The sequence below is a fragment of the Atractosteus spatula genome (genome assembly GCF_055471065.1).
Source record: "Atractosteus spatula isolate fAtrSpa1 chromosome 10 unlocalized genomic scaffold, fAtrSpa1.hap1 SUPER_10_unloc_3, whole genome shotgun sequence".
NCBI classification, from domain to species: domain Eukaryota; kingdom Metazoa; phylum Chordata; class Actinopteri; order Semionotiformes; family Lepisosteidae; genus Atractosteus; species Atractosteus spatula.
This window is the reverse complement of record NW_028296623.1, coordinates 1838737-1899684: the sequence shown is the minus strand read 5'-3', so window position 1 is coordinate 1899684 and position 60948 is coordinate 1838737. Positions and strand designations below refer to the sequence as shown.

The 60948-nt window shown below is 42.8% G+C and overlaps 2 protein-coding genes and 2 non-coding genes across 4 annotated transcripts; 1 reads left to right on the top strand and 3 right to left on the bottom strand.

The window, feature by feature from the left end:
- Positions 1-12609: 12609 nt before the first annotated feature.
- Positions 12610-26926, bottom strand: LOC148812476 (uncharacterized). The gene is made up of 2 exons (XM_088908629.1): positions 26331-26926; positions 12610-17773 (listed from the first exon to the last, which is right to left on the bottom strand). The coding sequence occupies exons 1-2, from the start codon at positions 26623-26625 to the stop codon at positions 15663-15665; spliced, it is 2406 nt and encodes an 801-aa protein (XP_088764755.1). The 5' UTR covers positions 26626-26926; the 3' UTR covers positions 12610-15662.
- Positions 26927-40870: 13944 nt separating this feature from the next.
- Positions 40871-40964, bottom strand: trnai-uau (transfer RNA isoleucine (anticodon UAU)). Its single transcript has 2 exons — positions 40927-40964; positions 40871-40906 (listed from the first exon to the last, which is right to left on the bottom strand). It is a non-coding gene; the product is annotated as a tRNA-Ile (tRNA).
- Positions 40965-48625: 7661 nt separating this feature from the next.
- On the bottom strand, positions 48626-48683 carry LOC148812474 (U7 small nuclear RNA). The gene has a single exon (XR_016086350.1). It is a non-coding gene; the product is annotated as a U7 small nuclear RNA (small nuclear RNA).
- Positions 48684-57840: 9157 nt separating this feature from the next.
- LOC148812473 (uncharacterized) lies at positions 57841-58518 on the top strand. The gene has a single exon (XM_088908624.1). It carries the CDS (start codon positions 57841-57843, stop codon positions 58516-58518), a length of 678 nt encoding a protein of 225 aa, XP_088764750.1.
- The last annotated feature ends 2430 nt before the right edge of the window (positions 58519-60948 follow it).

The window sequence follows — 60948 nt, the reverse complement described above, 5'->3', positions numbered from 1 at the left end:
GAACATTGAGATGTTTTGGTAATGAGGAAGGAGGGACATGCCAGGTTCACAGGGTCATATTTAAAAAAATAGCACAGTAAAATTTCCTAAAGTTCAGGATTTTGATAGTCTGTTCCATTGTCTCTCACACCTCAGTGTCAGAATTTTTAGATGTTTTTATAACCAGGGGGTAGGTTTATAGCAAGAAGCAGAAAGTGCCATCACCCGTTGCTCATCCTCGGTTAACCATATATTCTCATATGCCATGTTCTAGACGTCCCATTTATATTAAAAAGTTCTTGTAAAATGCAAGATTTTAAGACTTTTTATGGTCAGAAGGCAAGGTCGTGGTAAATATGCAGAAAGTGCCTGTGAACTTCTGTTTTGTCTTATTTACTTATTGTGTTTGTGTTACTGTGAGTTTTGAAAATTGGTTTACAATTTTCTGAAATGTGTTTCACACAAAAATGTTATTTGGATAGTCACTACTTACATATTCCCATTTACTGAGGATAAATACAGTAATCCATCCCGATTAGTACTTTTAAAAATTACTGTAAAGAGCCATCTACAGGCGAAAGGCGGCATAACATCACAGCAGCAGCATTTAAGGCAGAAGAAGAAGCTGGCGAATAAGAAGCCAGCTTCAGCCTCGTTAATGCAATACCATTGGGTGAAGTGGAAAAATATTTCTTGCTCTGAATCCTAACATTTTTATAGGAGGTGTTCTAGTACTTCTTGCCTCAGATAAAATTGCCAATACACTTATTTCTACTCCATCAATAGTAGCAGCGTTATCGGTACTGAGTCCTAAATGTACGTCCTGTCATCATATAAAATGTCAAAAGTTTCAACTGCATTCAACTGATCAAAGTTCTCTTCGATGACAGTTATAATTTTATCCAAAATACATCCGAAACAAATTCGCACTGTTTTTTTTTATCCAGAAGAGCATCATCATGAGACTCAAAACATACCTGTTTTTTCTTCTTTCCAGGAGGAAGGATTGTTCAGATGCAAACACTGGTCCAAAATCAATGTACTCTCCTATCGCTGTTGCTTCTTTAAATCCTTCATTTGAACGTCGATATTGAGGGATGATATCGTACAAATTGTGGTTTTCTTTTAAAGCAAATTATATTAAAGTATGAGCCTCTGTTATACTGTAGTTGTCTTGGAAGTTTCGAAAGGTATAATATACCCCCTTGTGCCCTCAGCTAAAATATGATAAAATACAACAAAATTTATTTACATAGAACAGCACTTATGGTTACATGTATATTAAAATTAAGATAAATATACAAAAGTATTGAAATACAAATGTACAGTCCTAACATAATCATGCTGTCCAACTATCTTTTTTGCTTGTCAAGTTCTCCAACAAATCTGTGTTGTAATTTAATTTTAAATATTCTAACTAAGGATGCATCAAGAGCATAAATGAATTCTTCTGCCAGCCGTTCAGTCCTTGGCTGAATATGATGTCCTTGAATGTTGGTCATTATTGGCCATTCCCAGTGATATTGACTTACGTACTTAATTGTTTAACAAAAACATTCACATGTCTTGCAAATATCAAGTGGGTTAAGGTTTTGCTAAGAAATCCGAATAAGTAGAGATGAGGTTTACATTGCAATAATGAGAAGTGCATTTCTGGGTGGGCTCAAACCACTAACCTTTCAATTAACAGAGACTCACATGTGTCCCTTTTCTCCATTTGCAAGCTTAAAAAAAGAAAATAATGCTTTTTTCTTACCAGCCTGCGATATACAAGGCAAGATTTGTATTTCATCTTTCACAAGCTGTATGAATTTCATGAAAAGCAAGTTGTTCCAGAAAGAAAATGAAAACTTGCGTTAAACAAAATCAAGCTGTACGTAATCATCCATAGTGATTCATTTTGTAAGACAAGCACTGCTGGGATTTGAACTCAGCATCTCCTGTTTTAAGAGGAAAGCATGTTAACCAAATCAGCCAAAGTGCCATCAATGGATCAACACCATGTCTGAGTCAGTGATTGCAGCTGACAGTCACTGGAGGACAGTTCATCGTTCAACAAGTCAGCCTGCATAATGAGGGGGAAGAGACTGACTTCTGTGATGCAGTATCGACAAATACTAACCTTCTGTCCAACTGTTCTCTGCTGCATTCTGGATTAGCAGGTAAATATTGGTTTCCATGAATGTGTAGGGGTTTTGTGTATTTACTGGGACAATTATTAATTGTAGCAGTAAGTCACAAAATGATTCTTTGATGGCTATTAGAAAACCGACCTTGTGAGTTAACTCATTAACGCACACACACAGATACTAATACACTTATTAATACATAAAATGTGCATATAAACATAACAGATCTTAAGAGTGTGGGTTAGCAGAATACAAAAGGTATATATTAAATCATGAAGAGTTCCAAACCAAGAGGGACATACATTCCGTATACCATTCATTTAGACTGTTTCGTAAATGAACTGGGATTACAACTTCTACACTAGATACTCAAAAGCAAGTACATCACTCATAGGTATTAGATTGATATCAATTGTGGTTGAGGTAACAATTGAATTCTCGAGCTGTAATGCAGAATGTTGAATACTCATCCGATCTGTGTGGATTCAGATCTCCCGCGGACAAAAGAAGTAGTGGCAGGCTGTTGCTGTGTGCAATCGGCACTCTCTGGCTCGGTGCCAGGCAGTGGCCGGTGCGGCTGGCGAGAAGGAGAGGAGGGAGAGATTCCTGTTGCGATGCGCTGCTGATGCTCTTTGAAGACCGGCTAGTTAGTGTTGGCTGAAACTAGCAGAGCTTGTGCACATGGAAAGTGACTGCGGGTCCAAGCCAGTCACACTCTTTAGATGGGAAGAAGACCAGTTCGTTCCCGATGTAGCGCTAGCCCTGAATCCTGAGATTCAGCTGTCGACAGTTCCGACCGTAGTTCACTCGTTGATCAGGCAAGCTTTGGCGGTGGAGTACCGGTGGTTCACGAGGCTGTCAGCTGGGCTAACCTACGGTAGTTCAGTGGCTAAAAGTTCCGCGGGCATTCGAGACCCATGTGGGGTTACCCTGCCCTACCAGTTCCTGATTGGCTGATTGAGGTGGAGGATGAGTAACAATGACCTCTGTCCTTAGGGTTGTAAACCTTGGGATGAGACTCTCCCATGGAATCTCCCAGACAGTAAGGTGCCAGAGATGACCATTTATTAGGGTGGCTGGTGAATCTCAGCCCTGGGAGCTGTTCCTTATCAGGAAACTCTATCAGCTAGAAAAACACCTTAAATGTGAACCAGATGGAATGGCCTCTCTGTATCCAGCTGCACTGAGATGAGGGAGAGAGGGACTGGCAAGGGAGCAGCAAACTTAATTCCTGTATTTTAAATACGCCTTGCTGCTACAGAAGTGTCCATAGACAGAGAGATCGCTGAACCTCACTGTTCTGGCATGTCCGTTAGCCTCCATCCTGCTTCAGCAATGAATGCAGCGGGGCACATTCTGAGAGAGATGCGGTCAATCAGGTTGCAGGAAAACCACGCTATGCTTTTTTTTGAGATCCTGAAAAGGCCAGAGAGGCCATGTATATGTGTGCAGCTGGATGTGTATTTGCAGGTGGCGTAGCAAATTCTGCTGAAGCCCCACTGCCTGGTGTGGACGGTAGCTGTGCATGTTGCAGCAGAATTGTGCATGTGAGATCAAGGGGGCATGTCATGTGTTTCAGCACTTCACTCCCTTCAGTAGCACGTGATTCCCTGAGTCCAAAACAATTGTGAGTTCTTTAGATGACCTGTGGACCAATCTTTCACGATGAAGAATTCCTTAAGAAGAATAGATCTCGGCCCACCATCCCAATGCCCCCGTCTCAAAACAGCAACCTCCCACTGCCCTTAGTCTGCAAGGCAGTCCTTTCAAGTGCGATGACAACGCCGGGACCTTCATTGCCTATTGTACAAGCTGAACTTTTGTGCTCATCAATACAATGCTCTTTCCATCAACTCATCTTGTCTTTTGACGCTTCGTGTTTTGCGCTCCTTTGACCATCGGCATATCGGGTGACTGCAAACACTGAAGTTCTTGCTTACGGAGTGTGGAACATTGTTTTGAAAGGATCGCTGTTCTGTCATGTTGACGCCGAGTGAATCTTTCTTTGGGCAACATGGGCAGCCTGACAGCAGCGCGAAAGAAAGTAATGGCAAATTTCTTGACTTATTTCTGAATGTGAATGTTCTTCAGGAAAGGGATGCGGCGTTGCTTCTCCCCCATGTAAAGGTCACACGTTCCAGACGTGGTTATGAGAGAACAGTTGCCGCAAGTGTCTGAAAAGAGCAAGAGAGGAAGTGGCCCTGCCCCGAAACTCACAACTTTCTGATGATGAGGTTATGAGGATGCGAGAGGTCCCTCATTTGTAAGGAATCCACTGTAACAGCTGCTGCCCTGTAGTCGTTGGTGCAGTAGGTGACTAAGCAGAACACCAGATGATATTAGAACGTTCCTGAATATAGTGGAAATAATATCCTCAGTCAGAAATGAACTTGCATCAGTCGCTTGAATTTTATTGTAATATTTCCCTAAAATTGCTATAAAGACACACCAGAAATATACACAGTGAAGTTTAATTAATTCTTGTTTATTAATCAGTGCAATTTAACAATGTATTTTAATGTCTATAAGATTCGATATTTCAGCTAATAGATGTAGAGCCTTAATATGCAATAGTGAATTTTCAGAATTCCTGGGGAGCAACAAGAACAAAAATTAAATACATATTTAAATTCAGTGTATGTCTTAAATGCGATCTGGCCCCTCTGGCTGTTAATTTAATAGATTTGTTGAAATTTTCATTAGGATGGTACTCTACACTTTTGAGAGTGAAAAGGGATAGGATTTGGGGATTCCGAGTATAACGTTTGTAGGCCAGTGTAAGGACATGTCCTCTTTTTAAAAGTCATTATTTAAGACAGTTCTGAACACTCTCACTTCTCTCACTCACTCACAAAGTCAGAGGAGCAGATTGTTTCAGGTCATTTTAGTTCACTGTAGTTACAGAGGTCTCTCCTCTGTAGCATTTTTGACTTATAAGTAAAACAGAAATTATATTTGCAAATTAATTGTATTTGCAGCTCTAAAAAGATAAACTTCAGAGACTTCTGTAACAGATCTTTTCAGGTCATTTCAGCTCAGTGCTGCTCCTCTGACCTTGGGAATGAGTCTTAGGAAATTCAGAACAGCGTGTTGCTCGCCTCTGACTTGCTCTGCGGACCAGTCCAGTAGGAGCTGCACAGTCACTATGACGTGTGCAGTCCTACACCGCCTTGATATCAACAGGATGAACCTCCTCTTCCATCTGCAAGACTATCAGCACTCTGGCTGTATATTACTGGACCACAGCCACAGGACAGAGAAGGGGCAGTGTTCCTACGAACTATCATGAATAATCACTTTTAAAAAGACGTAGAAGGTTCTTTCCTTGAACGTACCCTTACATTTGCCACCACAACTTAATTCTCTGTACCCCCAAATCCCCAATATCCCTGCTTTCCCCAGAGAGTCCTGGGACCCTCTCAAACTGCTAGGCGGTGCGGTCAGTTACAAAATAAAAGAAATTCCTTTATTTAGGCATCGTCATTCCCCGACATTTCCTTGGCCCAGTGTACAACATTGGACACACACCTTCGGAAATGTCTAAGAGGACACATTTTGTGGATATCAGAGATGAACCGCTGTTAATAAAGACCCTGCCCTTCACAAGCACTTGAATATTCATTCAACCTCTGGGTGAAGCCATTTCCAATTGGGGCTCCTTCTCACCAGTTACTTCCCACAAGTAACTCCAGTCGTTGGGATGTTGGAATGACAGATGACCCAACTGGTGATGTGCTTGTGTGAGCCTCAGTTAACTGGTGTCATGGGATACCAGATTACAGCGAACAACAGTCCCTCGGTAACAACAACATAGTGAGAGCTATTACAGCAATCTACAGCTAGTCCATATTAGGAGAGCAGGACGAATGACCGGAGACAGTTCATCACATCCTTTTACAGAATACATTTGGTTACAAAACAGATCATGACCCTTTTGCCCTTTCTATTTCCACATAAGATACAAGAACAGTGTTAGATTGCAAGGCTTAAGGAGTTGTTTCAGACCTTGCACAGGGAAATGTAAATATAATTAATATGAATATATTTAGAGGTCTCAGGTTTTGCAGTCTTATTTTCCAATAATAGAAAAACACAGTGACAGCAGTTAATTAGTACAAGTACACATCTCATTTCATTTCAAGTACACCTGTACTTCACCGGGTGCCAACAGCGTCCGAAAGCGATGGTCGAACGGGGATTGATTTCTGTTGTTTAAGTTGTGGTACGTGTTGCCAACTAAAGTTCAAACGCTTTCTACAATCTTTGGCTGAACGTGGATCTTGTAGGTCAAACAAATGTGTCGTGACTGAGGATGCCTCTTCTTCGTGTCTTCGAACAGCTTCCAGTCCATTTCGTCCAGCAATTTCCCTCACGGGATCAATAAAGTATCTATCTATCTAGCCAGCCCGGCAGAAGAACATGCTGGATTCTAGGGAGATGCGCGATGGCCCTTACACAGGCGACGACCAGGCAGGAAGAAGGTTTCAGCAGATGAGACACGGGTCTGGAGATGTCCACCTTCACCAGGTTACTCAGGCGCCCCAGACAGTGGAATAATTCCTGCCAACCTCTTTCTGTGGTGTTGATGCTGTGATCTATAATGAGTTTATGAAGTCCAAGGAAATGGCCATTTTGAGTTGCCTTTGCTAAAAAAAATATTTATATTTATTTATTACATGGAATAAGATAACATAAGATCACTTTATTAGCCATATACAATTTCTTGCATTAGGAATTTGTCTTTTCGCATACCACAGCTTGCCTTCCATGAGACAGACAGACAGAGAGAATCTTGGGGTCAGAGCCCAGGGTCAGCCATTGTACAGCGCCTCTGGAGCAGTTGGGGTCAAGGGCCTTGCTCAGGGCCCCAACAGAGTAGGATTCCTCTGCCGGCCGCGGGATTTGGACCAGCAACCTTCCAGCCAGAGGCAAAGTCCCTTAGCCACAGAGCCACCGCTCCTCCCATAGGCTGAATACAGTTGTGGTATCACAGCTGTAGGTAAGGACAGCTAATCAAGCATTTTAATTCATTTGGATGTCATTTCCAGGAACGTTTCAAAACAGTAGTATCAACCAAGATAATGTTTTCCTGATAGATAGGTTTAAACAATATTATTTTTTGAGAATACTAATGCTACTAAGTTTATATATATATCTAATAAAAAAAACTTCAATTGCATTGAAAAATGAAATGCACTATTGTTAGAAATAGAACTACTGTTTTCTTACAACACAGTCCTAACTTAATAGGATAACAATTCTGGCATGCAGCTTATCAAAAATTAGAAAAAGCTCTATTTTATTTTAACCAGGATATCCCACACGGGGTCGGAGGGGAGCTGGAGCCTATCCCAGCAAGTAACAGGCATAGGGCAGGATACACCCTGGATGGCACACCAGTCCATTACAGGGCAGACGAACACACACTCACAAACAGCAGGGTTAATTAACCTACCAGCATGTGGGTGGAAGCCCACATCAACACAGAGAGAACATACAAACGCCACACAGATAGCATCTTAGGAACTGAACCCAGGGCCCCAGCACTGACAGGTTTGATTTAGTTCTTATTTTTACACCATTTGAAAATCATACAGTAGACTTGTCATAACAAGCACTTATTCTGTTCTAGATCTATTCTAAACATAAAGGATCTCTGTACAACTTACCAAATGTGACAAGACTGTCATCTTTCAAACAGGAGTGCATTCGAAGGGACCTCAAGCACGGCAGTTTGACAAACTTTAATAATCATCTCAGCTGCCTTTTTAATGCCTTTTCCAAACGGCAGATGCAAGACTTCAAGGTTTTTAAGTTTCTGCAGTGCACAAGGTGAGAACACAGATAATTAGCAGCACTTATTTACTCAGCTCTATCCTATCCTCCTCAGCCTATCCCTTCAGGACATTCAGTCTCTTTACTATACATACTGTACAAATATGTGCAAGAGGGGAGTGAGTCAAGACAAACTTGAGGTTCTTGTCTGGACCGCATTTCCCAGAATGCTGTGGGGTGTGAGCTGCTGCCCGCTGTCACAAGACCTGCTGGTGGAAGATTATTGGTCAGGTGTCAGATCACAAAGAAGGAAGCTCAAGCTACCAAAAGTCACATGTTTTTTGTGAAGAGTCACAGAGAGAGAGAGACTGGAGTTAAGAGTTGTTCAGTTAAGGCTGGCAATTAGCTTAGCTGCCCACTCCTGATAGTGAGAGACTGAAAAGGAGCTAGATTATTCCTTTGGAGTTTGTTTTTTATTTCCCTGCACTATAAATAAACAGTCCTGTTTCTGAGCCTTATGCCTGTATTTGTGCATGTCTGTTTCTCTGCATTAGCCTGTGTTTAAAGACTGTTACAGCAAGTCCAATGGACAGTCAAATGTTTTCATCATTTGGTTTTCCATCACAGGGCACATATAGATGCCAGCTGTAGATATTTTAATGTTTTATAGACACACATACAATACAATATCTATGCAATGTATTTGAAAAAACTGATAATTCTGTCAACCAAATTCATCCATCCATTTTCTAGCCATGTTATCCAGTACAGAGCTGCATGGCAGCTGGCGTCTATCCCAGCAAGAAACACGTGCCTGGCAGATACATCCTGGATGTATCTAGATGTGCACATACCTATATAACCTACCACTGTGGGAGGACTGTGGGAGGAGACCAGAGCATCTGAAAGAAACCCACACTAAATCGGAGAGAACATGCAAACTCCCCACAGACAGAACCCAGGACCGGAATTAAACCCAGGGCTCCAGAACTGCTAATGCAATGACAGGCAATGCCAATGTCCCAGCAATACACCCCAGGGAGCCACCGTGCCACCCATGGACAGAGCAAGCTAATTGGTTTTAGGTCAACACAATCATGCCCAACATCCCAAAGAAATTGGAGCTGAATTGCAGAGCAAACAATCATTTCGCCTATATTAAAAAACTCAAAGAACTTTTGATCAAATCATAAATATGTTACAGTCACATTGTCAATAAGACGAGTCGTTCACATGAAAGCTTCAATAACTCAGTGAGAAGTGCCTGGCTTTTTAGAAGTTAGTTTCCACCTACCGAAAGCTGGCGTTACTTCCACAGTTTCAAACACTTCATTACACAGCTTCAGCACTTTCAGATTTGTGAATCTTCCAAGCTGTGCAACTGAGAAAAAAAACAAAACATTACAATTAGCAGAGATCACAACTACAACTGTTAGAGTGATTGTTTACTTGATAAAAGACCTCTTACATTTTCTCTTCTATTATGTCCAGAAATAGAATACCTTCTGTACAGTTTGATCTGTGAAAAGGTTGTGCAAGGGAAATAAACCTAGAATCACAATTTATTTTACTTTTATTCACACACTGTAAAATACGTCCTCCAAGTGAAAAACAAATGGTCAGACACTCTAAACAGTAATTTCAAATGAAAATGAGATAGAAACACTGGCTGGACATCTTCAGAATGAACAGTGAAATGTGAACCAAAGAGGACAGAAGGAAACTATGAGAGTGCAGAACAAGATACCCAGGCATGTTGTTGAGGGTAATGCCCTGGATTCAAGTGTTTCATAGCAAAAGCAGTGAACTACTCATGCAAGTTACATTCTGTCTTAGATTTCTAATTGATTTGGGATGAGCTGTAGACTTTTGTTATTTTGACATTATTTTGTCAGTAATATGTGAAAAAGTCTAGGCCAGGGTTACTAGTTTTGATAAACTCTTTAAAACCTGTTGGTGTGGATAAGAACTGCTAGAACAACAATCTGGAATATGATCCATCAGAACATGGCACAGACTCATTGGCAGAAGGAAACGGCTCACCAAAAGAGCTCAGCTGAGAACCGGTGAACGCTATGCAGCCCAGTCTGAGCTCCTGCAGGCTAGCGCAAGGCAGGGGGCTGATGATGCCTTCCAATGCAGGACAGGAGTCACTTTCCAATACAAAGCTGGACAAGAGTGGGAAATGTGTGAAAAGCCACGCTGAAACAGAAACAAAAAAACAAAAACCACCCATCAGCAGCTTCATACTGTTACTGGTGCAGACGATGACTGGTCACTCCTCCTGAAAACCACAGCCTCTGGTTCTTTCACCAAGAAGGGCAGTGCAATCACATTGCAATAATACAGTAGGAGTTTTCCCAATAATAATTACTGTATATTGATTTGACCTCAGCATTGTCCTTACCTTGATTCATTTTGGTATTGGTATTCTTAATTTATCTGCTTGTGCCTTTTCAAACAATGCTGTGACAACTCCCAAAGTGCGCTCTATTCCTTCGTCCTTTAACTTTCCATCAGTACTTTTGTAAGACTTACATTTTGGTTATTTGTAAGCATTAATGTAGCTTCTACTTGTCACACACTATCGCATTTATAAAGGGAAATTTGTAGTTGATTACATAAATAAGTTTGGAAATTTAAGATGGAATGCAGTTAAGGCAGATATTTAGATTCATGCAGCAATATTTTTTGCATTCGTATTGCTCCAAGGAACACATCTGTTCGGTCATGTTAAGTGTTTTTAAAGATAAAATGGTTTGATGTTTTAGAAGAAAATGCAGTCCAAACACCCATATTTGTTTGCTCTGGCACAATATTTCTGGAATCATGTTTTGATCACCTAAAAACTGCTTCCCAGTCTTGGTCAGGAGTAGCCATTCATTCCAATAGATCTTTGTTAGTCTGACTCATCCATCCACCCTTTTTCTAACCACTTATTCCAGTTCAGGGTTAGGGTTAGCCTTGTAGCGCAGTGGCCCTGGGTTCAATTTCAGTGCTGTCTGCATGGAGTTTGCATGTTTTCCCTGTGCTCATGTGGGTTTCCTCCCACATTCCACTGGCAGTGCTGGTAGGTGAACAGACCCTGATCTGAGTGTGCATGTATGTTTGTATCTGTCTGCTCTGCAGTGGGCTGGCATCCCATCCAGGGTGTATCCTGACTTACCCCTGTTACTTGCTAGATAGGCTCTGGCTTCCTCATGACCCTGTACTGTATAAAGCACTTTAGAAAATGGATGGATGGATTAATCTGATATTACCTAATATAGCGTCTTCCTCTTGTATGGTAATATTCAAGTACAGTTTCCTTAGAGTAACCACCTTACTGAATCCAACTGGTAGGGCACACACAATTCCTGGAGATGGACCCAGTACTAATTTCAGTTCCTGGCAGAAAATTAAAATTCAGAAAATTAGAAAAGGCGGTTTATTCATTAAACTCTAAGCTACTAACAGCCAACTTTCTGTAGTAAAACCGTGTTCAATATTCATGATTTCGCTTCTTTGCACAAAAGTGTTATAAGGTTTTACAATGTTATAAGGCACAACTGCATTAACATGACTTAACATGATTCTGGAGCAGTGCATCCTGGGTAATGCTTCAGTTGTTCAGTTTCCTTCAGGAAAGCGTAAGAAGTGGCTTGTATGTGGACCTGTTACCAGAGCAGTGCCTGTGCGCGACTCAGTGTTGTGTTGCCAGATAAAAGAAATATTATTAAAACAAATATCTTCCATGAATCCCTAAACTATCAATTTCAATTTACTTTCCTGTCAGTTATTCCTGTGAGGTAATAAACGTCATTACAAGACGATAGTGCTGCATTTTTTAACAATAATAAAAATAAGATCTAAAAGGAAAGAAAATGCACACAACAATGAAAAGAAAAACTTAGTCCAGTACATGGTAATCTGTTATATAGCAGTGATCTTATTAGTTTGCACATACAATAATTAGAATTATAGGGAGGACGGAATGCTTTTCTGAAGTTTTCAGTACTAATTTTCTTTAAAAATACTAATAACTAATATCACTTATTTCTGATATAGTTATAACAAAAATAATTATGGTTTTGTGAACTGTGGAACCACACATATTTTCCCGCAAGGCATTAAGTTCCATGTTTGAAAATTCACCATCTGAGGAGACCTCAAGGCACCTAACCCTCATAAATACCAAAGTGTTACTGTACACTGTACTAGTACACTAGAGGGCACAAGTGAATTTCAAATTGGCTTCTTTACGAAAGCAGCTGTAGGTGTGTGGAACATGCTGCCCAGTGATAGTGTTGAAGCCGATACCCTGACTTCATTCAAGACAGCTAGATGAGGTCCTCCAGTCAGGAAGGGAGGCACTCCTTTACACAAAGGGATGTGGGAGCATGGAACAAGCTAAATATCCAAGTTGTTTCACAAATGGAAACCACAGGGAAGTACATTTAAAAATGAGCATGGGAGACAGTAGCTCACACAAAGGGTGGTGGGATAGTTTTCTTTCAGGAAACAAATGGATGACATCCTGGGATCAATTCAGTACTAGCTACCAAATAAAAAAAAGGTCAGAATGCTGTTGTAGTGTGCTCTCATGAGGCACCAGTTCTGTAGGGGTTTGGGCATTTACTGGGACAATAATTAATTGTGGCAGTAAATCGCAAAATGATTCTTTTAATGGCCTTAGAATCCAACCATGCGGTATAACTCAAACAACGCACACACACAGGTACTAATACACTAAAATACATTTATTAATACATAGAAGGTGCATGTAAATCTAACAGATCTTATCGTGAGGGTAAGCAGAAAACAAAAGGTATATATTCATTCAGTTACAAAGAGTTACACATATCAAGAGGACATACATTCAGTATATCATTCATTTAGACCGTTTCTTGAATGAACTTGGTTACAACTTCTACATTAGATACTCAAAACAAGTACATAACTCTTAGGAATTAAATTGATATCAACTGGTTGGGATAACAATTGAATTCTCGAGCAGTAATGCAGTGAAGTTGAATACTCATCCAATCTCTGGGGATTCAGATCTCCCCCGGACAAAGAAACAGTTGCAGGCTTGTTGCTGTCCAATCCGTGCTCTCTGGCTAGGTGCCAAGCGGTGCTCGGTGCGGCTGGAGAGATTCCTGCTGCGCTGCTCTCTGAAGACCGGCTAGTTAGTGTTGGCTTTAACTAGCAAAGTTTGTGCACAGGAGAAAACTGACTGTGGGTCCCAGCTGGTCAGGAAGAAGAACGGTTCGTTCCTGATGAAACGCTAGTTCTGAATACTGATTCAGCTGTCCACAGTTCCGACCTGTTCACGAGGCCTGCTGCTGGTGCTAACCTCGGGTGGATCCTCTGGTTACGCGCTGGCAACCTCCGCTCTAGACTCTTAGAACAAGGAAAGTTCTGGCACTCGGACACACTGGCCGTTACATGGTGGTCCTGGCTGAGTCTCAGGATGGTCAGGAGGCGTGCTGCGAGAATGTCCTGCACTTCCCAACTGTTCTGGCCTGCGGGCCGTCCTGTCCTGGAATCATTCACACCCCTGGAATTGTTCTTTTTGGAATTCTTCTTCAGGCCCTCTGTGTTGCCTGTTTTTACCTGGAGGAACTTCAGGTCGTTCATTGGCTGAAAGTTTAATGGGCATCAGAGACCCACGTGGGTTACTCGGCCCTACCAGTTCCTGATTGGTTGATCAAGGTGAGATGTGAGTAACTCACCCCTGACACTTAGGAATGCAGTCCAGATGTCCATCTGGCACTCCCTAGACAGATAGGCGCCAATGGATGACCATTGATCATGATAGCCAGGCTTAGCTAAGTGCATCCCCATTTGGGAGCTGTCCCTTATCAAAGAAACCTTAAATCAGCCTGCATGAATAGCTTATCTGTGGCTGCACCACAGAGATGAAGAGAGAGATGGGGCCTCACTGGCAAGAGAGCGCAAAACTTAATTCCTGTATTTTAATAAGCCTTGCCGCTACAGGTGTAACAGTAATAGTATCATGAAATCTTTATTCCTCCCTGCAGTCTCACTCTCTAACAATGTAAAATAAATGCATTATGACATTATCCATAAACAAATATTTCTGGTAGTAGCTGATACATTAATGCTGCACACTGGTATCTTTCCGGGAGTGAATAGGATGTGCATATAAACTGTGCATCATGTGATACCTGTCAGTTACACCTTCAACAGGCTGACAGGGTTAGCTTGAGAATACCAGCAGAGTTAGAAGATGAGTGTTAGTTGTTGTGAAGCAGGGTTATGGAGTGGTGTAGCTTCTTCTACACTCTGTTGTGTTAAATCCTGCTTGACCTTAAAATGCCTTTTGTCTTGTGTTTTTGTGTGTGTGAATTACCTGAGTCAGGGTAGTGTCAGCAGGGTCTTGTCACAGTAGATGAGTGTATATACAGTGCCTTCAGAAAGTATTCACCCAGTGGAATTTTGTTGCATTTTGTTCCCATTACACCTCCACATTTTAACATTTTTTCCTCGTTTTAAGAACACTAAATTCAACACATTTATGAATCAAAAATATTTTTTATTCAAGAACATTTGTTTTTCAAAATGAAAGATTTACATTTCTCATTTACAAAAGTATTGTATTACAAGAGATTGTTTGTGTCTGCAGTTTCTCCCATTTCAGCCAAAAAGCTCTGCAACTCTGTCAGTGTTGGAGCTGGCCACTTTTGGTCACTTTTCTGACAATCACCATTCTTGTCCGGTTGCTCAATTTGGTAGGAGGGCCTGATCTTAGTAGTGTCTGGGTTTTGCCATGTTTTTTCTATTTAGTTACAATGGGATTTAACGGTGCTCCTAGGAAGGTTCAAAACTTTGCCAATCTTTTTATAACCTTCTCCAGTTTTTTTTCCTCCTAACAACTTCATCTCAAAGTTCCAAAGGTAGCTCCTTGGTCTTCATGACAGCAGGACTGATCTGATCTGCTGTTTCAGTGAGACCTCACAGTCAGTGATATCTATTGTGCAATCAAGCAATTGAACACCGGTGAATTTGAAATGAACACAGGTGTACCTTGTTAATGTATTTAGTGTGATCTCTCAAGATAATTGACCCAAATTAGGTTGTTGAAACAAAGGGAGTGAATACTTATCAATTAAGTAATTTTCCATTTTTATTTTTAATAGATGTCTTCAGAATTATAAATACTTAATTTCATTTGAACATTATAAAGAATTGCTTCTACAGGAGTGGAGAAAAACATTTAAATATGATTTAATTTGACTTTGCAACACAGCAGAATGAGAAATAAACAATGGGGTGTGAGTACTTTCTGAAGGCACTGTATATATAGCTTGTCCTGTCTGCAGTTGCATTGAAAAAAAAATTGAAGTATTACTAACGGTGCCAAAATAGATTTTCTTATTAAAAGAGATTCATACAGTATCTTATTCTTTATTATTTACCCTTTATTGCATAAATATTTCTTGTATTTGATATATATGCTCTCTTATCCACATAAATTAAACTCTGTGACAAGAACTATTTCTGTTTTAGTCAACTGTAAATAAGAGTATAGTCAAAATTTAACTGACCAGACGAACTCAAAATTGGGTGACTACAAAGTGACTATGACTAATAGACATTTTGGGAACAAGTAAAGGTTTGTTCCATGCTGAAAAGAGAAGAAAATAAATGTCTCGGCTGTGGAGCCTTCTTCGGATGTCACATGCTGACGCACCTACCCACTTGAACTAAAGACATTTTAGTTGACTTGACTTAGACTATGATTAAATAAAAAACCTGGTGACTAAATTGGTTTTTTTAAGTCACCTGACTGGAACTCTTCCCACACTGACTGTAGCTGAATGGTCTGTCTCCTGTGTGAATGCGCTGGTGCTTTTTTAAGTCATGCGATTGAATAAAACTCTTCCCACACTGACTGCAGATAAACGGTCTCTCTCCTGTGTGAATGCGCTGGTGGGCTTTTAAGCTACGTGACTGACTAAAACTCTTCCCACACTGACTGCAGCTGAATGGTCTCTCTCCTGTGTGAATGCGCTGGTGCTTTTTTAAGTCATGCGATTGAATAAAACTCTTCCCACACTGACTGCAGCTGAACAGTCTCTCTTCTGTGTGAATGCGCTGGTGGGCTATTAAGCTACTTGACTGACTAAAACTCTTCCCACACTGACCACAGCTGAATGGTCTCTCTCCTGTGTGAATGCGCTGGTGGGTTATTAAGCTACTTGACCGACTAAAACTCTTTCCACACTGACTGCAGCTGAACGGTCTCTCTCCTGTGTGAATGCGCTGGTGTGATTGTAAGTGGCTTTTCTGACTAAAACTCTTCCCACACTGACTGCAACTGAATGCTCTCTCTCCTGTGTGAATGCGCCGGTGGGCTATTAAGCTACTTGACTGACTAAAACTCTTCCCACACTGACTGCAGCTGAATGGTCTCTCTCCTGTGTGAATGCGCTGGTGGGTTATTAAATTACTTGACTGACTAAAAGTCTTCCCACACTGACTACAGGTGAACAGTCTCTCTCCTGTGTGAATGCGCTGGTGGGTTATTAAGTTACATGACCAACTAAAACTCTTCCCACACTGACTGCAGCAGAATGGTCTCTCTCCTGTGTGAATGTGCTGGTGGGATTTTAAGGCATGTGACTGACTAAAACTCTTCCCACACTGACTGCAGCTGAATGGTGCCTCTCCTGTGTGAATGCGCTGGTGGGTTATTAAATTACTTGACTGTCTAAAAGTCTTCCCACACTGACTGCAGCTGAACGGTCTCTCTCCTGTGTGAATGTGCTGATGTTGTTTTAAGAGCTGCAAGTGACTAAAACTCTTCCCACAATGACTACATCTGAAAGGTCTCTCTCCCGTGTGAATACGCTGGTGTCTTTTAAAGTCACTTGACTGAATAAAACTCTTCCCACACTGACTGCAGCTGAATGGTCTCTCTCCCGTTTGAAGGTGCTGGTCGGGTTTTGATTTGCTAGACTGACAGAAACGCTGCTCCTCTCTGTGCCATAATGGCAGTTTGTCCACTCCATCTGAGCAAGGCCTTGAGTGATTCTTCCTCATTCTCTGATTGTACTGGGGTCTCTTATTCTGCCAATGCTCCATGGAATGGTCTTGCTCCGTGTGCTGAGATTTGTTTTCTCCACCATGTCCTTCAGTGTGCTGCTCAGCAGTGTGAATCATCCGGGGCTCCTTCTCCAGCTCTCTGAGACTAAAACTGTCTAGTTCATTCAGTTGTTCTCCTCTTTGCCCAAGAACAGACCTACTCTCCAGTTCATTAAAACTTTTAACAATTTTCTCAGTAACCAGATTAGTAAACCTGTGTGTAAAGCCATCAGATACTAAGGGATCATATGATTGTTTGAGTCTCTGCAATGACAGTCTCTCCACTTGAACAGAACAAGGCCTAATTATCAAGCCCTGTAGGAGCTGCTGTTGCTCCTCCCTGTACTGACTCCTCTCTGTGTGCTGTGACTCAGTACTGTTCTCTTCACCAGGTACATCAGTCTGCTGCTCTGCAGCGTCAATCAACTTGGACTTCATGTCCTGTTCTGTAAGATTTAAAACATCCAGTTCTTCACTGTGCTCTCGTACAGAGACACAGCCCAGTTCATTACAACCTTGTGTAATATTGTTCGAGTCCAGATTATTAATCTTATCTATAAAATCATCACATACTAAGAGCCCAGGTGTCTCACTCTCAGGCTCTGTCTTCATCATGGTCACAGAGTCCAGATCCTCGACACTCTGTCTGCTCTCTGTGTGCTGCTCACTGAGTGTCTCTTTCCCTTCTGCGACAGTGAGCTCTCTCTCCTGCACCAAACTGGAGCCCCACTCCTCCTCACTGTGCTGCTGTTCAAGAGGAGCCATGTCCCCAGCATCAGAGAGAGCACTGGTCTCTGTGCCTGTAAATACAGGAAAAGAAAACAATAACTTTATAATAATAATAAACTTTATTTTATATAGCACCTTTAAAGGTGGCTTCTCAAAGCACTTTACAGAAGGCCAACAACAAAAAAGACACAATATAAGCATGATGAGAATATAGTTAGACGAGTCAGTAGATGGTGGTACTAAGTCCAGTAGGAGCAGAGGGGTAAAGAACAGATAAATAAAGGCTCTTCTGAAGAAGAAGGTTTTGAGTCTGGATTTGAAGAAGCTTAGAGAAAGTGACTCTGATATCCTTGGGGAGAAAGTTCTAGAGCTTGGGGCAAAACAGGAGAAGGCCATGTCACCCATAGAGTGTAGAAGGACTGGGGGACAAATAGTTGAACACAATTAGAAGAGTGAAGGTTGTGAGGTGGGGAGTAGGGCGATAACTCAGACAGGTACTGAGGTGCCAAGCCATAGAGAGCCTTATAGGTAAGCAGGAGGATTGTTAAGCATCACAAAACTTGACAGGAAGCCAGTGCAAGGACTCCAGGATAGGAGTAATGTGAATACTTGCACTAGACAAACTGGAAATTACAGCATATTAACACTGCACTGACAGAGATGGGTAAATACAGACACACTGACTGGACACTGCAGCATATTAGCACTGCACTGAAAGGGGTTAATATAGACATGCTGACTGGACACTACAGTACATTAACACTGCACTAAGAGAGGGGTTCATACAGACACACTGACTGGACACTACAGTACTTTAACACTGCACTGAGACGGAGGCATTTATACAGCCATGGACTGCTCAGAGAAGGGGGGTAAATACAGACAGACTGACAGACAGGACACTACAGTACATTAGCACTGCACTGAGAGAGAGCGGTTAATACAGACACACTGACTGGACACTACAGAACATTAACACTGCACTGAGTGACAGGTTAATACAGACATGCTGACTGGACACTACAGTACATTAACACTGCATTGAGAAAGAGAGGGATTAATACAGACACACTGACTGCATATTATAGTACTTTAAAACTGCACGGAGAGAGGTAGGTTAATACATAGACACTGACTGGACACTACAGTACATTAACACTACACTGAGACAGAGAGGGGTTAATACAAACACACTGACTGGACACTCCAGTATATTAACACTGCACTGAGAGAGAGAGGGGTTGATTCACACACACTGACTGCACACTACAATATATTAACACTGCACTGAGAGAGAGGGGTTAATACAGACACACTGACTGGACACTACAGTACATTAACACTGCACTGAGAGAGAGGGGTTAATACAGACACACTGACTGGACACTACAGTACATTAACACTGCACTGAGAGAGAGGGGGGTTAATACATACATACTGACTGGACACTACAGCACATTAACACTACACTGAGAGACAGTGTTCAATCAATCTTTATTGACAGAAAAAATAAAGAAAGTATGAATCTTGATTCTTAGGACCCCACCTTAAAAATTATTAAAATAAAATCATAATTGGAATATTAATTTTTTATTCACAATCCTGCACGTTTCCAAAACACCAATGCTTTTCAAATGTTCCACAGTCATTATGAGATAATATAAAACATATATTTTAACGACATCCTGCTCTTCACCAACCCTTCAAACATCCTCACCAAGTCTACAGACCCGGAACCAGAGATCTTATTTTTCAGAGTCTTGTAGATGGTGAGTTTGGCCTGGCCCAGTAGAAAGTTGGCGAGGAGGGTCTGAGTTTTTTGTTTTTTCGTATGACCCACCCCGAACATGAAAATAATGTAATTGAAGGCCAGGCCAAGGTTGATGAAGAGCCAAATCAACACGGCAAACATGGGCGACAGGTGGGGGCAGGCACTGTAGTAGTGGAACACCGTCTCCCTCTGAGCGCAGAAGGGACAGGCCCCTTTTGTTGAGGGGAAATCTGTAGAGGCTACCCCAGGCAGGCCGGACACCATCTGGCACCCCCAGACGAGCCCTCCAGGGAGTGTCAGGGAGTGCAGACAGCTGGGCTTGGTGTCTAGATGTTACAACTAGTCTATATAGACACTTCCCCCCAACACCAGCCAGAGACCTCTCCTCTGAAGCAAGGGACTCAAGGAGAGATCCTGTCGGCCCGGGACTGAGTGCAGGAGACACTAGCAGACCAGGGAAAGGAGGCTGTGTGGTTGGAAGGTGGCGTTCCTCAAACAGATCCTGGACTAGCAGCATCTCCTCAAGAGGCAGAGCAGAGCAGAGCAAAGCTGAGTAAGAAACCCGTCCACACACCGCCGCGAGTGTAGTCCCAGAGCGTCACATGCCCACTCCATGCTGCGCCAGCAGTCCTGATCCACGTCAAGCAGGTGGTGGAGTTGTGTGACATTGGCGCGGACCAGTCTGCTGGTAAAGTCCAAGGAGCGGCCCAGTTCTGTGTCCATTCACGGATTGTGTACTAGTGGCTCTCAGAGTGTCCAGTATAGACTGGGCCGCTCCTCCTCTCTCCGCACGTGCAGATGCCGCCAGGCTTTCAGGAGACTACGCTGGAAAGGCTGCAGTGGAGACAGGTCAACCCTGCTGGTGTCCATCAGGAAGAGAACAGAGTCGATCCCGAAGTGTCCTGCTAGACGCAACAGGGTGAAGGTCAGCTCCTTCCAGGACAGCGAGGCCGGGCCATACAGCAGCTTCTGTACTGCCTGCATACGAAAGGCGTCCACCCGGCTCCGGATGTCAACGAGTCCTTGTCCTCCGTCCTCTCTGGGCAAATAGAGGACACCCCTCCACAGCCAGTGCAGTCCATCCCAGAAGAAGTCGAGAAGCGTGGCCTGCAGCTCCTCGATCAGTCCAGCTGCTGGCTCCAGGCACAGCAGGCAATGCCACAACATTGAAGCCACCAGGGTGTTGACAATCAGAACCCGGCCTTTGTAGGAGATCTGGGAGAGCAGCCAGCGCCAGCGGTCCAGCCGACCTTTCACTTTTTCGAGGAGCCCCTCCCAGTTCTTCCTCACACTGGCCTTGTCCCCCAGGTACAACCCCAGGTATTTGAGTCCTCCTCTGGTCCAGCTGAACCTCTCTGGCAAGACTGGGGGACCCGTCTCGCTCCACTCTCCCAGGAGTAGGGCGCTACTCTTGGCCCAGTTTACTTTGGCTGATGATAGCCACTGGAAATCATTCAAAGTTGTCTGTAGCGCCCTGACATCCTGTTCTCCTCCGACCACGACCATGATGTCATCAGCGTATGCCAACATCTTGACAGTAGAATTGGGGCAGCCCGGGATGGACAGCCCCTTGATGACCCGGCGCAGCTGATGTAGCAGAGGTTCAATGGCAAGGGAGTAGAGCATTCCTGAGAGTGCACAGCCCTGCCTGACTCCCCTCTGCACTGGAAACGGAGCACTCAGCCCTCTGTTGACCTTTAGCACACTGAAGATGTCACTGTACAGCACCTGAATCATGGCAACAAAGACAGAGCTGAATCCGAAAAACCTCATGGTTCTCCACAAATACTGATGTTCAACCCTATCAAAGGCCTTTTCCTGGTCTAACGAAATGAGACCAGTATCTAAACCCAATAGTCTGGAGGTGGCCACAACATCTCAAATCAGAAATATATTATCAAAGATTGTCCTTCTGGGTACACAGTACGATTGTTCGGACTGCACCACTGATCCCAGCACCACCCTCAGCCTGTTGGCCAGAGCTTTGGACAGGATTTTATAATCCACACACAGCAGGGCAACAGGTCTCCAGTTCTTAATGTCACACAGGTCCCCTTTCTTAGGCAGCAGGGTGACAACAGCTCTCCTGCAGCTCAGTGGCAGGTCCCCGTGCTCCAGACTTTCCGAGAACACATCCAGCAGGTCAGGTCCCAGCACGGCCCAGAAGGCACAGTAGAATTTGGCCGGCAAGCCATCAAGGCCAGGGGTCATACCATTACTCAAGACACTGAGTGCAGTGGAGAGCTCCTCCAGGGATAGAGGCCTCTCCGGCCATGCCCCCTCCTCTTCGGGGACCTGTGGAAGGTCTTCAAGGAACCTGCGTGTGCAGACCAAGTCCTCACTTGCCTCGCTGGAGAAGAGTGTCTTGTAGAACTGCATGGTCCTCTCCTGGATCTGCCCAGCCTCGTGCAGCTCCTGCCCTGTCTCCGAGCGCAGGCAGAGGTTCTGCCTGCTCTGGCCCGGTTTCTTCTCTAGGCCAAAGAAGTAGCGAGTCGGGGCGTCTACCTGTGATGCACTCTGAACCCTAGATTTTATTAGAGCTCCCTGTACTTTTGTGTCCAGAAGGCCAATGAGTGATTCTTTTTGAGTGTGGAGGTTATCAATTAGCCTCCTGTCTGCACAACACTCCAGAGCCTGGTGGAGCTCCAGAATGTCTCTCTCCAGAGCCTTCATGGACTCACGGATACCTCTCGTGACAATTCCAGTGTACTGCTGGTGGAACTGGCGAATCTGCACCTTCCCAGTATCCCACTACTGCCTCAGGGAGACAAAGTGGGCTTTCTGACTCCTCCACTGCTACCAGAAGAACACGAGGCAGTCACAGAAGTGAGCATCGTCAAGCAGTTGGGTATTAAAGTGCCAGTAGGCACTGCGGGACCTCACTGATGGGACGACGACTGTGCAGATGGTGAGACAGTTGTCCGACAGGCCCACTGGACAGATGGGAGTACTGCTTGACGATGCTGTAATGATGTTTACGGCAGTAGATGCGGTCAAGCCTGGCCAGAGAGAGGGTGTTCCCTCAGACCTGGGCCCAGGTGTACTGCCTCGTGTCCCCATGACATCTCCTCCAGATGTCAGTGAGGTCAGATTTGACAAGGATCCTGCGCAGCTCCCTGGCCGACAGGCCATGTGGCTCTCCGTGATTCCTGCATAATTCCTGTCCAGTGTGCTGCTCTCTGTGCAGTTAAAATCATCCCCCAGGAAGACCAGCTCTTCAGGCTGGCAGGTCACCAGCGCATTTTCAAGCTCCCTGAAGAAGGTGACCCTCTCTCCGCCGTCTGTGGATGCGTAAATGTTAATAAAAACAAAGGTTTTCTTCCTGTAAACTACTCGCATGAGTCAAAGGCGACCTTTCACAACCTCATGGACGGCGATAGAGAGGGGCTTGAACCCCACAGAGAACAGCACCGTGATCCCCGCGCTCACAGGGGACCCATGATTGTACACAATGTCCCCCTGCCACTCCCGCTGCCAGGCAATGATGTTGGAGCTGTCGGTGTGGGTCTCCTGCAGGAACGTCACCTGCAGGCTGTTTTCTTTGATGACCTCCAACACCGCAGCTCGCTTCAAAGCCCTCCGGCACCCATTGGTGTTCAAACTCCCTATTCTAATGCCGCCCATGTTTGCGGAAAAGAAAAAAAGAAACAACATAAAACACAAACAGACACATAGCACGCAGACGGATAGTGATGTGATGTAAGAGACGGGACTCATTCGTGCTGAGGTGCATTCCGCGGTCCTGCCCTGATCTTACCCAATAAGCTCTTCAGGCACCATCTCTCTTGATCGCTGAAGTCATTCGCACCTGAGCCTTTTCAGATGGTGGGTCGCGGAGAGGACAAAGAGCTCAGTGTCGGGAAAAAAGTCCTCGACCACAGTTCCCCTCTTACCTTTAGTCTTCTCTAAGAACTCCCTGATGCTCTGGAAACTGTAGCCTACTCTGCAGCTCTGCCGGGCCGAGGAGCCCGAGGCGAGAGAGGAGTCTGGGAAGCCGCCCTCGTCATCGTTGCTCCCGGACTCCGAGGAGCTCCGGGCGGCGGCGGCGAGGACACTCCAGCGCGTCCTTACTCTCCCAGTGTCGGAGTCACTCGCGGCCCCTGGGCCGGCGACAGAGCCGCCCTCCACCGAGCTCTCTGTGCTGTGCTTTTTCTGCACCGCACTCTGCATAGATTTTTTCGTGCGCTTTCTCCACGGTGTCTTAAAACCATTGTCTATTTTTCTGGATGTTAATTAATTTCCTCCCCACACTGTGTCTACAGTTTTCGCTGCCACTTGTGACGAGTTTTCCTCCGTCGGTGTCACTGCCTGCTCTCTCTCCCTGACTCTCCTGAGCAGCGGGGCTCTGCAGCTCCCCTGCTCCGCCAGCGCTCGTATCTTGCTCCCCGGTGTGGGGAGCTCCCATCTGAGGGCTGAGGTGGTCCACTCTTTGCTATCTGTTCTCCTGCATGGGACACCACCAGCTCGGGCTCACCTGCCCCCTCCAGCGATCTCCTCTCCTGCACCCCGGCCGTGGGCTCTGCCTCCCTGCTGCCTCCCTGCACTGCTCCACTCCCCGCTGCCTGACACTGTCTCCTGGCCTCCTGGCAATTCTTCACCAGATGCCCCTCGCTCCCGCACCTGAAGCACTTCGTCAATTCCAAAGTCACGAATACAACATAATCACAGGTGTCAATCCGAAATTTAAGATCCACATTGATCTCTTCCATGGGGTTTTTTTAAGATCACGTAGACTTGTCTTCGGAAAGAGATGACATGCTTCAGTTGAAGTCCCCTGCAGCCCAGAGGGACCCTCCTGATCGGAGAGACCACCTGTCCGTAACAGGACAGCTCCCTCTACAGCAGCTCGTTTCTCATGAACGGAGGCACATTGGAGAGGGTGATCTTCCGAGCTGGGGCTGTGAACGGCAGCACCGGGGTGAAGGTGCCGTCCAGGACAACCCACTTTACCACCAGGGCATTTGCCAGATCAATAGATTGCAGGAAAATAACTATCCCTCCACTCATGCGGGAAGCGGACTTGATGTTCCTGCAGCCCACAACCTTCCCAACCGCAAGAACGCACCTCTCCAGCGGTTCATACAGACACACTGACTGGACGCTACAGTACATTAACACTGCACTGAGAGAGGTTCATACAGGCACACTGACTGGAAACTCCAGTACATTAACACTACACTGCAATCAGAGAAAGGGGTTAATACAGACACACTGACTGACTGGACACTACAGTGCATTAACACTGCACTGAGAGAGAGGGGGGTTAATACAGACACACTGACTGGACACTACAGTACATTAACACTGCACTGAGAGAGAGGGGTGAATACAGACACACTGACTGGACACTACAGTACTTTAACACTGCACTGAAAAAGGGGTTAATACAGACATGCTGACTGGACACTACAGTACATCAACACTGCACTGAGGGGGGGGGGGTTAATACAGACACACTGACTGGACACTACAGTACATCAACACTGCACTGAGAGGGGGGGGGTTAATACAGACACAGTGACTGGACACTACAGTACATTAACAATGCACTGAGAGGGGAGGGGGGGTTAATACAGACACACTGACTGGACACTACAGTACATTAACACTACACTGAGACAGAGAGGGTTTAATATAGACACACTGACTGGACACTACAGTACATTAACACTGCACTGAGAGAGAGAGGGGTTGATTCACACACACTGACTGGACACTACAGTACATTAACACTACACTGAGACAGAGAGGGTTTAATATAGACACACTGACTGGATACTACAGTACATTAACACTGTACTGAGAGAGAGAGGGGTTGATTCACACACACTGACTGGACACTACAGTACATGAACACTGCACTGAGAGAGAGAGGGCTTGATACAGACACACTGACTAGACACTACAGTACATTAACACTGCACAGAGAGAGAGGGGGGTTAATACAGACACACTGACTGGACACTCCAGTACATTAACACTGCACTGAGAGAGAGAGGGGTTAATACAGACACACTGACTGGACACTACAGTACATTAACACTACACTGAGACAGAGAGGGTTTAATAAAGACACACTGACTGGACACTACAGTACATTAACACTGCACTGAGAGAGAGAGGGGGGTTAATACAGACACACTGACTGGACACTACAGTACATGAACACTGCACTGAGGGGGGGGGGGGGTTAATACAGACACACTGTCTGGACACTACAGTACATGAACACTGCACTGAGAGAGAGGGGGCTTGATACAGACACACTGACTAGACACTACAGTACATTACCACTGCACTGAGGGGGGGGGGGGGGGGTTAATACAGACACACTGACTGGACACTACAGTACATTAACACTGCAGAGAGAGAGGGGGGTTAATACAGACACACTGACTGGACACTCCAGTACATTAACACTGCACTGAGAGAGAGAGGGGTGAATACAGACACACTGACTGGACACTACAGTACATTAACACTACACTGAGACAGAGAGGGTTTAATAAAGACATACTGACTAGACACTACAGTACATTAACACTTTATACAAACAAGGACAAACTGGAAATTACAGCATATTAACACTGCACTGACAGAGAGGGGTAAATACAGCCATACTGACTGGACACTCCAGTACATTAACACTGCACTGAGAGAGGGGTTAATACAGACATACTTACTTCACAGTACGGTACATAAACAATGCACTAAGAGAGAGAGGGATTAATACAGATATAGTGGATTAATATTCCAGAGGAGTTAATACAGACACAGACCTCACCAGTGAGGAAGTTATAGACACTGGTTTTAAACACACACACATACTCTGACTTCATACACGTCACCACACTGACCTGACAACAGTTTCATGTCCATTTCTTCTTTTATTTCTGCAGTGACTTCACAGGGAAGCGTCTGGGTACCCTGATCTCCTCTTGCTCCCGAATCCTCCTCCCACAGCTGCAATCTCCACTTCAAGCTCTCGTTTTCCTTCTTCAGCTGCGCCATTTCACTCCCGACAATGTCCTGCACACACTGTGTGATTTTAAACACGGCCCGTCTCACCAGGACCTGGGAGACGCTGCGGAGTTTGTTTTCAAACTCGTTCTGAGTCAGACATCCTGTTTCCAAAAACTTCTGACACTTCATACACGATCGATTTGAGCAAAACGTGCATGAACGAGTCAAGCTGGATTTCCAGATTTAACAAGTACTCCGCCATCCTTCTTCAGAGTCGATCAGAAACAAAGGCTGACTTGCGATGTTTAAACAGAACAGCTTCTTTATTTTTATTCTTCACAGATTCTGTTGTCAGGGCTGTGCTCTGTTCAAGCATAAACACAGCTGACAAGATGCTACGTTTTCAGAAACTGAAGTTATTAAAAAAAACAACTTTCTTCTTTATAGAAAGAAAATCATTCAAGCACCCACAGCTATGTTGTGTAGCGCCGTGTGATGACGTCATTCGTTAGCGCGGCCGCGACTTCAAAACAATCGAGAAGCGGAGCTGAGAAAGAGGAGTTTCTGCAGCCTGATATAAACTTAACTGCACCTCCTAGCGCCACCTAGTCAAGAGGAGTGAATCACCTGCGACTTGCGCCGTTCGTAAGTGTGAATTTTGTGAAACGGAACATATTTACTGTTTTGCCCTTCCACAACGAAAACGTCTCCCTTTGCAGGTTTTTGGTTAAAGAAAAAAAATGCTGTCATATTCTTCCCAGCTGGCAGTATTTATTCTGCAACATAAGCAAGATTTGTATTTCATATTTCGCAAATTGTATGAATTTCTCGAAAAACACGTTGTTCCAAGAAAGGAAATAAATACTTCTAGTAACAAAATCAAGCCATATGTGATTGTCCTTAATGATACATTCTGTATGACAAGACAGGAAGAAAGGCACCTCAGGATTTCAGACACAGGATCTCCTGTATATTGAGAGAAGTTTATACCATCTGTCAGTTTTCATGTCCAAGGAGCTCAATTTGCATTCCATGTACAACAGCGTGTCCTCTACACCCGCCACTGAAGCACAGCACAGGCTCAGCATCTTGACATCTTCCTAACAGAGACACGTAGAGACCTTTTGGTGGGCAGTGGCTCAAAAGGGGAGAAGAGACCATTTCTGGAGCAGGATTTGTTACGTTGGAGTATTCTGGACACAAATCAGTGCCCGCTTTTATTTCTGTTTTTTTTTTAATTTTACAGAAAGTTTAAATGTGACTTTGAAGGCATTATAATTCACAACCATGGCAAAAAATGGTTGTCCATAATTGTTGATTATGTTTGATTAACAGACAAAATATGACAACCCCTCTACTGAGCATATACTTTATTTTCCTGATGTAACACATCTTAACAAGAGGGCAAAGTAAATAAAATAATTAGCATCTAATTGCATGCAATACCAAATGCAATCTCTTTCCATCTTAAGAGCAAGGGTTCACATGATACATCAATTCAATTTTTTTTTCCCAAAAAAGTGTCTATTGTGGGACGAATACTGCTTGAGCAGCCTCTGTTCCTCAACCACCTGGCTCAGGTCTCGATGGAGTACATGTTTCTATGAGGCTGAATTGTCTTAGTTCAGGGATCTTCTTTACGAAATAAAGGATGGCTTTCTACCTGCTCAAGCTATTGTCGACACTGTGCGGGAGGTTGACGATGAGCTGTCTGGCAGTTAGATCCTGCAGGACTTTGAGCAACTCAAACTCAGCCTCCTGGACAGCTGGCTGGAGAAGCTGTGACAGGTGCATGGCTCAGGGAGATGACAGTGAAGACGGGGGACCATGGGGTGAGCCTTCTGGGGTGCACCACCATCGTGTTCCACAGGCTGGTTGTGGCAAAGCAGTTCAGGGCACCGGTCTTGGATGTGGTTTGGGGAAAAATCTTTCCCCACTTCGAGCCGGCATGGCTGTGGGTATGTCTGAGGCTGCCTTTCCTGCCCCAGAGGTTGAAGCAGCTCGACAATTTCATCCAACATAATTGCATTTTATGAAAATGGTGCTGCAGCAAATTCTGTATGTCTGTTGTGTCCCACAGCTTGTGAGAAGAAGAGAGAGACCCCTATCTCTTTTGCCTTCCGTTACTCCCACTCAGGGGTCTTTCCACTGACTCTGTGAGGGGCAGGTGTGTCCAGTAGATTATCGAGTGGAAGTTAGGGATGTTGGAGATGCAGCTCCTTGCATTCACAACAAGAGTCACCAGCAGCAGCAGCAGTAGTGCCTGCAGCTTTCCATTCTGTAGTGGTTTCGCCTAAACGAAAGGTTTCCCAAGCGGAAACAAACCACCTTTATTCGCATGCTTCTCAACTGCATAAAGGTCCCTAGCGACAGGCCATCTTTTCTCAATGTATTTCTGGTGTTTCATGGCATCTCGTACCAAATGCACTTTCCTTCTGTACACGGAGCTGATCACTTGAAATTTGGCTGTGCAGAGAGACCAAGATGAGCTTTGTCGACTCCAAAGCAGCTCCTTTGTAAAACGCTGTTTGTTCACATCACTTATGTGGGGCTTATACACGGCGGTCTCTAAAGGTCTTTGCTACCTGATAGTGGGGCATTGCAGTAGTCTAACCTGCTGTATGCAAGAGCATGCATTAATTTCTCTGTGTCTTGAGTGGAGAGAAACTGCCTTAGTTTTGCAATTTTTCTCAACTGTAGGAAGTATGTTTTGATACTCTTTTAACATGAGAGTTAAACGAGAGCCTTGCGTCTAATATGGTTATGTGCTGAGTCTTTGAGGCAAATTTTTGAATGCTCTGAGTAAAGTGCTGAAGTTATAGTAGTCCTATCAGTATTGTAGCCACCAAACAACAGAACCTGTTTTATCAGAGTTGAGGAACAAAATGTTTTCACACATCCAAGTCTTTACTTCATTAATGCAATTAGATACTTTATTGATCCCTCACGGGATCAATAAAGTATCTATTAAATAAAGTGATAATAGACGAGTTGTTGTTAGGTGTAAACAAAATGTTTATTTGAGTGTCATCAGCATATGAATGAAAGTTAATATTATGTTTTCGTATTATCCTACCTAGCAGCAGCATGTACAGAGAGAACAATATTGGCCCCAGCACTGATCCCTGTGGTACCCCAAATTGACATTGAGGAACCAGTTCAATTATTAGATATTGGAACATTTAAAAAGCATCAGATATTTTTTTCTTGATATTGCATTTATACTTTATGTTACTCTTTTCTATATATTAACTGTAGAAGTCCTTCCCAATTTTTTTCAAATATCACAATTTGTAGGCATGGAACTAAGGCATGTTATATCAGAATTTATTTTACCTTCATTTACACATTATAACACTCAACCTCTAAGTAAATAACAAATGCTCAAACATTTCGAACAGTAATTATAAATCCTCTCAGTCAATAACTTTGGAAAATCAAGTTAGAAACATTTAATCTCTGTCTGTAATAGATTCTTGTAAATCTTGGATTTTAAATAAGTCTACTGTAGCTGAATATATTTCATGTAAAAGCAGAAATGTTGCACATCCTTAATCGCTTTAATTACCTCTCTGCTACATAAAGCATCTCAGAGAAAAGTATTAAGGGGGTGGTATAAAGAATCTCCACTTAATCTCAATCTCATCTCTACTTAATTGGATTTCTTAGCAAAATCTTAACCCACTTGATATTTGCAAGAAATGTGATTGTTTTTGTTAAACAATTGAGTACGTACTGTACAGCCTTTAATATGCAATAGTGAATTTTCCCGTATTCTGGGGAGGGAAGAGAACTGAAATTAAGGAAATACATATTTAAAGGGGGTGAAAGTCTTAAATGTGTTCTTTCATATCTGGGCGTTTGAATAGATTTGTTGTATAATTTATTGTGATTCCACTCCATACTTGTGTTTCTCAGGAGAAAGTAGTAACATTGGGGATTTGAGGGTACAGAAAATACATTGTACTGTACGGGAAAATGTAAGGTTATGTTAAAAAAGAAACTTTTCAGCACCCTTTTGAACGTGATTATTAGACACCTGTTGAATCTCAACCGGGGTTTCTTGAGACATCATTCAGCGAGCGAAGCCTCCCTCTGGACTCCGCACTGAGTTGAAAGCTATGCGAGCTGCTCACTGCTTGTTCTGTACTGTTACCAGAAATCAAGATAAATCATGTCAGACATTTTTCCATCTTTAATGTGACCTTGCAACCAACAAAATTCAAGAGAAAACAGATAATTATTAGGAAAAATAATTGAAATTAAAAAACCTACTGTCATGGACATCCAAAAGGACTAACCGTGGAGAGCAGGAGAGCGGAAAAAGACCCATATGCGTAGCGGCGGAATGGGGAGCTAGCCCGGGCTCGTTCGTGCAAAGAGTTCAGGAGTGCCGTATAGAAACCAATGCCCTCAGGTAGCGGACGTGGGGCGACCTGGTGCTAGGCGGGTCTCAGGACATCTGAACGTCAATGCTGAGCCAGGGCAGAGTGCAAGACCCGGAAATATATAGCCCCAGAGAGAGAGAAATACCGGAAGGACAGCAAATAACCGGAAATGAGAGACAGAACAGAGAAGGAGCACCCTCTGGCTGCAGAGGGCATGACACCTACAACACTCTGGTTGCATAAGTGTGCACACCCTTTTATTATGGGGGCTGTAGCTGTGTTCAGAGTTAACCAATCACATTCAAAATCATGTCTAAAGTTAAGTAGCATACACCTGCCATTAATGAAAGTGATTCTACTGGGATAGCCATGGTCCTCAAGGAGGTGATTAAAAATATAAGGGATCTTATTGTTGAAAGGTACTGATCAGGAGAGGGGTATAAAAGAATATCAAAGGCATTGGATGTACCATGGAGCCCTCTGAAGATTATCATCAAATGTGGCACCACAGGGACATTGACAAGATCAGGACAACCTTCCAAAGTTAATGACGGGACAAGGAGAAAACTTATGAGGGAAGCTACCAAGAGGCCTACAGAAAGCTACAGAGGCCTACAGAGCTGCAGCAATTTTTGGTGGGTATTGGTCACTCCTTGCATGTGACAACAATCTCCCGTATTCTGCACGTCTGGGCTATAGGGTAGGAGGCAAGACAGAAGCCATTTTTCACAAAAAAATAAATCTAAATTTTGCAATAAAATGCATTCAGTCACCCTAAAAAATGTCTTATGGTCTTATAAGACAAAGGGTAAGCCTTTTGGCCTTAAGTTTAAAAGATATGTTTGGTGCAACACAGCCCATCATCACACACCACTTGGTGGTGGAAGCATCATGCTTTGGGGATGCTTTTCTTCAGCTGAGACAGGGGCTCTAGTTAAAATAGATAGGATAATGACTAGCTCCAAATATCAAGATATTTTGGCACAAAACCTGCTGGCCTCTGTCAGAAACCTGTCATCTAGACACTATTCCCAGAGCTGGATAAGTGACTCCAGATTCTACAGATCTCTAGCAATAGAGAAAGTCAGGCTACAGAAGTGGAGAAATGGAGAAAATCTGCTCTTCACAATGTGGAAAAATATTACCGAGACGAGTAAATTTCTTGAAGTTCAATACTCTATACAAGTTACCCCTACCCACCTGGCAAAATTTAAGGGCTTCAGTACAAAAGCTGGCTGAAACAAGCGATCGCTATTATTACACATTTTTGCAGACCTCACGGTGCTCTACACTGCTCTTTTCTAAACTGAGCTGCTCATTTGGAAACCAAAAGGCAACAGAGAGGCGTTCTTATACTGGGAGCCGAACCCAGGCCACCTGGGTGAAAACCAGGAATCCTAACTGCTAGACCAACATAGTCATTCTGTGCATAATGCAGGCAAATTGTAGTTCCTGTCTCTATGCCGTGCTTCCTTGAGAGCTAGCTGACAACCAGAGCGCTGCAGAGTCTAAACAGAAGGCCACACCTGCATTCAACATATTCACACCAGGACTTGAACACAGATACACCTGATGAAAATCTTCCCACATTATAAACTTGCAGCCCTGGGTCTCAGTTCGTTTTTGGTAGCCTTAGCCAATCAAAGCCTGTATGGCTCCCAATTATTTACAAAGAATTGTCCAATCACAGTCTCAGCTCTCATTCTTGGTAGTTTTCACCGAATCACAGCCCTCCCTGCTTTCAATCAACTGGGGAGTTTATCCATTTGTGTGCTGGTTAATCAATCCGGTTTTTCAAACTAGAAGTACGAGAAACTGTGGGCTCCTTTGTTTCTTTGTCCTTTTTAAAATATGTTTCTGGTTTGTAAAATAACTGTTTTTGACATTATTGACTCAGCTTTCTCCGGTGCTGTTAGAAATAAATATAAATAGGTATGTGGTATTTTAACTAATCTGGTGTTTGAATCAATTAAGGGGTGGCTCCATCTGCTTTGTAGTTATAAAAAAATAATAAAAAATGTAAGTGAAGCTTGATATGAGGGTATTCTGTGTTTTTACAAGTTCGGTACTTAATAGACTTTTGGGTTTGGATTTTGAATCATTATTGTCATGCTCAGGGTGGGACCAGCTTCTTTCTTCACAGTAATGTTCACACACAAGTAAACCATGTACACTCAGGAAAAAATCTCAATTTCAATTTCTTATCTAGTCTATTTTGATCTTACAGATTGATATTATTGATATATTATCTTATCTGTATTATTGATAGAGCTCATGTATTTGTTGTAGAGTATTTATATTATTGAGAGAACCACTGTATAACTGTAGTATTAACAGGGACTCTGCATTAAATACTATCTCCATTGTTGTAACTGCTTCAATCAATTCAGAGTAGCGGGGTAGGCAGAGCCTATCCCAGCATTAAATGGGCACAAGACAGGATACACCCTGAATGGGACACTACAGACACACACTTACACCAGGGCTGGTTTTCCCAGAAGCTAATTAACTAAACCCAAGCGAACAAGGGTACATGCACATACCCAGGGAGCAGATTGAATGCACGAAATGAACCCAGCAATGCTAACCACTGCACTGCCTCGTCACCCTGACAGAGATTTAATATAGAATAATCCACAACATAAGTCATTGATCTCCCTTCTTCCTTTATTTCTTATCTACACTCTGGTTTATCGATTCTCTCTTCCTAGTGTAGTGACTCCTTTCCGCTTGATTCTCAACTTTATTTCAGAATTTTTTTCAGATCCCTTCTTCTCTTCATTCTAGTCTGGTGAGAAGTCAGGCTCCAAACAATACCTTGAGCAGTTTCTGCAATTTTAAAATAATAATAATAATTAATTCTGCTTCTTCTACTAATGATATCACTCCTGCTGCTGCTTACAACAGTAAATTCCCCCCTTATGTTTATAGTACTGATGACACTACTAGTGCTCTGAATAATATCACAGCTGTATCTACTGCTGTTCCTGCTAAACCTACAGTCTGGACATACCTAGAGGCTGCTCTTCTCTTCCTTCACTCTCTTCTTCTGAGCTTTCATTTCTCTCTTCTTTTTCTCCACTTCCCATCTCCTCTTCTCGACCTCCTGCTTCATCTGTTCCATCTCCTTCTTTTTCAAGATTTCCCCCCTCTTCTCCTCCTCTTTTTCAAAAAACTCTCCTCCTCTTCATCTCCTCCTTTTCCATGATTTTACCCCTCTTCTCCTCCTGCTTCATCTGTTTCTTTTCCTCCTTTTTCCTCCTAGAGTCTCTACAGTTTGTACAGATGAGACTATACAGTGTGTCCAATAAGAGTCTGTCCAGGTGAGACTATACAGTGTATCTAGTAAGAGTCTGTCCAGATGAGTTTATACAGTGTGTCCAATAAGAGCCTGTACAGGTGACTCCACACAAGGACAGAGGTTCTGTTCACTTCTCACCTGTCTCTGAATCTCAGGAACTCTGAAGTTCCTAAAAGGAGGGGGCTCCTCCAGGGGTTGATGGGGGCGGCATGGCACAGTCACCAGGGGTTTCTCTGAGCTCAGATGATTGAGGAGGGAGGGCCCAGGGGCTCCGAGGTCCAGGAGAGGGAGGGATGAACATCTTGTTTTCTTTAGCAGCCTCGCCCATCTGGATCGTGCGTCTCCTTGGCTGTGGAGACTGAAGACACACAGAAGACCTTTCTGTTCCTGCTGAGTCCCACAACAAGTCAGACTGTCCTAAGACTACTACAAAGAGAAAAAATTAACCTGCTATTCACAGACCTCAGCTACAGGGACTCCCAGGTAGTTCTGCAGGATGAGGTAGAGCTATGCTGCACACTGGCGGAAGCACTTGTCCACCTCAGAGAAGTCACACCTGACCTTCATGTTTTCTAAGTAGGACTTCAGTGTCTCCTTCGCCTCCTCCTAGTCATCCTGCTTCATGATTCCTGTGCCCTGGAAGGGAAAATCCTAGGAAAAAGGGGAGAGAGAATCAGGCAAGATGTCCTGACCATGTCTGCTGCTGTCAAACCAAACCTCCATTATCAGAGCTCCCGTTGTGTTGCCCGTTGTCTTCACTGTTTTAATTTTGGGATTTGGTAAAATTTCTTATCATATCCTCTGTGAAACTTCACTAACTCAGTACCAACTCCTGTACCAGAGAGAGAGAACAAAGACAGTGAATCATCATCATACCTCCACAGCGCCAGACAGGAGATGCAACCTAGGGGTGGAACTGTGGTATCTCTAAAGCCAAAAGAGAGAGGGAGGGGGGTCACCCCCCTGTTAATAGAGCCAATAGAGAGACAGAGACACCCCACTGTTAATAGAGCCATTAGAGAGAGGGGGAGTAACCCCACTGTTGCCATCAATGACCAAGAGTCTCACCACCCACTCTATGATGCCTGCTAGTGGTGATCTATAAGCAGTGTGTCTTTCAGCCAACCACTTGAAATAACAGCAGGCTGGTGTCCCAGCCCAGCTCCTGTCTCTCTCCCCTTGGATCTGGGAGATTTCCAGGTTGAGTGGGGTGACGCAGGTATCTTGGAAAGCTGAGGGGGTCAGGAGAGTCGCCCCAGCCCCTGTACCGCCCTGATACCACAGTGTAAGCTGGACAAGGGGAGGGGTTTCAGGGACTCACCAATCCCACATATGCTGCCTCTGATCCAAACTTGGCCAGGACCTCATCGTACAACTCCAGGCAGTCCAGCTGGATGGAAGACATCGCATTCTGAGCCCAGGTCCGCACCCGGCTCTCCTCAACCTAGAGAAGCCCCTCCAGTTTGACCCGCAGGCCCTCCCCGAGCCACCACAGGGCAGCCGGGGCCTTACCTACACTCTTACCTACAGTTACACTATAACTAACACTTACACAAATACTGCCAATATTACAACAGTAACACTGCAATTAAGGCTTACAGTATCATTATTACTAACAATAACACAAACTTAGTAGTACACTAATAATACCAATAATAACAGTAATACTATCAAAACAACTAACATGACAATGAATATTAATATTCTGACACTAACACTATGATTATCACTAATATTAACATGAATACTAGCATTAAAACTAAAATTCAAAGTAGCTCTATCATCACTAATTCTCACATGAATATTAGTTTTCAGTAGTGCTATCATCATTAATACTCACATAGACAGACAGACACTACACATACTCATGGACACACACCCACACACATCAAACACTCACAAACACCCACACACCCACAGACACCACATACGCTAATAGTGATAAAAACACAGCACTCACAGATTTCTGTTCGTTGGTCTGGACTCTAGAAAGTTCTAAAGTGCTCTAGAAATTTGCAAGCGACTCTGGACCTCGACACCTGTTGATGGGTCACTTCTGTCAGACACAGCATTGGAGCCCAAGCCCACCTACACACACATTCACACACACTGACAGATATACACCCACACAATCACACACATTATGACATACTGACAGCCACACACTCACAAACACACACACAGATAGAAACTCACAGACACACATTCACAGACACACACATAGACACAACACACACTCACAAGCACCACACACATTTATACACACAATCAGACACTCACACACATACTTGCACACATTCACAGACACACACATAGACACTACTAATACTTACAGACACACACCCACACACTGATACACACCACACACTTGCAGACACACACCCACACAGTAACAGAAACACACCTGCACAATAACAGACATGTCACACTGACAGACACACATTCAAACACACACACACCACACACTCACAAACACCACAAACTCACAGACACACTCTACAAACACTTATACTTATAATAACAGTAATGCTATCACTAAAACTAACACTACTGCTACTGTTAATACTGTAACAGTAACTCTATAATTAAATGTAATATTAACATTAATATGACCATTAAAACTAAAATTATCAGTAGTGCTATCATCATTAATACTCACATGAACACTAGCATTAGTATTAAAACTACCAGTTGTACTCTCACTAATATTAACATAAATACACTAGCATTCGTATTAGTTGCTGTCCGTGACGTCACACCACTCTTTGTGACGAAGGCGAGACACCTAGCCAGGCATAGTGACGTGCCGCGTGTCGCCATGGTTACCATACTTATGATTTGTAAACAAATGGAAAATGCATTTAAACTGTTACTTACACAAATTTATTAACTTTGAATGTAATTTTCTAGCTCTAGGATACAAGTCCTAAATAATAATTTGAATAAATCATTCTTTAATTTCAGATTGAACATTATTAACACTAAACGCATGTTAATTAATCGATATTGACTCTTTTCTAGATTTTAAAATGGGTCAAGAACGGGAAAAGAATCAGTGCTCACCAATCGGTGAAGTTAATCGATTATTCTACGTTTTTTTAGTTGAATTAATTGCTTGTCGATAGATAAGTGATCAATAACTCTCCTCCGTGCGCTCTGCGCGTCTCCCGCGGTCTCACTCTCTGATCCCGGCCCTCTGCCTGGTGTCTGTGACATCACAGCGCTCTTTCTGACAGAGCAGAGCACATCTCCGCTGGAGGAGACTCCTGTCCGGAGCCTGGGGGGCTTTTCTTACAGATATAACATCTCCAGAAACAAAACACACTGGGCTGTTAAGAGAAGCGATTCATAACAGCAGGAGGAGGAGAATGACAAACCGAGAAATGAAATACATTAAACACCAACAGAAAAAATTGTTTACTTCACAGAATAGTGCGTTATAAAGCATACTCCTGTGGAGCAGAAGAGAAAGAGAAAGAGCACACGTCTCTATAATAAGCGCTTTTAAGCGTTTTACACGAATCTCCATAGAATAGAAGCCAGGAGGATCAGACTCCTGATCCTGGAGGTTGAAGAGCAGCTCTTGGTTTTATTTCTACCCGAGCTCTCAGTTCCTCAGCCAGTTTGATTATTTAATTAACTGTATAACTGTTATCAGACTCTGTTTAACTGTATATTTATAAGACTCCCCATGAGAGACGTGTGGGAGACGCTGAATCCCAGGGCTGGTGTGGAATCACACACAGACAGGTCTTCTGTCTGATCTGAGTCCCACTGCTCAGAGCTACAAACTTGTCAACTAGTCACTATTGTAGACACGACCATCAGTCTGCTGCTGCTGATAATCATATTACACTTATAAGAGTGGCAATACTGCTGTTCATTAAATAAGTAAAAATAATAATAAGAGATAATCACATTTTGCTCAATTGTCAGTCAAACACTTCTGACAGATAGGTTTATTCCATGCTGAAAAAAAGAAGAAAGAGAACACAATGTTTCGGCCGTGGAGCCTTCTTCAGGTGTGAGAGAGACAGGGCAGTAGGCAAAGGTAAAGTAGTGGGAGAACAAAGGCTGGGAGGGAGGAGGAGTGAGAGGTGGGAGCAGGGGACAGAAAGAGAGGCCAATCAAGAGGTGTGAAGTCAGAATAGATGTAGAGAGGTGTGACAGAAAGAGGGTCTTGGAACAGCTGTGAAGAGACGGAATGGTGGTTTAGTGAGAGAAGCGGGCAAGTGGCCCAGGGAGGAAGAGATTTAATCTGTTTCTCTACTGTGCATGTTTAAATCCACTTAATGTTGAATATTAATATGGAATTTTACAACTAAGGCTAAATTTTGGTAGCTGAAACAGAAGTACTGTATAGTACAATTTTGTTTTGATTTGAACCGATGTTTGCACCTCAATAATCCATTCGTCGTCGAAAGAAGCAAAGGCAGATGTGTATTGAATCTCACGACGATCCTGTTCTCAATCCAAAAGAAAGGTTTAATGTGATCCCACTAGAAAAAGAGTCAATTTCTATATCTAATGATGTCCCTCAAACATTTTGTAATATCTCTGGGAGTGTATACTGTAGAAGCCTGGTTATCTGCTTAAATTCAAACTAAACAGGACTATGGGAATGAGATTTGATTTTGAACTGGGATTTAAATAAATAGGAACGCTGCACTACATTGTGCTTTATGTAAGACAAAAGGTGGGCTTCCTGTGTTTTCGATTACTCAGTTGTAAGAGCGGAGGAATATAGTGGAAACAGCTGGGAACTCTTTGTTCTCTGGTTTGAATCTGGCTGGAAGAAAGGTGTTTTTTATGTTCTTTAATCAGAAAGTGAAAATTTGTCATTCACTTAGTTGTCCAACGAAAGCTGAGTAAACGGTGAAGCAGAGCCTCTTGTTCTGAATTCTTCTAACATTTTCTAGGCTTGTAGACTCCTCACTCTTCCTAAAACAAAGTGCCGCAGATAAAGATACAGTAGTTGTCGGGAGTTTAGTTCAGTGGTAGAGCACATACAGTACAGTACCTCGCATGTATATGGCTGTTTTCAATCGCCGGCGTCTCCACTCTGGATTTCTTCCTAAACGCGATATCTTTCCTTACTTGTGTGTGAATTTCACAGCCTTTGTCTGTTTTATAAAGATTCTATTTTAAATCAATTAAAACAAAAGAAATACTAATTAAATACACATAGAAAACACATGTATCTAATTAGAACATTTGGGCAATGTATTACTAGCAGTGGAGCTGAGCTCAAAGTAGAGCAGTTGATATTGTTAAACCACGTATTGTTTTTGAATGACGCTACTAAGCACTGGCACGGTGTTTGTGCAGTCCTTCCCAACCTTTCTATCGACTGGATGAGTCTCCTGTTCCATCTCCAATTCTTTCCGCACATTTCGCCTGTTTCACCATTATCATTAGACTATAGCCACTAATACGAGAATACTGTTCTGAAAGACTGTCTTAAATAATAATGTTGAAAAGGGTAATGATAAGAGTTTTTTTTCATTAAGGTAACCGTACATTTGCCTGTATAGTACAACTTATTATCTGTATCTGCAAATCCCCAATATTAATGCTGTCTCCTGAGAAACACAAGTGTAGAGTCAAATCATATTAAATCATACAACAAATCTATTCAATTAACACTCCTATGTGACAGAACACATTTAAGACTTACACCCCTTTAAATATGTATTTCCTTCATTTCAGTTCTCTCCCCGGGATACCTGAAAATTCATTATAGCATAATAAACTCTGTGCATGCATTACCTGTAATACAGCTACTAATAAAGATAACATTAAACTTCATTATTAAGATATCACGCTTTTATTAATAAGATATGTATTGATAAAATTCCTTGTGAATAATTGTAGTGTCTGGAAAGCAATTGTTCATTACTTAATGACGATATTATTTCCACTACATTCAGGACAGTTCCAATGTGATCTATTGTTCCGCTTAGTCTGCTTAGTTTCCTACTTTAGTAACGTCTAATGGGCAGCAGCTGTTATTTTAGGTTTGTTGCAATTGAGAACAGGTTTGGTACAGAGCTGCTGACAAATTTCAGCAGCCAGTTTGTTTCAACTGACCCGTTGTAGCTACCAATCAGAAGCAAGGAGAAACAAACATTAGTTTTGCCTTTTTTTAAAAAAAAAGGAAAACAGAGTAGTAGTTTATGTGGTAATTTCAGGTACAATTTATGAACTAAAGTTAACTAGTCCCACAGTAATGCGTGGGGTCCTATCAAGAAAAAAAATAGTTGTAACCCGAAAACACAACAAACACAAAACGAGAAGTCTTCCGGGAACCTAGGTAAATCCCTGTAGTAGTCTAGCAACTATAAAAAAACAACCAAACGCAACAACTTCAAAAGAAAAAGAACATTAAAAACAAATCTGGGGAACAACATAAACACAGAGTCTAATGCGAGAGCTTTATCAAATCTTCAGTGCTCCTCTCGTCTCAGTAGACCTCTCTCATATATTTGTGTACAGGTCAACTGGAGGTACACAGCTGATAGTAATTTAAGTAGGGAGCTGCATAAGCATGTGTGGGCTGCAAAGGTTTATTCTATGCTGGTTTATTCCATGCTGAAAAGAGAAGGAAACACAATGTTTCAGCTGTGGAGCCTTCTTTGATTGTGACTAGAAATAAACCTTTACTTGTTCGTTTGATGTTAATTTATCTCCATCAAATACCTAAGAGTATCTAAACTCGACAGTTGCTTTCAGTAGCTGAAAACACTGCTCCAGGTGAGGCTTGAACTCACAACCTCGGCATGACTCCGCTGTGTACTGCTGTATAAGTACCACGCGCTGACCGATTGCGCCACTGGAGCTGAGCAAGTTGTGCTCCTCATACAGACTGACGCTGCAGAAACACAGGGTGAAAACGGTTTCGGTTGTGGATCCATCTCCAGATGAGGAAAAGGAACTGTAAAATAGCAAGGAAAATACAAGAAAAGAAACTGAAAGAATTGTGCTAACAGCAAAGGGGGACGGAGGGAGGTGGTCGGACAAGAAAATCAACCCGGCGGATTATTTGTAGCGACATTTTTGAGTCAATCAGCACACGGATTTCTCTTCATGTGCCTTAAGCTGTGCAGTTTGTATTTTCTATGTCGACAGGTTTCTTCAGAAGTCCAGTAAATTGACAATAATGGAGAACTAGCTGACGCACCCCGTCGTGAAGACCCTCTGTAAGGTGATTACACGTTTCATTTTCATGTCGCCTCCTTTACACGCAATTGCAGCCCCGACACTGAGAGAAAGCATGAGAAACGGCTTCAATTTCAATGTGAATCGCAGTACAGGCTCGATGGCTTCACATCTCCCATCAATCAAATAAAATTGCATTAAAGCGATCTAAATATGACTCTGAAGTACTGGGAAAGATGATTATTTTGAGCGTGCCTCTCAGGGCCTGCTACGAGGCTGAAGTTGGCTTCTTATTCGCCAGCTTCTTATTCGCGTTTATCGTTCCACCTTAAATGCTGCTGCTGTGATGTTATGTCGCCTTTCGCCTGTAGATGGCTCTCTTCGATCAGTACTAATTTGGCTGGAATACTGTAGACATCCTCAGTGAAAGGGAATATCCAAATAAATAGCGACTGTCCAAATTATATTTTTGTATGGAGTATATTTTAGAAAATCGCAAACCAATTTTAAAAACTCACCATAACATGGACTTGCACTGGGAAAAAGGTGATTGTGCTTTCTGCTTATTGCTACGGCCCTCCCCCCTGATTATAAAAACGTCTCACAATTCTGACACCGAGGTGTGAGAGACAATGTAATAGACTATCAAAATCCTGAAGTACAAGACATTTTAATGCACCATTTTCCAAATATGACCCTCTGATCTTGGCTTGTCAGAATACATTGCGAAAAAGTATGGCACGAATTGCACTGGCACAAATTGTTGAGAATATCGTTGACCTTGCCGATATTTGCAGGGGATATGAGTGTTTTGCGCACGTTGAACTACAGCACGTAAGAATTGAGCTTCTTAGTCAATATCACCGGGGAATGTCCAATAATGACGAACATCTGTAGCTTCAAGGAAACTTCGACTCACACATGGAGTTTTATCTTCGAATGGAGGGTGGGAGAATTCATTTATACTCTCGTTGCTCATTAGCTAAACTATTTTAAAAATATGACGCAGATTTGTTCGAGAAACTTGTAATCGCCTTAAAGAGAGTCTTCTTGAAGACGTGCACCAGGTAGCTCTCCACTGTTAATTGACAGGACTTTAGAATAAACTGTTCTCATACAACCAACATACAAATTACACATCTTAAGGAACATGAAGAGAAATCTGTGTACTAAATAACATAAAACTGTCGCTGCAAATTATTGCCAAGCTGTTTTACGTGTCCTAACACCTCTTTCTTTCCTACTTTGCAGCGAGCACAATTCTTTCTGTTTCTTCGTCGCTTTTTTACTGTCTCTTCCCCCATGTGCAGATGGATCCACAGCCGAAACTTTAGGTCGGTTCCTATTACTCTGTCCGATTGAAAGAGCTGTATTAAAGGCACTCCCATCTCTGCAGGAAAGTTGTTGCTGCTCCCAAAACAATATACTGCAGACAAATGTGATAGCGATACTGTCACTGCGTGTGGGCCACGTGTTCCTGCTGTCAGCCTATTATGTCATGTTCATCCACACCCAGAAACATTACTGCTGTAGCACAAGAGTTATATAGGCGCAGTCGAGAGCGCATGAATCTCTTAATCTCAGAACTGTGGGTTCAGCCCCCACGTTGGGTCCCTCTGTGTCAATTTGATCCCTCCAATCCTCCTAGCATGACCCGATGGCGTAACAGTGATACCCAGTGCCTTGTGACCTTTGCGTAATTCAGCTTTCTTTCCACTTGATTCAGATTTTGATCTGAAATCATCGGCCTAACAAGAGTTTGTCTAAATCGAGGGAGATTCGCTCACAAGCAAGTATTAAACACTTCAGCATTTACTGTTCGAATACCACACTTTGTCAAAACACTGCCGCTTCTTAAGCTACCAAGTAACGGTTTTTGAGCACGCGTTGTATTGTAAATACTTATATTAAAAAAGCATAAATTCACATAATGGAATTTGGACGGAACAAAGTAGTCCAGCCCCTATACAACATTACATACCCACTGATTAAGTTTAAAACTACAGCAACAGGAGTAACAATAATGGCAACAACATGTTTGGAGTTCGGCATTTCATTTATTCTGCAGAAACATCGTATCGGAATGAACTGCCCGGATAAAAGAGTAATTGCGGCTTCAGATCGTTTTTACAGAGCATTGCGTTGTTCTGTTCATGCTGACTACACGCTTTAAATTTATGTCATTTATTGCAAGCATTGCTTTTCCAGGTTTTTCTGAAATTCCTCGCATTTGAGCCAGCACTAAAATATTTCATTCGCGTCGCTGAATACATCGTGGAAACGGTATTTGCCATTTTGTTATTCGGTTCTGAAGTTTGAAAATGAAAATGAAACGGGAGTCACTTCGTAGGCTTGAAAGAAGTCCAAGCAGCATAAAAACCCGCGAATTCTCACAAATTGCACCTTTCTTCTGCTGTTTTTATAATTCGGACTTCAACATTTGAATGCATACGTTACTGCTGCTAATCACATTCACGTGTTCACGAAGCTTTTTTCTGTCCATTATGTTGTTGCTAAGCAGTTTCTCCGTTTTCCTCGTATTGTGATTGTCAGCGAGCACAAGACTGAAACAGTGTAAAGACAGGGTAAAACGCCTGACTGTCGGGAGTGGGATTTGAACCCTCGCCTCTATCTGGAGAGCGGAACACAAAGCTTAAAAGACACGAATCTATGAATCCGCTGTTCTAAACCACGCGACTATCCTGAAGAAATGTACACCGAATGCACCAGTTGCATCCGATTTTCCGTAACTTTAGGACGATTGACACGACTGGACGAACACAATTTGTGGCGTTTAGCATGACATAGTCTTGCAGGCAGACAATGTTTTGTCCCACTAATTATATAATTTTATCGTTTACTCGTTTTAAAAAAACACGGTCTTCTCGTTCCTAATCAGATTTTTAGTGCTTTCGGACGTTACTTCCAACCTAGACTGACAGCTCACTCGATCTGTTTGTGATCAGACCATGGAGTGGGGGGGCTGTACCAAATGCCCGTTCCTTCCCAATGCTGAGACGATCATTCGGAAGATGGGTGTGAAGAGAGACAGGCTTTGTCGACTAAAGAACAAGGCAGGATATGCAAGAACACTCATCACTGGCGACAGTTACATTCTTTTACTATAGAGACTCCTACTTTGCGTGTTTTTTAAAGACACTGAAACTCAAGGAAAGTGGTGACAAACGAAACAGGTGGGGTTTGAACCCACGATCCTCAGTTGACGAAACCGACACCTTACCACTTAGCCGCCGCGCCTTCAAACAAGCAGGCGACTAATGTTGTTCAAATTATTTGTTTCTGAATCTTTTTTACATCGCCTGGAGGCAGCAACAACAACAAAAAAGGGATTCTTAACAAGGAGATACGCGGCAGCGGTGTGATTCCAACAGATGCCCCCGAAGAGACTGGAGCTTTAATCCAGCTCCTTAGAGCGCTCGGCCGCGTTACTCTCGACAGCGGCTCTTCAGCTCTTGTGGTCTGACCTAGTGGTGTTATGACACGTGGAAGCGACTGCAACTTCATTTTCTGAGATGCTTTCTCTCACGTGGTGAAATCTCGACTTTGGCACCTCTGGATATAGTTCTTCTGTGGAGCGGGCTTTCAAACCTGTGCTTATAGCGCCCTTGAAGTCATTTTATTTTTACAGGAAGACGTATTCCAAAAGATGCATTCGTACTGGATTTGACTGGGATTCTGAAATACTTCTTGCAAATGTATTCAGACGTTCTTGAACCTATAATAAAAAACAGACCTGAAACTCCATAGCTTCCAATCTCTGATGTTACTGTCCTTAAACTCGGACGTGATGTTCTGCAGACGTGCAGTGTCCCTTTACTCTCGTGTTTTCAAAACGAGCGCAGAAGAAGTGGAACTGGCCTGACTGCACAGGAAAGTACGGAATAATAAAATGTTTCTACGGCTCAAAAATGTCCCTTTAGACCCTCGTCACGTCTCTGTGAAGAACGGGCAGGTAGAGAGATTTTACAGATGCTCATGATGTTTCGCACGGGGTGTTACCTGTTGAAGTGTCTCCCCAGTGGGCAAAAGATGTAGAATATAAGTCTATTAAATGCATACCTTAGAATTATAAATGTGGTCGTAATTTGTCTAGAATGAAATTCTAATATACGTATGTTGTTATACGTCAATTATACATCTATGATTATATGTTCATTATACATAAATGGTTGGAGTTCTTATGTACGGATCAATTAAGCAGACTATTATACATATATGGTTGGAGTTCTATTATACAATATATAGTTCTATTATACAATTAACTGTAGAGGACTATTATACACATATGGATAGAGATCTATTATACATCAAAGATTTTAGTTTTAGTTTTAGTTTTAAAAGTTTTATAGGCAGAGAAACAAGTAAATCAAGCCAATGATTTGGTTTAGAAATTTATTCTGTAAATATACAATCATTCTCACCTGAAAAATATCTAGTTCAAATTATAGTACATTATATACAATATTGTAATCAACATATGGCTAATCATCAACTGCTACTAGATCTTCACTAATCAACCAATCAGACATACCCATTACACATTTTCAAACATTAACTGCACTTTTCTGCAGTCTTTGCTCAGTCCTAGAATACAAAGTGACCATATTTCAAAGTTCAAAAGTTGTAGTAACTTTTTAGAACATGGAGCTTTTTGTAAAACACTTTATTTTGGCATTAAAAGATCAGCAAGATTATACATTATAAACTAAAAATAAGAAAGTATGCCAGAGACGGATCCTATTAATCAGATGTAAGCTGTCATATAATGACCTATCTGTAAACTGGAATACTAGTAGTGGATATTTTCCACACCACAGAGAGAATATAATATCATACAAGTAGGTTTTGATTGTCCATATTGTCAAGGACTCGCTTGTGTGTACAGAACTCTTCCATTGTGCTCAGCCTCTTGATGTGGAATTGGGAGTCCACCTGTTCTGTACACTTTCCCACACAACTCAGTTCATCCTCTGATCTCTATCAGGAGACCCAATACCCAAAACTCTGAAATCATTCACATTTTGTATCAGCATTTGAAAGGAATTAGGTCAGGATTTTCTTACACTATTGTTACATTAGCATAACTGTAGTGTTGCTAATGTGCTACATGGAATTTATAATCCTAAAAATGTTAAATTTCCACATTTGTAGTTGATTTTGTATGCTCTGCACCTTCACACTATTTTTATGTGCCATTTATTGCTTATTAACATACTATTTTTAATCAAAATAATATTAAGTAAGACCTGTATGTATTCAAATAGTATTATTATTATTTATACTTACTCATCAAAAGAGGATTGCTCAGAAAAACGTATTTAACCAAAATGGCAAACAACGAATATCAGCAATGCATTGTGGTATATAACCAGAAAAGATGCTGTGTTAGATATGTTTTCAATTTCAATTATATATGCATTTATTAATGTTTTTGATATTACGGTTGCAATTTAACCATGGTGAGAATCCCTCCCTATCATACAGGAGAGTGGGGTTTGATTCCTGACAGGGAGCTAAGGAGTTTTTTCTACAACCTGTTTACAATTTAAACTGTAGTGTGAGACACCTTTCTTCCTACTGAAATCATTTTTTTTAAATGAGATGAATTTGTTATAACAACACAAAACATCAAAGTGAAGCTGCTTTTCAGCAACCCCTTGGCTACATGGGAATTTTGTTTTTTTGACAACAGGGTCATTTGCAAAATTAAACAAGGAATTGATTCACTCCTGTGAAATACTGTATAAAATGGAAGATGGGTTTGACATGGAAACAACTACACACATTTTAGTTTTTTTTTTTTCCAATTGTACTCCCATCAAAGTGACATAAGAAAAGTCATTGTCAGAAGTGGGATATGAAAACAGGCCACCAGGGGAGACTGATGTAATAAGTGCACCAGAAATATATTGAAAACAAATGGGCTGTCACTAAGAGAAATACAGGTCCCACCATAAAACACCATAAGGAGTGCAAAACATGTTAAGTTATTTCTGTACTTCATCAGCGTCGGTAAAAGAGGGACTCAAGGACACAAAGACTCTAGTTTGGGATTCAGGCTGAGAAAGGGAAGTGTGACTTTGGATACAGGGCATGGTAGAGAGGAACAAATGGCGCAATGAAATAAAATGCCAAAACCCCAGATTGAACCAGGGACCTTTAGAGCGTCAGTCTAAGGCTTTCTCAGCCGAGCTATTTCAACCTCCGTGTATGATCCAACCTCTGCTGTCTACAGTAGCCTCCTAAAGTTCCAGCATGAATGCATGAAGAGGAGTGGTAGAGTGTTACTGCAACGTCATTCAGAAGGGAAGTGATCCGGCTCAGCTCTCTGAGGTCTGGTAGATACATCTTCCTCATGAGTAATGTAGGATCAACTTCTTCAGGCTGGAGGAAGAGCTTGCATTTCGGCAGCAGTGACTGACTGAGTAGTGACTTCTAGGACCTGGTCTTATCAAGTTGCTTTGCCAAGTTTGTCAGTTCTGCTGAAATGACCTGTCTCTTGGAAATTTAGGAAGCAGAAGAATGACTATCTGAAAGGTGACATGATCTGCTGGCTGTTTGACGTGATCATGAATGACACAGGAAATGCGAGTTCTTGCAATAAGACAAAACAAGATCCATAAAACACTGGCAGAAGTGCAAAATGTGAGAGGATAAAAGACACCTGTTTCTGCCCGATTTCAAACAGGGGATCTTGCGCATGTGTGATGAACATGATAATCACAATATTACAGAAATGACAGCAGCATTGAACGTGTCAAGACGTAAAAGATTGTTAATTCTCTTCAAATACTCACAGTGTCTTTATTCTGCTGTATTAATTTACTGTGCTCATCAGGCAGTAACAAACCTGTTACCTACACTGTTCCCAGAACTGGATAGGTGACTCCACATTCTATAGCTCTCTAGCATAGAGGAAGTCAGACTACAGAAATGGAGAAAATCTCCTCTTCAGAAAGTGGAAATATATTCCTTAGAAAAGTCCTTTTCTCAAAGTTCAACACTCTCTGCAAGTCACTCATTCCCACCTTGCGCAGTGTAGTGGTTATCACCTTCTCTTAACACATCAAAGGGTTTCTTTTTGAAAGCAAGCTAAAACAAGTGATCACTTTTCTCACATTTTTCATTGCTGACGTTGCTTTATGGGTCTATTTTCTATACTGTGCTGATCAATTGAAAACGAGAAGGCGAAAAAGACATGTTCCCACACCTAAGGTTGAACCCAGGGAATCACAGTCAAATACCAGGAACCATAACTACTAGATTGTATGGAATACAGCTTTATCATGATATCAAAGTGCAATATCTTTTTTCACCAAAAATGGGCTTCCTGACTTCAGAAAGCCTTCGAGACAAATACTAAAAGAGCAAAAATTCCACTTGGTAAAGGAAATGAAAACACATGTACCTTACCAAACTTTGAGTACAGGCAGTCAGGGTGATAATACAAGACGATTTAAAATTCAACAAATAAAACCTGTCAACCGGTAATCCCAACTACTCATAAAAAACTGAAGTGGCAATACACAGTAGGTGACTCTTGGGTGTACATTAAATCCATGTAAGAAGAGGGTTTAGTGTTATATTTCCAAATCCAATATGCAAATGAGAGACCTGGCCCAGCCAATCACAAGTCTCCCGTGGTCTGGAATGGAGCTGATCTCCTCTTCTAGTTATTCATGCTGGAGTTAGGTTACATATTAGCATAATTAATATGACAGCTACTCCAGAAACAAAAAATGTAAACAAATACACTGGATTGTGACTGCAACTGTTAGATTGTAGCTCTGGAGATGACCTTGTAATTCTCCTTCTAAGGTAAGGAAGAGGAGGAGCTTCACCAATCTGTTTTTCCACCAAATAAATTGGCTTTCTGACTTCAGAAAACCTTCCATTTTTTTATTTTTAAGAACTTTATTTTAATTTCACAAACAAATACAAATATTCACAAAATAGGAAACTGTAATAAATACAGTGGTGTGAAAAAGTATTTGCCCCCTTCCTGATTTCTTATTTTTTTGCATGTTTGTCACACTGAAATGTTTCAGATCATCAAACAAATTGAAATATTAGACAAAGATAACACAAGTAAACACAAAATGCAGTTTTTAAATGAAGGTTTTTATTATTAAGGGAAAACAAAAATCCAAACGTACATGGCCCTGTGTGAAAAAGTGATTGCCCCCTAAACCTAATAACTGGTTGGGCCACCCTTAGCAGCAACAACTGCAATCAAGCGTTTGTGATAACTGGCAATGAGTCTTTTACAGCACTGTGGAGGAATTTTGGCCCACTCATCTTTGCAGAATTGTTGTAATTCAGCACCATTGGAGGGTTTTCGAGCCTTAACTCCTTTTTTAAGGTCATGCCACAACATCTCAATCGGATTCAGGTCAGGACTTTGACTAGATAGATAGATAATACTTTATTAATCCCATAGGGAAATTGATGTGTTACAGCAGTCCAGCCCAAGACAAGCAAAACAGACATCAGAATAGTTATAAAACAAAAGACAAACAAAATAAATAAAAATAAATAAATACATAGGTGTGTGCAAAATGTGCTGATCATAGTCGCTGTAAAAACAATAAAATATGTGCAAAATGTGCATAGGTTTATACAGACTGATTGTCCAAAAAGTACAATGGAGTAAACATGCTGTCCATAGAGGAGCAAATGAAGGGCTAACAGTCCTAGCCTAGGGCAGCGTTATACACCCTGACAGCCGCCGGGAGGAAAGACCTGCGTAAACGTTCCCTTGAACACCGTAGCTGGAGCAGTCTATTGCTAAATGTGCTCCGCTGCCCAGTAACAGTCCCATGAAGCGGATGAGAGGTGTTGTTCATGATGGCTGTGCGCTTGTTCAGCATTCTCCTCTCAGCCACCACCTCCATGGGGTCAAGGCTCATCCCCAGCACAGTGCCAGCCTTCTTGATGAGTTTATTGAGCCTATTTGCATCTTTTGTCATGATGCTGCTGCCCCAGCACACCACAGCGTAGAAGATGGCCGCCGCCACCACTGATTCATAAAAAATGTGTAGCAATGTTCCACACACACCAAAGGACCTGAGTCTCCTAAGAAAATAGAGTTGGTTCTGACCTTTCTTGTACAGGGCATCAGTGTTACCAGACCACTCCAGCTTATCATCCAGGTGTACCCCTAAGTACTTGTAGGAATGTACGCCCTCTATGTCCTCACCCTGGATGGAAACAGGGTTCAGTGGAGACTTATTCCTTCGAAAGTTTAAAAAATCATTTCTTTGGTCTTGCTGGTGTTAAGCTGGAGATGGTTAAGATGACGCCACTCCACAAAATTGGTAATCAAGCTCCTATATTCCTCCTCCCTCCCCTCTCTAATACACCCCACAATTGCAGAGTCATCCGAAAACTTCTGCAGATGACATGTCTCAGAGTTGTACCTGAAGTCAGAGGTGTAAAAGGTGAACAGGAATGGAGCAAGGACAGTCCCCTGTGGAGCCCCAGTACTGCTAAAAATCTGTTCGGACACACAGCTCTGTAGCCGTACATACTGTGGCCTGCAGGTCAGATAGTCTATAATCCAGGACAGCAGGGGAGTGTCCACCTGCGCCGCCCTTAGCTTATCTCTCAGTAAAGGTGGATGGATGGTGTTAAAGGCACTGGAGAAGTCAAAGAACATAACTCTCACAATGCTCCCCGTCTTCTCCAGGTGAGAGTTAGCTCTGTGTAGCAGATAGATGACTGCATCCTCCACTCCCAGGTGTGACCGATAGGCGAACTGCAGGGGGTCCAGTGCTGTACTCACCAGGGTTCTGAGGTGGTCCAGTACAAGCCTTTCCAAAGTTTTCATTAGGTGTGATGTAAGTGCCACTGGTCTGTAGTCATTCAAGACTTTAGGGTGCCCCTTTTTGGGTACTGGCACCAGGCAAGATGTCTTCCAGAGCATCGGAACCTTTTCTAATCTCAGGCTGAGGTTGAAGATGTACTGCAGCACTGAACCCAGTTGGTCCGCACAGATCTTTAGCACCCTGGAGCTGACACCGTCAGGACCCGCTGCCTTCCCTGCATGGAGTCTCCTCAACTCCCTTCTGACCTGGTCAGCTGTGATGGATAGGCCGAGGAGGGCAGGGGAAGATGGAGTAGGAGTAGGAGGGATCACATGATGGGGTGACTGAGGACATGAAGAGGGTGTCTGGGGTGAAGGCCTGTGAGGTGAATGGACAGTGGACCCTGTATCGAATCTGTTGAAGAAAAGATTCAGCTCATTGGCCCTCTCCAGGCCTCCCTCACTCTGTTGGCCGCCGGACAACTTGTATCCGGAGATCTTCCTCATGCCATTCCACATTTCTCTCACATTGCTCTCCCTCAGCCTGTCCTCCATTATACAGCAGTGTACCGCAGAGTCATGCTGAGGTTGTGAGTTTGAGCCTCAGCTGGAGCAGTGTGGCCTGTGTATTTAGCTACTGAAAGCAACTGACGATTTTCTGGAGATCAGGTCTCAGTTAACATGAAAAGAAACAAGTAAATGTTTATTCTGTATTACACCCAAAGAAGGCTCCAGAGCCATGATTCTGAGTCTGGTAAGAGTAACACAGTTAAATAAATCATCAGTCCAGCTGTGGAACTGAGTGCCGGGTGGAAATAAAACCAATAACAAATAAAACAAATCAGACAGGGCCCTTTCAGTCTTCTCCATATATATCAGAGCCACATCACTGTTTCTTCCACTGTGGCAGTGAGGTCACTCAGGTCAGCCCAGGAATACAGAAACAAGGTGGACTGAATAAGAACTGGGTGTCCTGTGGATGTGAACAGAGCCAAATAATTTAAATGAAAAAGAAAGAAAAGCCCAGCAGTGACTGTCCCCTCTGTACTGAGCCTGGTGGACAGCAGCTCTTCCAGTTGAGTCCCTCAGACTCTGAGTCTGTCCCTGTGCAGCTCCAGTCCACACAGATGTTCCAGCCCCTTCAGCTGTGGCCCCAGTCTCTCTGAGTGGAGCTGACTGTGAGGAAGAGACTGAGACTCTCTAACAGCACAGTGGAGCTGAACTAATACTTATACACTGATACACCCCCAGTCTGAACAGAGTGAGGACACAGCTCAGCTCATCCTCCTTATTCTTATCGGTAGTAGTAGCAGTAGCAGTAGGAGGAGCAGTAAAATATTAGTAGTAGGTATAAATAGTAATAGTAGGTAGCAGTAGTATCAGTGGCAGGAGTAGTTGTAGTAATAGCTGTAGTAGTATTAGTAGTTATGCTGTATTTAAACTTTCCTGTTCAATATAGCAGAGCTCCTGTGTTACAGCCTCACCATAATAACTGCAGCAGCAGGAGCATAAGTGCAAGAGTCAGTCTGAAAAAGCAATGATATGATGATTTCTTTTAAAAATCTTTCCTTGTTTACACAGCCTAAAAGCGGTGATATTAGACAGAGCTTCACTGGAGCTGCAGGTCAGACTCTGCAGTGAGTCTGTGGTTTGTGCTCTTCTGAGCTCCTCCAGCACAGGAAGCCAGGCTGTACTGTGAGGCTGTGGCTGGTTCCCCTCTCTGTGAACTGGGCTCAGGGGTCACTGATCTGGCAGCTGTGGGCTCTGTTCCAGGTCAGAAGCAAGAAGCTTCTATTAACCCTTTCCAGGACCTCCAGCCCTTCAGTATTACTGTAGTGATTCATTATTTTTACTGTAAGTCAGCCTCCAAGCATCTGTCAGAAGTGTTTGACTGACAATTGAGCAATATGTGATTATCTCTTATTATTATTTTTACTTATTTAATGAACAGCAGTATTGCCACTCTTATGAGTATAATATGATTATCAGCAGCAGCAGACTGATGGTCGTGTCTACAATAGTGACTAGTTGACCAGTCTGTAGCTCTGAGCAGTGGGACTCAGATCACACAGAAGACCTGTCTGTGTGTGATTCCACACCAGCCCTGGAATTCAGCATCTCCCACACGTCTCTCATGGGGAGTCTTATAAATATAAAGTTAAAGAGAGTCTGATAACAGTTATACAGCTAGTTAAATAATCAAGCTGAGGAACTGAGAGCTCGAGTGGAAATAAAACCAAGAGATGCTCTTCAACCTCCAGGATCAGGAGTCTGATCCTCCTGGCTTCTATTCTGTGGAGATTCGTGTAAAACGCTTAAAAGCGCTTATTATAGAGACCTGTGCTCTTTCTCTTCTGCTCCACAGGAGTATGCTTTATAACGCATTAGTCTGTGAAGTAAACATTTTTTTTCTGTTTAATGAATTTCATTCCTCAGTATGTCATTCTTCTCCTCCTGCTGTTATGAATCGCTTCTCTTAACAGCCTGTGTTTTTTGGGGGGAGATGTTATATCTATAAGAAAAGCCCCCCAGGCTCCGGACAGGAGTCTCCTCCAGCCGAGACGCGCTCTGCTCTGTCAGAAAGAGCGCTGTGACGTCACAGACACCAGCCATAGCGCCGGGATCAGAGAGCGAGACCGCGGAAGAAGCGAAGAGCGCACGGAGGAGAGTTATTGATCACTTATCTATCGACAAGCAATTAATTCAACTAAAGAACAGTAGAAAAATCGATTAACTTCACTGATTAGTGAGCACTGATTCTTTTCCCGTTCTTGACCCATTTTAAAATCTAGAATAGAGTCAATATCGATTAATTAACATAGTGCATTTTGTGTTAATAATGTTCAATCCGAAATTAAAGAATTATTCATTCAAATTATTATTTAGGAATTGTATCTGAGAGCTAGAAAAATATATTCAAAGTTAATAAATTTGTGTAAGTAACAGTTTAAATGCATTTTCCATTTGTTTACAAATCATAAGTATGGTAACCATGGCGACACGCGGCACGTCACTGTGCCTGGCTAGGTCATAAAGAGTGGTGTGATGTCACAGACAGCAACTAATACTAATGCTAGTGTATTTATGTTAATATTAGTGAGAGTACAACTGGTAGTATTAATATTAATGCTAGTATTCATGTGAGAATGATGATAGCACTACTGATAGTTTTAGTTTTAATGGTCATATTAATGTTAATATTAAATTTAATTATAGTGTTACTGTTACAGTATTAACAGTAGCAGTAGTGTTAGTTTTAGTGATAGCATTACTGTTATTATAAGTAGTTTGTGTCAGTGTTAGTCATAATGATAGTGTAAGTCTTTTAATTTTAGTTTTAATGCTAGTATTCATGTTAATATTAGTGCAAATTATAGATTTACTGTTAGATTATTTACACTAGTGGTCATGTTAGTTTTAGTGATAACATTACTGTTATTATTAGTATTAGTAGTGTAGTAGTAGTTTGTATCACTGTTAGGGATATTGATAGTGTTAGTCGTAGTGATAGTGTTAGTGTTGTAATATTAGTGGTATTTGTGTTAGTGTTAGTTATAGTGTATTTGTGGTTATTAGTGTATGTAGAGTGTGTCTGTGAGTTTGTGGTGTTTGTGAGTGTGTGGTGTTTGTCAGTGTGTGAATGTGTGTCTGTCAGTGTGATATATCTGTCATTGTGTACGTGTGTGTCTGTTAGTGTGTGGGTGTGTGTCTGCAAGTATGTGGTGTCTATCAGTGTGTGGGTGTGTGTCTGTAAGTATTAGTAGTGTCTATTGTGTGTATCTGTGAATGTGTGCGAGTATGTGTGTGAGTGTCTGATTGTGTGTATAAATGTGTGTGGTGCCTGTGAGTGTGTGTTGTGTCTATGTGTGTGTCTGTGAATGTGTGTCTGTGAGTGTGTATCTGTGAGTGTGTGTAGTGTCTGTATGAATGTGTGTGAGTGTGTGGTTGTCAGTGTGTGAATGTGTGTGAGTGTGTGGTTGTGTCTCTGTCAGTGTGTCATAATATGTGTGAGTTTGTGGGTGTATATCTGTCAGTGTGTGTGTAAATGTGTGTGTAGGTGGGCTTGGGCTCCAATGCTGTGTCTGACAGAAGTGACCCATCAACAGGTGTTGAGGTCCAGAGTCGCTTGCGAATTTCTAGAGCACTTTAGAACTTTCTAGAGTCCAGACCAATGAACAGAAATCTGTGAGTGCTGTGTTTTTATCACTATTAGCGTATGTGGTGTCTGTGAGTGTGTGGATATGTGTGAGTGTGTGGGTGTTTGTGAGTGTGTGATGTGTGTGGGTGTGTGTCTGTATGTGTAGTGTCTGTGTGTCTATGTGAGTATTAATGATGATAGCACTACTGAATACTAGTATTCATGTGAGAATAAGTGATGATAGAGCTACTTTTAATTTTAGTTTTAATGCTAGTATTCATGTTAATATTAGTGATAATCATAGTGTTAGTGTCAGAATATTAACACTCATTGTCATGTTAGTTCTTTTGATAGCATTACTGTTATTATTGGTATTATTAGTGTACTACTAAGTTTGTGTTATTGTTAGTAATAATGAAACTATAAGCCTTAATTGCAGTGTTACTGTTGTAATATTAGCAGTATTTGTGTAAGTGTTAGTTATAGTGTAACTGTAGGTTAGAGTGTAGGTAAGACCCTGGCTGCCCTGTGGTGGCTCAGGGAGGGCCTGCGGGTCGAACTGGAGGGGCTGCTCTAGGTTGAGGAGAGCTGGATACAGACCTGGGATCAGAATGCGATGTCTTCCATCCAGCTGGACTGCCTGGAGTTGTACGATGTGGTCCTGGCCAAGTTTGGATCGGAGGCAGCATATGTGGGATTGGTGAGTCCCTGAAACCCCTCCCCCTTGTCCAGCTCACACTGTGGTATCAGGGCGGTACAGGGGCTGGGGCGATTCTCCTGACCCCCTCAGCTTTCCAAGATACCTGCGTCACCCCACTCAACCTGGAAATCTCCCAGCGGAGAGAGACAGGAGCTGGGCTGGGACTCTATTTCAAGTGGGTGGCTGAAAGACAGACCGCTTACAGATCAACACTAGGGGGCATCACAGAGTGAGCGGTGAGACTCTTGGTCATCGATGGCAACGTGGGGTTACTCCCCCTCTCTCTATTGGCTCTATTAACAGTGGGGAGACTTCCCCTCTCTCTATTGGCTCTATTAACAGTGGGGTGTATCTCTCTCTCTCTCTATTGGCTCTATCAACATTGTGGTGACCCCCCCCCTTCTCTTTTGGCTTTAGAAATACCACAGTTCCACCCCTAAGTTGCATCTCCTGTCTGGCACTGTGGAGGTATGATGATGATGATTCACTGTCTTTGTTCTCTCTCTCTGGTACAGGAGTTGGTACTGAGTTAGTAAAGTTTCACGGAGGATATTATAAGATATTATACCAAATCCCAAAATTAAAACAGTGAAGACAACAGGCTACACAATGGGAGCTCTGATAATGGAGGTTTGGTTTGACGGCAGCAGACATTGTCAGGACATCTTGCCTGAATCTCTCTTCATATTTTCCTGGGATTTTCCCTTCCAGGGCACAAGAATCAAGAAGCAGGATGACTACGAGGAGGCGAAGGAGACACTGAAGTCCTACTTTGAAAACACGAAAGTCAGGTGTGACTTCTCTGAGGTGGACAAGTGCTTCGCCAGTCTGCAGCCGACGTCAACGTCAACCTCATCCTGCAGAAGTACCTGGGAATCCCTGTAGCTGAGGTCTGTGAATAGCAGGTTTATTTTTTCTCTTTGTAGTTGTCTTAGACAGTCTGACCTGTTGCAGGCCTCAGCAGGAACAGAAAAGTCTTCTGTGTGTCTTCAGTCTCCACAGCCCAGGAGACGCATGATCCAGGTTGGTGAGGCTGTTGAAGAAACCAAGCTGTCCATCCCTCTCTCTCCTGGATCTTGGCGCCCCTGGGCCCTCCCACTTCGATCACCTGTGACCCCGCTGAACTCAGAGAAACCCCTAGTGACTGCGCCATGCTGCCCCCATCAACTCCCAGATGAGTTCCCTCCTCTAAGGAGCGTCAGAGCTCCTGAGCTTCTGAGACAGGTGAGAAGCGAACAGAACCTCTGTCCTTGAGTAGAGTCAACTGTACAGATTCTTATTGGACACACTGTACAGACTCACCTGTACAGGATCTTATTACAGTCACAATGCATATATTGAGGGTATATTAAGAATAAGAAGTCAAGAACTGACCCCAGCAGCAAAGACCTGTGTCTGCCTTCAGTGTCCAGGTGCAAAGAGGCGTGCTTTCCAAGTCAGCCCTGAAAAAGATGAAGAGGACAACATGTCCACCTCTTCCAATCCTGACACTGACCCGCCCCAGGTCACTACCCAGCCAGCTACCTGTCCCCAGACCCCTCCCTCACCTCCCTCCCATCACCTCCCAGGAGAAGACTGAGGTGTAGGAGACTAAGAAAAAGAGGAAGAAGAGGCAGAGGAATCAGGAGAGTCAGGAAGGTCCAAGTCCTGAAGACAGGCCTCCAGAGTTGCTGAAAGTCAGAGCACAGGTGCTGAGACACCTAGAGGACCCTGTAGCTCCTGTGATTCTAGGAGAGGTGAGGAGTGAACCTTTACTGTAGTGTCCAGTCAGTGTGTCTGTATTAACTCCTCTCTCTCTTGGTGCAGTGTTAATGTACTGGAGTGTCCAGTCAGTGTGTCTATATTAACTCCTCTCTCTCAAAGCAGGTCAGCTCCTCCCATTCCATCACCAAGATGCTGTGCTGTTCCGGGGTCGATGAGGATAAGAGCAACACTACAGAGCTGAAGAGATGGAAAGAGCCGCAAGGGGGCAAGAGGACAACGGCACCAGTGGAGAAAGTCAGGAGTGTCCGGGTCGGGAGGCACCGGTCCCTGAACACCCAGGAGCGGGATGAGGAGAGGAGGCAGAAGCAGGAAGGGTGGTTGATGGATCGGAGACAGGAGGTGCAGGAGGAGAAGGAGAGGAGGAAGCTGGAGGAGGAGAGGATGAAGGTGGAGGAGAAGAGGAGGAAGGTGTTTGAGAAACAGGAGAGAAGATGGGAGAAGGAGGGAGAGGACAGGAGGCAGATGCTGGAGAAGGAGAAGAGGAGACGGAAGAAGGAGGAGGAGCAGAGGAGGAAGACTGAGGAGAAGCAGGAGAGGAGATGCACCAAGGCAGCAGATGCAATTAGGAGGACCGTGAACAAGGAGGAGCGGAGACGTGCCCAGGAGGCGGAGGAGAACAGGAGGGAGCAGCAGAAGCAGGAGGTGAGATGGGAGAAGAAGGAGCAGAAGAGGTGGAAGGCCTACGTTCGGGGGCTGGAGAAACCCCTGCAGCAGGAGGAGGAGAGGAGGCAGAAGGAGAAGGAGGAATGGAGGCGAGCTCAGGAGGAGGAGAGGAGGAATCAGCTCATGGAGGAGAATAAGAAATGAGCAAAGGAGGAAAAGGAGAGAAGGAGATTTTGGGAAGAGGAGGAGAGGCAACAAGCAAAGAGGAAGAAGGAGAGGAGGAAACTGTTGGAGAAGCAGGAGAAGAAACAAGCAAAAGAGGAGAAGGAGAGGAGGAGAGTTTGTGAAAAGGAGGTAAAGAAACAGATGAAGAAGGAAGAGGAAAGGAGGAGAGTTTTGGAGAAGCAACAATTGAAGGAGAAGATGGAGAGGAGGAGAGTTTTGGAAAAAGAGTGTGCCCCAGAGTCCAGACTCTGTCAGGTGAGTTATTATAAATAAGATGCAGGAGTACACCCTGTACCAACTATCCTGTAAAACTATCAATTAAAAATGAAGGAGCTCTTGGCAACTCACAATGAAAATATCAACCCCAATGGAAAGGGAAACTTAAATGTTTGTTATCAATATGTATACATTGGACCACACAAAGGAGAAAAGCCACTGTGGACAAATCCAGACACAACATGAGACATTCTGACTGTTATTTACATTTCCCTACAAATCAAGAGAAATTAAGGGTCCTCGTCCTGCAAGAAGGGACGGCTTGTCGAAATATACAGCATCGCTACCTCACTTAAAACTGCAGAAATATTAACTACAGATTGTTACAAAGGCATCTGGGTTCACATGACAGGAAAGATGAAAGTTCAAACAATTCACACTTTGACAGGTGTGACAAAATGACATTAGAAAACTTATGATCATGAAATTCACTTCCTAAAATGATATCACAATGTTTTTGGACTGTGGGAGGAAACTGCAGCACCTGGCGGAAACTCCAAACAAACATGGGGAGAACATACAAACTCCACTCAGATAGAACAACAGGTCAGGAAATAAACACAGAGCTCCAGCACTGCATGGCAGCAATGTTAACCACAGTTGCACCTGTAAAATAAGTATACTTCCAAAACAGCAGCATATAGTGTAAAACAATATTTTGTAAACTTTCAGTCTGGATCTTTAAAAATTCATCTAATTTTTTGTCAGCTGAAAATGTTAGGCTGCCTGCTTTTAGGGGGGGAAATAATTTTTCAAATGTACATGTCGATATTAAAATAACATATTTCCACATATAAATACAATTATAATAAAATATACAAAAAAAGCCTTATTTTCTTTAATGATATGAGTTCTACAATACTGATACAGTATTGTACAAAATGGTATGATCTGAAGAATCGCCAGAGCACAATGTATCAATTTGGGTGATACTAACAGAAGAGGGACACAACATGTAAATCCACAAGGTTTATTTTCAACAACAAAAATGTGCTTGAAAATAATTTGACAAGGAGGAAACCTTACATGCATGGATACCAGTATTTCCCCAATAGGTTAAAATGCAGCAGGGAACGGTATAACAGAAGATCAGTGTCACTTGATATTGCATCACAGAGGCTGATCTCTTTTTCATCATATCCACCACTTCCAGAAAGCCAGTACACATAATTGTGAGGGTTTAAATTCAGAGGGAAAAATAATTCTCTAAATTAAATTTTATGCTGCACAGAGAGCCTCACATGTACGTGGTCAGGTAGCTCAGTTGGATCGATTGTCGTTCTAATAACTCCAGAGTTGTGGGTTTGATCCCTTACAGGCCAGGAGATCTCCTTATCTTTTGCCAAAACCATTTGATCTTTCAGTCCATGGTGAAATATATTGTGTTGAAAAGATGCCACAAACTGTAGACAAATGCTAGTGCTGCAGGTGAAGAGGAAAGCATTCAAAGATTTATGAGTTTCTTATGTGGAGCGAAGATAAAGTGTCACCATTTGCATATGTGAGGCTTCCAAATCAGCTCTCTGTAAAGACGCTCAAATCCAGCCTGATAAGTAAAAAATATTTTAGCTGGGGATCCTCAAATCAGGCGTGTAGAAAAGAGCACCGTTAAACACCATCGGGAGTGCAGAATATGTGATAAAAGTGTTCTTTAAACAAAAAGTGAAAATAGTAAATTTGTCTTTCACTTAGACGTTCATCGAAAGCTCAGTAAACGATAAAGCGTGTTTACTGAGCGAGAGACTCGTGTTCTGAATTCTCATCAGATTAACCGGTAATACAGCTACTAATAAAGGTTTACATTAATCTTAGTTATTAATAAATTACACTTTTATTAATAAAGACATGTACTGATCAAATTCATTGTGAATAGTTGTGGTGTCTAGAAAACAATTTTAGCTAAATATTTCAAGCGAGTGGTGAATACTGTATGTTCGTTACTTTGTGACCATATTATTTCCACTACATTCAGAACAGTTCAAAAGCGATCGACTGTTCCACTACTGAGTTACTTAAACCCTGTGAAGAGGTGGTTTAAGTTAGTCTCCTACATCAGTAAGATCTAATGGGCAGCAGATGTTATTTTAGGTTTGTTGCAGTTGAGAACAGGTTTAGTACAGAGCTGCTGACAAT

Bases quoted from the DNA above. Each gene is read 5' to 3' on its own strand.
- LOC148812476 (XM_088908629.1), bottom strand. From the start codon at position 26,625: ATGAAGTGTCAGAAGTTTTTGGAAACAGGATGTCTGACTCAGAACGAG. The intron at 17,774-26,330 runs GTCAGTGTGGTG...CTGTATTTACAG, and splicing joins GGACATGAAACTGTTGTCAG to GCACAGAGACCAGTGCTCTC.
- LOC148812473 (XM_088908624.1), top strand. From the start codon at position 57,841: ATGCTGTGCTGTTCCGGGGTCGATGAGGATAAGAGCAACACTACAGAG.